The 69271-nt window shown below is 41.6% G+C and overlaps 3 protein-coding genes and 1 long non-coding RNA gene across 8 annotated transcripts; 3 read left to right on the top strand and 1 right to left on the bottom strand.

The window, feature by feature from the left end:
• The first annotated feature begins 8550 nt into the window (after positions 1-8550).
• Positions 8551-32245, top strand: LOC118229382 (placenta growth factor-like). Of its 2 annotated transcripts, XR_004765660.1 has the most exons (8): positions 8551-9242; positions 25470-25506; positions 26782-26978; positions 27687-27766; positions 28239-28265; positions 28466-28528; positions 29813-30667; positions 31677-32245. XR_004765660.1 is itself a non-coding variant. In XM_035421294.1 (7 exons), exons 1-7 carry the CDS (start codon positions 9165-9167, stop codon positions 29838-29840), a joined length of 510 nt encoding a protein of 169 aa, XP_035277185.1. In that variant the 5' UTR covers positions 8551-9164; the 3' UTR covers positions 29841-32245. The 2 variants fall into 2 exon arrangements, 1 of the variants encoding a protein (XP_035277185.1); XM_035421294.1 differs by having other exon boundaries at positions 29813-32245.
• Positions 32246-33238: 993 nt separating this feature from the next.
• LOC118230300 (CLOCK-interacting pacemaker-like) lies at positions 33239-41559 on the top strand. Of its 4 annotated transcripts, none has more exons than XM_035423176.1 (4): positions 33239-33471; positions 35091-35255; positions 36036-36193; positions 36514-41559. In XM_035423176.1, the coding sequence occupies exons 2-4, from the start codon at positions 35144-35146 to the stop codon at positions 37333-37335; spliced, it is 1092 nt and encodes a 363-aa protein (XP_035279067.1). In that variant the 5' UTR covers positions 33239-33471; positions 35091-35143; the 3' UTR covers positions 37336-41559. The 4 variants fall into 4 exon arrangements, with proteins under 4 accessions (XP_035279067.1, XP_035279065.1, XP_035279064.1 ...); XM_035423174.1 differs by having other exon boundaries at positions 33241-33471; positions 35074-35255; XM_035423173.1 differs by lacking the exon at positions 33239-33471 and adding an exon at positions 33522-33872.
• A 1279-nt stretch (positions 41560-42838) lies between these two features.
• On the bottom strand, positions 42839-57474 carry LOC118230418 (ectonucleoside triphosphate diphosphohydrolase 5-like). The gene is made up of 14 exons (XM_035423422.1): positions 56853-57474; positions 54793-55140; positions 53876-53955; positions 53446-53589; positions 52867-52942; positions 52155-52190; positions 51306-51394; positions 51121-51200; positions 50081-50142; positions 48464-48565; positions 46694-46837; positions 46078-46134; positions 45541-45656; positions 42839-45175 (listed from the first exon to the last, which is right to left on the bottom strand). The coding sequence occupies exons 2-14, from the start codon at positions 55016-55018 to the stop codon at positions 45092-45094; spliced, it is 1296 nt and encodes a 431-aa protein (XP_035279313.1). The 5' UTR covers positions 55019-55140; positions 56853-57474; the 3' UTR covers positions 42839-45091.
• A 66-nt stretch (positions 57475-57540) lies between these two features.
• Positions 57541-60264, top strand: LOC118230419. The gene is made up of 3 exons (XR_004765845.1): positions 57541-57851; positions 58218-58316; positions 59648-60264. It is a non-coding gene; the product is annotated as an uncharacterized LOC118230419 (long non-coding RNA).
• The last annotated feature ends 9007 nt before the right edge of the window (positions 60265-69271 follow it).

The raw sequence follows: 69271 nt of genomic DNA, 5'->3' as shown, positions 1-69271 counted from the left end.
TAACATTGAAATAATGACATCATGAGATAGTTCTCTAAGGCTTAGGCATGTTTGTGGCAGCCCTCCCTCATAATATTTGGTATTTATTATGAACGTGGGCTTCGTAAACTTGGCCCCATTGACCAAAGAGGAACAAAAAATAGCTTACACAAAGGATTAGGCTAATTAGGCCACCTCTAGCAGGAGATACAGTACATTACTGGACAGTCTGGGTAGTAAATATGCCCAGGTCTGGGGAAGCACTCTTTTAGTATTTCTATAGCAACTGTTTTAGCAATCACTGCTCGTGACAAACCTGGTCAATTTTGCTCCAATATGAATGTGGGAAATAAAGCCATATTTTATTTTATTTTTATTTTCACAACACATTGTGGTTGACTCTGCATGCAGTGTTTGAAGTGTTTGTGTGTGTGTGTGTGTGTGTGTGTGTGTTAAAATCCAATTTCTGAGTCATTTTGAATGATCAAACTGTACATAAGGCATGTCCCATAGCTGTAGCATCCTCTGTTAATTTAGGGCAGCTGAACACCAATGTTCATACCTCGGCATTTGTGCAGACAGTTGAACACTACTTTTCATGAAAAGACACTACCTGAGAGGACCACACAGCCAGACTGAAGGCAACCCATCAACTAGTGGTGTCAGTGATGAACAGTGAGACACGGGTCATCCTGCTGACTGAAACTCTCCCTGTCTGGGAAAAGCTGACAAATTATACATGTGGTGCCTCACCGGAGTCCCAGCCACAATCGGCACTGGCACAGTCCGAACTTTATTAAGGCCAGTAGGTGAATTATTGTACTACAAGTGTCGTACACCATCGTACTACAAAAGGTGAGTACAAAAGATTTTTTACAATCTCTATTGGATTTTGAAATGTGTCTTTTAAATGGGCAGGATTTCCACACTCATTTCCACTCTTGCTGTCTATGGTGGCAGCTGGCACAGCTCTGCGCAGTGTGCCCACGCAGGGCAGAGGGTCTCACGGCAGGATGTGGAGCAAACAGACAAAAATGTGGGTAAACACGGAAAGGCCTTTTCTCATTCGCCCTCAAAATAGCATAGGACCCATTCCTGAGGGATTGGCTGTTTAATGCTTCGGGAACATTTTACTATTACAGGGTGACCAGACGTAGGCCACCGGTTACTCTTGGAGCCAAAGAAAAGAACTGTAGTTCAAAAAACAAATCCCCTGCCCTCCATGCCACCACTTAACAGCATTTCTCTGAATTTGTTTTATGTGTTTTGATGTTTTTTATTCTTCAGTTAGTTAAAATGACTTTGTTTTGCAAGTAGCCAAAATTGAAACACTCTGGGGGATAGGAGTCAAGAGAACTGCTCTTCCTCGCAAAGTCTTCAAGAGCAGAGAATAGGAAGGTTCATCCGGTTTTTCCAAATTCACTGGCTCTGACGGAACACAAATACAGTGTGGTACATGTTGCCCAATACCAGACACAGAGACGCTATGCAGGGTTTATTTAGAGAAAAACAGTGGCTGTCTCATACACCCACAGATCTATAATTCACTAAATCATTTACTTTGCAAAGGACTTACTCTATAAGTGTAGCCATGCCACACTGTATCTCCTTTTTAGCATTTACACTAATCTCAAGTGACTTCCTCAGCTTACATTTTATATGCAGTGCCCTCCAGAATTATTGGTACCCTCACTCAATATGAGCAAAAGATGCTGGATAAAATTCACTTCATAACATACTTTCTATTCTCAGGAATATGACATAATTACATAGTGTTACTTGTGATACCATTTCTCAGAGAAAAATTATTTAACATAAACTAATTTTTATTATGAAAAGGACATATGTCACAATTATTGGTAGCCCGGCATTTAGTACTTTGTGCAAGATAACAGCGCTGAGTCTTTTTCAATAATGTTTTGTGAGGTAGGCACATAGCAAAGGATCTGAGACAATTCCTGCATGCAGAACCTCTCCAGATACATCAGAGTCCTCTGTGTTCGCTTCTGGACTCTCCACATCAGCTAAACCCACATATTTTCCATGGGTTTTAGGTCAGGGGACTGGAATGGCCATTGTGAAAGCTTGATTCTGTGGTCAGTTAACCTTCTTTTGGATTTGGAGGAATTCTTTGGATCATTGTTCTGCTGGAAGATCCAACCACAACCCAGTTTTAGCCTTTAAGGTAAACAGACAGAGGCAGCCAAATTTATCTCCATGGTTCTTGACAGAGTCCATTATTCCAAGCATCTTAACAAGATTCACAGGACCTTGGGAAGCAACATAGCCCCACAACATTACATACACTCCACCATACTGCATGGTAGAGATTAGGCTCTTTTTGTATCCAGCCCGCATTTTATGATAAAACCACTTCTGGTCTTTGCAGCCAAAAAGCTCTATTTTTGTCTCATCCGACCATAGAACCTGCTTACAATCAATTCTCTGATGATGTTTAGAAAACTCTAGACACTAGCTTTTGTAATTTGATGACAGTAGAGGGATTCTTCTGACAAGCCTTCTGAATAACTTATTGGCATTGAGGTGGAATTTCATTGTAGTTTTTGGAGGCTTGGTGTCTCCAATGTGTAACCAACTTCTGCAATTTTATAACTGCGGTCCTTGGGGTCCTTGGGCCCTCAAACCATTCTACCCATAGTGCGTGGGGGCAAATACACTTCAAGGGAGGTTCATTGCTACTCCAGTTGTTGTAAAATTATTAATCATTTTCCAAATAGCAGAGTGGGTATTTCAGGAGTTTAACTAATGGAGCATCGCGTTAGTTCTGGCAGGCCACGAGAGTCAAGCTTCTCCAGCAGAATCAGCTGATGTTCAGCTGAGTGATGTTCACCTATCACTGAACATTCACATAACAGGGCGGTCTACTTAAACAGCCTCCCTCTACTCATTCGGCCGCTCCTCCTGCATGCAAGCTTGCTGCACGTTGCTTTGTAAATCCCCTCCACCACCCCAGCTCCATCCCTATGTGTTTAAAAAAAAAAATTGCATTGCTGCTGGATATGTCCTGTGTTTACCCCTCTAGGGGGGTTTGGCTGCTGGTCTCCCGGCCTTATCCACGCGGGCTGCGTGGTTGGCAGGAGAGCTCCCAGAACAGAGCCATACCGCCAAACATAACTGTATTGCCTTTATTATTAATAAAGATCGTACTTTGATGACAGTGGTCCTGACAGAACAGCCGTTTCTATAGGCACTGCCTAATGATTAAGGAAGATCAACAACCTACTGTCGAATTTCATTTGTGCGTTCTCCGACCTTCCCCATGTTGATGGATGACTAAGGGAAGTTAGCACATGTACAGTAACCCATAGTGAGAGTGAGAGGTGAAGCATCCATAGATACTTATAGATGACCACACCTCTCAGTGTTTGCTTTTCCAGTTAGCTCAGGCTTCCCCAAAGAAGGATCTGACTGTGAGCTCAGTAAAACTCCACAGCACAGCACTGCTACTCACATACATGGCCATGTAGTAGAGTTGCACTTCCTGTGGCACTCACTAAGGCTTAGAGTTAATCTGACCACAATGCCTTTTGTTTGCTTGCAGCAGTCAATGAGGCATCACCACTGGAAGTGATGGCTACAGATACCAGGGAAGGAAACAGAAACATCTTCAGAAATAAAGCAGTCACTCTGCAGACAGCCAAACTCAGTCCCATTAAAATCATAGGGAAGGCTTGCTAACATCTCACTGGCAAATGGTATTGTGAATTGTCCCATTTGATTTACACAGCTTTTTGATGAGTGGAAGTTTAATAATGAAACATAATTGACCGTTCTGTATTGTGAATTATATTCCTTTAAATACAGGATGTGTTTTCGAAATGCTGTATTCGTCCTTCCAGGCTGCTAGCCCATAAATCTCAAAACTGTGATGTCACTCTTTTCATTCACTACATGATTCATGCAGCCATTATTTTACATAGATTTTGCATGTAAATCACAGACCCAGTTGTCATTGTTTAGCTGTTCTACTAGACAATGATGACATGTAACAGAAACTTTTTTGTATCATGAAACATTGGTTTAACAGCTTGCACATTTCTGCACTTATGCTTCATGCTATATCAGCAGTAACAGATAGCTATATTGTACCACTGTAATATTGTGACGCAGATAGTACTGTTTCAAAGTTTGCACAACCCATGTTTATCTGGGAATGCTCCATTTGGCACAATAACTACTTATTTTAAGCTTAATATAAAGCAAGTGAAAACAAAGGCTTGAATATATTCTCTAAGCAAGGAGGATTATATGAACCCCCTTCCTCAGACAAAATATTCGACTGCACAGGTACAATTTTACTGAATTGGGAAAGGAAGAGTAGCCTACTCCATAGAAATGTATCATTGTGCCTTAATGACTCAAGCATATAAACCGACAGTTTAGTCACCCCACCATGGAGTTGTCTGTTTCCCTTTCCTGCTAAACAGGAAAGTTTTCCTTACCAAGATCACAAACCTGTCTGTATTCCTATTTTCAGCCACTTCTTGAAAACTCTACTTATGTATGTATTTGCTTTGCTGACGCTGTTTTCCAGGATGACTTGCCGAACAATTCTTACAGTTCTTTCCTTGTTTAAGCACACTACAGCAGTGTCTCACTTGGGATTAAAATTCATGACCTTATGTTTCTCAAAAAGTTCACCAACTTGACACTCAGAAAAGGCCCTTCTAGGTCATTGACAATACTATACGATACGATGCCATTTTTTTCTTATTAAGCAATATTTTACATTCAAAACTGCTTAGTTTTCCTTTTGGAAACACAGATGATCGCTACAGTGTGGCTTCACAGGAAATCCAAGTCACGACTGCATCAAGTTATGGAATGGCAATTCGGACTGAGTGGTTTTGACTCTAAACTGGTAGGCATCCAACAACACAATGTCTTGGATCTATTTGATCAATAGCCGCACCTACAGCCACACAAGTACCAGGCTAGAGTTGCATGTCCAAAACATGTGAAAAATTGAAGAAACCTTGGAAGGAACCAGGCTCAAGGGGGAAACCCATCCTCCCCTGGTTGACTCAGTGAAGCGTATTACCCCCCATGCTTATCCCTGAGCATTGAGAACCTTTAAAATGGGACAAAGGGTGATATATACTTCCAGCTTGATTTGCTTATTAAGCATGCTAAAAATAATAATACTGTGCCAGCGAAGGCTGCTGGTGAGCTTGATTCCTCTGGGGTACAGCTCTGTGGAGGGCAACTACTTCTTTGTGGTGGGAAGTCTGCTTCTGCACACAGCTTCCTAATGAAACCACTTTTGACCTCCCTTCGTGTTTTCACATGTTTTTCCTTTTATGTCATCTCACCGAGTGGCCCATTTCGGGGCGGAAGCTATCGGGGTCATGACCCAGTGATAGGAATAGAACAAGGAAAAACCTGACCAGTTCAGCTGTGTTGCAAACGTAGCCCCTAGGTCCCGGATTACCCAGAAATTGAAGCATATCCGAAATCCTATGATAGAACAGAAATGTAGAGTCTTTGCTGTGCTCCCCAACCAATTAAGTACATTTTAAAGCTTTTGTCTCACGGTGCTTACTGCGCAGTGCTCGGAGAGGGAGGCAGAGCAGATGTAGGGAGTGGGGGAATCAGTGGACACCCCGCGGCAACCCAAAAGCTGCTTTCCTGTGCTCAGATTTCCACAGATATGGATGGAAATGAAGGAAATAGGTGGACATGCTCTGTCTAAGCTGATGATGATCTAGCTCCTTCCTCGTACATGCATTATAAAACAAACAACACATGAAGACTGAAATGCTTCCACTCCAGAGTGGTGGTTCTGTCATGAGGTCAGGGAGCCAATGGGAGGTGGGTAGAAAGCGCAGTTGGGAATTAAGTTCTTTGAATGGCTCAGTGAAGTAATGGAGGAGGACAGGGACACCTCTGTCCCAGTCTTCATTTCCATAATGTTCACGTTGTGGCTCAATGGACTTTAAATCCCGAGATTCAGTCCTTTCATTCTCCGGGTAAGTTCACATACTGTATAGACAGGAGGGGGAATAGCAACTTCAGTCCGTTATACCAACAGGATGTGGCATAAGCTCATGTCTCCAGAGGCCAAGGTGGGGTGAAAATATAAAACCCTGAGAAAGTGTATCAGAACCGCCTTGAGGCCCAATGTCTTGGTATGGCTAACCAATTGCTTCCCTTTCAAATACATACATGTTGATTCCTACAAAACTTTGGATTTGTTTTCCAGGACCAATTAAATGCACGTTACATGAAAACTACATGGCAAAATGCTGATACTGTTTTTAAAGAGGTGCCCCGAGTGTTCTTTAAGGACTGTCCCTCCTCTTGCATTAGGGTATGAACAGCACTGTGAACATGCTTGGATTTTGTCCATACCTCTTAAATTTCAAATCTGACCACTTTCTCCTGGCCTCTTCCAGAAGTGGTCTGGTTGCCAAACAATTTTTTTCTGTGCTTTTTGTTAATAAAACAAATGTATATGTACATTTGATTGATTAAAGATGGATTCAATTTCCATCTCAGCCGAGTCTGGTTTCCTCTGGCTGTGTTGTTCCGCAGACTATGTGCACTGAAAAATGCCAACCCACAATAATCCATTACTGCATCCGGACCCCTCCCTCCTTCAAGCTCTTTCAGTCTCTTACTAAAATTTCTCTTATAGAATTTCGTCTAAGGCATTCTGTATTCCTCAGCATATAACATTTTATCTGTTAATTCCATGAGTAATAGCCCACAACCATTCCAGAAAACACAGAATGACGGGTTGTGAAGATGTTGAGTTGGCCTGCACTCTCAAGTGTTTACAAACGCAGGCACCCCAAGTGTGGTCCGTTCAAAAAGCATTAATCCAAGCTATCTTTTAGAGCTGATACAAGTGTGTGGAGGACTTCAGCATAGAATCCCAGACTCCTGCATTCCTGCACCATGGCAGGGGCTGGATCCCGTGCAACAGATAAACTCTGAGGGAGTGGTTGTCGTGCAAGCCGTACGAGACCTCCACTGCCCGGCCCACTGATCCTTCCCACACATCTGGTTTATGGGTAGGATAACAATTTCTTAGTAGAAGTTGAAAGGCCATCTGTCATGGAGGGTGCCATGGGGAAAACGGTATGGGGTGGAACTGAGTTCCATCTCCAAGGCTTGAAAATGAAATAATTTTAAGCTCCCCCCCTCCCAACCAATAGCAGGTATTTTCCCTACATTTCCCTTTTTAAGTAACAATAAAATAATGGTAATCTTCATGCTACATCCTTGGGAGACTGCCAGAACGTCCATGGGAGAAATTTATGTAGCAATAACCTAACTCTGGTCAACTTAAACCCACCCTACTCCTTGTGGGATGAGGCCTTCTGTGTGCTGTTGCTGTGGACTACCGGTCATAGTTGAGTTATAACATGGGCCAAGCTCTGTCCTGAACTACAGGGTCCAACTTGCACTTGTGCCAGTTTCTCAGCCCAGCAAATTAATAAGGACTGTCAGCTATATCTAAAATCACAGCTAATGTTGATGCTTTTATGTCATCAACCACCCATAACATTACATTTTATTTGGTAGACACGTTTATCAAAAGCAATGTACAATAAGTACATATCGAAAGGCATAGGAACTACTACAGAACACAGACCCGAAAAGATACAATTCTCATTAAGTATCAGTTATCCACAGCCATGAACATCCAGTTTAGTTCATAGTAAGGATAGGGTAAGCCAGTAGAGTTACAGCAAGCCACTCAGTCTGGACCAGTTTTCTGTCCTTGCAGCAAACTCCAGTGATCTTCAGTTAAAGATGGATACTGATCTAAAGTCAGGCCTTGGAAGAATGATCCTTCTGTAATGTCACACACATGTATGGCAGTTGCACCCTGTGGCACAGATTTCAGTGTTTCTGTAGGTCACATCTTTTCCAGGCACTGGCCCATCTGACTCACCTCTGCTCTAGTTTGCCACGTTTTTTTCCCAGCCACTGTCCCTCTGACTCAGGCCAGCACTGCTTATCTCTGCATTGATTTTTGTCGAGTGTAACATTCCTCAAAGAACAATTACACCTGCTGCAATGTCCATCAATGTGTGAAATCAGAATTTATTTGGTGAAGAATTACAGCTGGACTCCTCTGCTTGGGCGGTTATTGCATTCATGGACACTTTTCACAGAAGCAGGGAAGGGTAGATTCTTTTACAGTAACCATAATGTAATTTTAATATTTGCGCTGGTGATGCAGTTGAGAGTATTTGTGGCTAGTAATCGTGTGTGAAATTTGAGCAAGCAAGATCTTTGGGCCAGAGCAGACAAGTTCCTAGACTGTAGCCACAGGGGAAGTGGTAAGATCAATGACCTAATAGTCATCACTCAGAAAAAGGCATAGATCTTTCCTTTCCATAAAATCTCCACAATAATTTAATTTCCAATATGTTCAGCAGGAGATTTTTTCTTTCTTTCTTTTTTGTGCAATGTAGAAGCATAACAGTACTTATTTATGACAGTCCGCGTTTGAGCGGCAGGGGGAAGGACCGAAGGAGCGAGAGGCTGTAGGGAGGGTTCAGTCTATGTGCTAAGGGGTAGTGAGAATCACTTAATTCCATGTACGGCACCGTCTGCATGGAGAGAAAATACACGAGAGAGACGAACGAGACAGCGCACAAACTTGGTTTCCGTTATTCGAACCAGTGAATAATTTCCTTCCAGGATCTGTATTCTAAAATTCCCGATATATGGCCTCTATCGGTTGCGCACTATTACACTAAACATATGTATTTCATTTTATTTTGAGCCATAAACTAGGTCGAATTTCTCCCCGCTCGATACAATTTTACAACTTTATCAAAGGGGAGTGATTTTATTTTAAAGTGCGTGTCACGCATACATGTCGCTGAAACGTCAAGACATGTAGGCTACAGTATAGGCTACAAATGTTACTGACAGCTATTATGAACATGCTGTAGCGAAACTTTGAAACTACGTCTGGCAGTTTGTCAGGTGGCAGCTTTCCTGCAGTACGTGACGATGCGCTCATTCACTCAAGACGAACTCTGAAGAAGGATACAGGAAAAATTGTCTCCGCTGAAAGTGGCGGGATTTTTGTTTTCATGAATTCATTGAATCCGGTTTATTTTCCTGAACACTATCCTGGAATTCGGACTAAGCTTGCTTGATTTGTTTAAGAACACCGCAAGTGGCGTATTTAAAACCGGATGACACTCGAAATGATATTCCTTTCTTGCATCACGCTGATTGCTTCCAATATCCTTCTCCGCTGTTCACCTGTTCAGGTAAGGTGATCTTTGAACCTCAGTCTAAGCATGGTCATATCGCGTGCAATGCATTTCACAGCTGTTTCCCAATTGTAGCTACGTCCTCTGACTGGGAAGAAAGCCCTGTCTCTCAAAGTAATTTTTCATTTCGAAATGTGAGTCGTGACTTCAGGGTGGGTAAAATATTAACCATTCGATCATAAGGTGATGAAATGAAGTTCTGACATGTGGATTATGGCTTAGTTGGTATTTAAATATTGGCGCACACTCAGTTAGCACTCATTAATTAATGGAGTTACCCTGTGAATTCGTGTCACCGGAATTATCGGTTGAATCGGGTAGGTTATAGTGATGAGTGTCAGACAGCATAACTCAACCACTAATCACAACTCCCTTTCTGGAAAAACTGCGACTAAAGTTTTGGAATGGAGTGGCTGCAAAGTGCCCCTTTAAACGATTAAAGCAGCGCTGGTCATTCAGAATGTCTGGCATGTGTGCATATCTACAGAACATGGGTTCAACTGTGGAAAGCATATGATTGTGTGATGGACACTCAGGTATTGTTTCAACGTGGTTCGCACTCTTTAAATTCACCATCAGCGTTTCAGAATTTATCTAGCTGGCTTGGACATGACAAGACAGCTCACAAGTTTGATATGGTTTATTTTCTTTCAGCTGTTAGCCTACTGAAGCAGGTCAAGTGAATTGCAAAACGATGGCCGCTAAAGGTCAATGACTAATATGACTCGTATGACATTATTGTAAAAATAAATAAAATATTGAAAAGAATGTACTTGTGTGCACTTTATATTTACAATTCTTTAGTGTTTTCTGTTAGACTTGCACTAGTAATTAAACATGACTCTGCAACCTTCTAGTTGCTTGGTCCTGAGTGTCCAGTCCCTTGAACTATATGCTGCATTGCCAGAACAATATCTTCCACATGGTAAGTTGAGGTTTCGCTCTCTGGCGGTGGACAGTTGTCCAGCCAGAAACAGCAGTGTCATGCCTTCAGGGCAATATCAGTGATGCATGTAACTTAGGAAAACACAAAGCAACCTCACCACACCCTGTGGGCTTGTTTGCTTTGATTGTACGGTTATAACTTATGCCCCTTATCCCTGCCATCACTCTATTGAAAGCCCAGCAATAAGGACCATGTTATTTACAAGCAGCCAATAATAACAAGAGAAGATAGCTTGTCCATATCTGCTGCTGGATAAAACAACAACCTTATTTTAGCAGCTTTTTAGCAAAGTACATGATGGGCTTTGAATGACTCGCTCGTTAGTTGATTCCAGTTCATCTTTGATTTACATTTAGGCACTGCCTTTTTGACTAGTCTTTGTAATCTTCCCCATCACCGAGAAACATGTATGTTCAACCCAGCGAATGATTAGAGTCTCATTTGCATAGTCGAGAGGATGTATGGAAGTTTCCCATTCTCTGGCGCTGTACATCTGCCCCTCTCATTAATGTGAAAAGGAAATGAAGCCAGCAGTCGCTCAGCTCCAGGAGCACACAGGAAGTTCTCCCCAGGTCTCCTCAGGAGACCGGGTGTTATTCTGCTTCAGTCGTTGCCGACTCCCCACAGTGGGTAACCTGTGGCAGTTCCACGCCATGACGGTTGTATACCAGCCTCCTGCTGCTCTTCTACCGTACCTAGAGGGCTCCCTGATCCTCTTGTGACACATAATACATGTTCCTTTAACTTCTTCAGTGTCCCACCATTGGACAGCCATAGTGAAAACCAGTCACCTTTTGGCAAAAGCAGATTTCAGTGTAAGGTCCTCAGCACATTTAGCCTATGGTTATACAGGGCTAACAAGCTTTCTGTACAGTACCAAACTAGACAGGGCACACCTAACCAATGGTCCATTCCTGAATTATCTATGATTCTGTGCACACAACAAACACTCATTCATGCTTGTCTTCCAAACCCCGGATAAATTAATGTCATGAAGCAGGTATTAAAAGGGGCTGGAAGACCTAGAGCCTGAGATACGAAATAAGCATTTGAGCACTAGTGGAACTGCAGACACTCTACTCTCTGTTTAGTCTGGTCAGTGTTAGTCAAGCGGTACTTGCCTCTCACAAATCCATAAACTCAGTCTGCAGTCTCCCCCGGCATCACTTTTCCTAGCGACAGCTCATCCCAGATTCCTCTGAAATTTACAGCAATATCATACTGCTCTTATCACTAATATCCTGGACTCCTGCTTACTCATCTCAGATTCATAGCAAACTCATCTTGGATTAATCCCAAACTCATAACAAATTCATTCTTGATTTATGCCATGATTATACACAGCTCGGTTACCTTCGCCCTAGATTCTCCTGGAGGCACATTGATTTGTTTGTGTTATTATTTCTAGCAGCCTTGAGTACCTTTTCAAATATAAGGAATATTCCACAATCCAGGAAAATGATAAATTGAGTGAGTTGTATTTCATGTAAGAAGCTTGTTATCTGCTTTTTTCAAAAGCTCTAATTGGATAACTGCTTTAAGTTGGAATGGGTGTCTGAAGCAACTGTGATTGCCCAGGGTTGCATTGTTAATTTCAGTTTAATTTCTCATAAATCTTGCGAAAACACAGATGTTTCTCATTTGTATCTGTTATTCCAATCCTTGTTGATTATATGATTTGCTCACTTATGCGTTTTCATTTAGGTATCTGTCTGCTCATAGTCAGGTCTTTTTTCTTTGAAACCAAATGTAGTGCCATGTGGTTCAGGATACTCATGCATAAATGTCTGTGAAGAGCCTCTCCCTGAATCTTAAAATTCAAGATGCTTAATTGGCAGGAAATACATTACCAAAGCCTGGCAGCAGGCTCTCTCTCTCTCTCTCTCTCTCTCTCTCTCTGCCCCCCCCCCCCCCCGCCCCACCCCCACTGGGCGCTGGTCTGCATTAACCATGTACATATTGCGGAATGATGGGGACATTCCTGCAGCATTATGAACCTTAGGGGCTTTGGGAGCTAGGTTTCAACCCCAAAAGTTGCACAAGGGACTTAACCCGAGGTGCTTCAGTAAATATCCCACTATGAAAAATGGATAATATGTAAAACACATGTAGCAGTGCATGCTGCCCTGGGAAAGTTCCATCTCATAAGTTCATAAATAATTATAAAAATAATAAACCCTTCCAACCCTATGCAAACATCTGTGACCTTTTCATCTCCTGGTACAGATTAGCAGTCATGGCATAATGCAAACGCAGTCAGGACATGTTGCCACAGTCATGCTGAAATGGGTTTTTGACACCAGGGGCCTCATTTATAAAATTATTTTATGATCAAATAGTACCTTAAAGAGTTGGTTATGCAGAAAATCATGACTATGTAGTTTTTCAAAATCCCACTTTGACGTGCATGTGATTGCACCTTTACTTAAAGTTTGAGCTAGATAAAAGTTAATTACCTGCTGTTTATGTGGAGGTACTGCACATTTGAGGGCTGCATGCGAATCCCTGAAGTGATTTGCTCTTTCAGAATAACATTAAATAGAAAATCAATTTTGGGCATTTAAGAGTGCGAGAAATTTTGAAATGTAATAGAGGAAAATGGCTTTTATTGCCCACAAGCTACTACCTGAAAAAGTCAACGCCCTCTATGATCTATCCTTCGTGACGTTTTCCCCTGCTCGGATATCTCGTATACATTACAGTAACCTTAGTCATGTATTCTTCAAGCTCATTTACATAGCTTTCCAGTGTAGTTTATGGCCTCGTTCTTGCTGAAATTGTGGCTTAGCTATTGCACTGCGTACCGAGTTACTTTCACTTTTCGTTTTCGCATAGCATGAGTGGAAGCTTAGCGCGCGCTTTATTGATTGTTTATTGGAGCTTTGTGTGTTTATTGGCAAATGCTTGCGTAAGGACACTGCAATAGTCTCATTATATTATTGTAAATCATTCACGATTTAATTTCATATGTTTGTAAATTGTTTGAAGTTTCCTCCCTGTGGGCTTACCCATTGTGATCAAGTGGCTTGTGTACCTCTTTGATGCTATGAGCTATGCCAGTGGGAGTACGTCGCTCTGGATAAGAGCGTCTGCCAAATGCCTGTAATGTAATGTAATGTAATGAGAAAACTACTGGCAGATTTTTATGAAACTGGACAGGTCAAAGGTAAAAGGTCAGCACAGTTAAATCAACTGTTATTGAAGAGAGCGGCACCTGCTCGCATGTGTGTGTGTATGTGTGTCTGCATGAGGCTGTTAGTGAAAGACATGAGTTCCCTCACTTCATACTTTCCTGTGAAATTGCTTTGTAAGCTTTGATAAATAATACAATGGGTGCTGTGGGAGGCTTTGCCTCATTTTCTACAGCCACAGTTTGCATATGAAAATTACAGCACACTACTTACTACTTACAAGAATGACTTACAGCAGTCTGACATCTGAGCGCAGGTCAAAGCACACAGCAAGGCAAAACCAAGTGGTTTGATTGTTTCTAAGTGAATTTTGTGTGCGTGATAAGTAACCATTTTTGACACAGTTTGCACATAGAAGCTCACCTAAAGGACACATTTTGACTGAAATACAAGGCTTAGTCAAAAAGAAGGAATGGGTAAATAAAGAATATTGTGTTGCAGGGTTCTTGAGGGTACCATGTACACACAATATTTCAATTTTGAGAGGTTTGGTGCCATTCAAAGAGGTTTTGGGGCAGGACACTTGTTCCCACCTTTGGGAATATGTACATCAAATTTTACTGCTTTGTTAAATCCACTCCAAACTTTTATCATGGTATTGTATACATCCTGGAGTACTATTGGAAAAAGAAATTTGGTTTCATCCAGTATCAGAAGTACATGTAATCATGACAGAATAAAGAAAATGCAAAACTATTTTTGGATTTATTTGTTGATTTTATAGAATAAATTTGTCCTGTATGTTTACTGAGTGACACTCCCATAGGACCAGGGGTTTTTTTTGGGACAAATGTGCTCTTTATTTCAAGCTTTGAACCATGTCTGTGCTGTATGTAGTTTTAAGACAGCGTGGGATTCTGAGGGCCCATGTCACTAATGGTGCTTTTTTCAGCACTCCAATTAGCTCAGGAGGTAGAGCGGTCATCTGGCAACCAGAGAGTTGTCAGTTTGATCCCCAGGGCATTTGGGTGTGTCAAAGTGTCTTTGAGTAAGACACCTAACCCCAACTGCTCCCAACGAGCAGGTTGGTACCTTGCATGGTTGACTTTCGCCGGTGAGTGAGTGAGTGTGCATGTGAATGAGAGGCATTCATTGTAAAGCGCTTTGTGCAGTAGTTTCTGGATAGTGTGCTATATAAAAATGCAGTCTAGTCTAAAACACCAGAGGCACTGGCTGTACTCCCTGTCTGTTGACTGGAAGATGTCCATCTCTCTCCAGTTGATTTATACTGTGTTATTTTTTTGGGCTCTTTTGTCAGTATCACAGTCGGTCTAGCCCATAATGGGGAGTTCCGTTTGGCCTGGTTTTCAGTGGAACATGACCCAGGGTCACGGTCTCTGGCTTATGTTTATGCTGATGGGATAGAAAGATCCTCAGTTCCATTGCCAGAACAGCCACTGCCTGGACCGAGCGCCGTGGTTTGAAGGGGTTTCCCATCTCCTGTGGGGGTTCTGCGTCAATGTCCGTCGCTGTCTCTGCTCCTCCATCGTCACTCTCTCTGTTTCCTGCACTGTTTACCCTTCAGACTTCCTGCTTGGTTGACATTGGCGTTGTGTGGATGTACTGTACATCGGTTACTGACTTGGGATCAGTGAGATTTGCACAGAGCTGGGGGCTGCCATCCTCTTCTGTTCTCTCTATCAGCTCCAGGGTCAGTCACCCAGGGTAGTGGCCCTGCTTTGTCCTTACAGTAAATGGAGTGCTGAAACTTCATCCATATTGAAGATCACAGGGAACCTAGGGCTGTTCTCTGAAAACAATGTATTTAATTTATGTGAAGGTTATCATTAAAATTTGACTGATTTAAAATATGTGATTTAATTTATATGTGTCACATGGGAACAAACATTGTGCATATAAAAATTACAGTCAGTTGACTGCAATGACTGTTCTGAGCGTGCATTAAGGGAGAGTTCCCATTTACACAAAATATATCACGCTTCATCTGAACTATCAAAAGGATTCTTCTACAAAGGCAAATAACTAATTCAGTTCCTTGCTGCTCATGACAGCATGTGGGGCTTTCTCACATTGCATGATATCACTTTTCCTGTCACCAAGTAATTTCGAAATAACCTCCCTTGGCAGATGTTTGGACACAAGGAAAAGTTTGCTTTTAGAGCTCCAGGGATAAATTTTCACTGTCGATAAATTTTTCTGCAATTTCTAATGGACTTGAAGCTCATGTCTTTTTTCTGGGTTTTATGTTCTCGTACTGAATGCTTCCATCACCCTCAGTACACACCTTTTAATATCCATAGGCCCCCAGTTGCAATAATTTACAAGATGTGGAAGGAATTAGATATACTGCATATTGAGTTCGATGACTCATTGTTTCTTGGAAGCAGTCAAATACTTTATTGATTGGGGAAAAAAGCACGTTCATATGCTGTGTTGTCATGGTTCTCCACTGCTGTAAAACCAGACGTGTATATGATTTACATCTTAGAACCAGGTGATGATGGTAAAATCATACATGATGGACTGCTGAGTGAAATTACATACATCAGAAGGTACACCGAACTGAAAAAATAAATAAAACCTAACTGTTGATGAGAGCGATGCTAACTAAATAATAAGAAAGAGTTTTACACGATAAGTGTGCCATTGACATGTCGTTTTCTGTTCTGTGTTGAGTGTTAAGAAGTGAAAAGGCTGTGTTGTGAGAAAGAGCCCTAGGTTGTTGCTACTCGAAGCAGGTGCTTCCTTTACAGAAATACAACAGTTATTGAGCTAAGCTGTTATGCTTGGAGTAATGAACACGGACTGCTGTGGTGCTCTATGGCAGACTGAATGAACAGCCTAGGCTCTTGTGTGGCTGGTGAGGTGAGCCCATACACATTGTCTCATTCCCCTCCTTGCTTGCCCTCAAGATGAATCTTGTAGCACTGGGGCTCCGGTGATATGTGGGAAATCTTTGAGGGAGGAGGTTATTCTAATGGTGTGGTGCTCCCTGATGCAGAAAAGCTAAAAGAACCACTCAATGAAGCTTGAAAATGTCCAGTACACATCATGATATGAGTGCATCTGAGCATGCCTTCCTGCCACTTACTGGAACTCTTAAGCATTTTACTGCATTATTATACTTCATTTGCTAGCTGAGGCTTTGTGTAACTTGCTATTAAACCTTTGTCAATTGCCATATTTTTGTATTTGATGCTATTTCATCCCGTATGCAGCCTCTATGAATCAGTTTTTGGACCAAGGCAAAGGTCAAGCGAATCAACAATTATGCCTGTCTTCTATGGCCCAAAGTATACTCTGCGACATGAATGTGCTTCAGTAACAGAGACATGTTATAATGATATTATACTCTTTGTCATAAGACTAAAATTATCTTATTTACCCTGTCACAAAATCTTCTGTCATGATAAACTCAGCACTTGAAGAACTGCAATGACAGTGGAATCTTGTCACAGGGTCACAATAACAACAGCCTTTTCATGGTGTCCCAGTGACAGTTCTGCTGTTTTGTAATGCCATTCCCAGAGGACAGGAGGCGTGGTATACATCCAGGAAATCTACTGGCCTTTGATCTCCCGTCTGGCTCTAATTTAGGTTTACCCAGGGAGAGTACGGTTTATCGCAATAGAGGCATTACCTCTTCCTTTTGTGAGGACTTCTGTGTGTGTATTGCAGGAAATTAGCAACAATAGGTCATATGGGAACATGGGTTTTGTTTCCCTGGTTTTACTGGCAGATAAGAAAAGGCAATATTTGTTCACTGGGCTTTATTCTTCAGCTGATCTTGCTATCTGGCAAAGCTGACAGTGGTCACCAGTTCATTAGATTGACCCATCCATATGAGATAAAGATTAGTGGACTTTTTTGCATCAAAACCCAGGAACAAGCAGTATCGAACTTCCAAAACAAGGACCTGATTTATGAGTAGTGTTTACTCAAACCCACCCATGAGTGTCTGCTTTGCTGAATTCTGCCTGGAGCTTTGTCATAAAAAACCTGACTGTTTTAGGGTTCCCCCCAACCTCTTGTCCTGAGAAAACCCTGCTTGTGAAAGAGAGCACAGCAGCATGGTCTCAGAGGAAAATTTCTCAATGGCAATACATTAGCTCTCAGGTAAACTCAGTAGTCTTTGTGAGATGGGCAGTAATTACGGGCTAGCTGAGGTTAATTGAAGTGGCTGTTGGTTTTGGCTACAGATAAAACCGTCTCTGCATCTGTTCCGCTGGTCTTCATGGCTGCTGCCTTGAAATGCTTAAACTAGAAAATCCATATATTTCAATGTGTTGCTTGCAGGGGATTCATAGGGAGATTCACAGCGCCTCACCTTGGAGGGAGTCTGTCACCAGGGCTATGACTCCGGCAGAACAGACCTTCTGCACTGACTGCCCAAACCCTGCAAAATGACCTCATAGAAAGGACAGATGCAAAATACATTGTGTGCTGTTGGGGATCTTGGAAATGCTTTACAGTGCAAATTGCTCCAGTTTCGCGTTTCGCACACATTACCCTTGTGAATTCAAAGAGGAATAAACACCTCCTTAAACGTGCCTTTATAGGGCTGCATTTAACGTTGAATTAGCTGGGGGACAACTATCACCATATTGCTGGTCTTGGCCTGTCTACAGTGCAGATATATTATATTTTTTTGTTACTTTCAAAGGCTTGTGGCCACTCTGTGCGTGATCTGAGGACTGTAAGCAGTGCTGTAAGCCAGAGGATTTGGGCTGGTAGCAGAGGAGTGGGGTGGGAAAGATTTCTGGGGAGGGCTGAGAGCTGGGGACCTGAGCAGGTGATGGCAGTCATGTGCTTTTTTGGCTTGACTTTATTAACTTTATTTCTGACCATAATTCATGTGTAACCTGTGGCTTCTATTTAAAGAAATACAATACCTCCTTGTCAACCACCACCCCTCAGCTTTTAGGGTTCCTGAAACTGTAAGTTGGGGGTGGGGCTCCACACCAGCTAAAATAGAATGAAAATATTGCATTTTGTTGGAATTGCCAATGCAGCACTGACACAGGCTGTTATTATTTGTTTGCCACTGTTGTATAACAGAATGTGTTGTAGATGGTGACAGGGGAGTTGATCTACCTCAGAATGATTTATGTAAACTGAGGTCAGCTTAAAACATTCCTTCTCACTTAGTCTTCATCCTTAGTATATATCCTTCACCGGGGTGTATTTAACCATTTCCACTTCAGATCCAAGAAAGGCTGTTTTAGATGAGAAAGGGATATGATTGGCTCTGGAGCTGTGCGTATGGGTTTCATTGGCAAAAAGAAATCGTATCCATGGTGCCTTTTGGCAAAAATGATGTTGAAATTATGGAGGTAGTATGGGGATGTTTGAGAGATTCCTACCGCAGTTGAATCTCCAGGTGTAATCCAGGTGTTAGCTGTAAGCCCATCCGCGCACTACAAAGGTGCCTTAACAGGATAAGCCACTCAGCAACCCAGGTACTGTGATTTGAAAAGTTATGGGGGGGGAAATAGGTTTCTCTGGGGTGGCATGAAAGAGCAGCCCATAAAACTATGAGACTAGTTATTCCATTGTGAGCACTGATTCCATGAGCTATTGGGAAATAATTTATCCTTTATTAATTATTACAGCATCATAGAGGTTTGCATAACAACAGCGTAAACCTTTTCACCATTCTTCTGCAGTAACAATAAGAATACTGAGTTTTGTGCCATTACTTATCTTGTGTCTTTACTTATTGTCAGGAGATTCTGCTATGTTGACTTTAACAGTATATATATGCATCATGTGCTTTGTACAAGGTGCTGTAAAACTAATATTTGCCCTCTCCCGTGTTTGCCAAATCCAGGTGTGCTTGCACTTTATGTCACGTAATCCTTTCTCTTTAAACACCTGATCATCCTTGAAGGAGTCCTTGCCTGCCTAATCATACTATTCTGACCAGCTGCGCCGCAAAGCTGTGACTGGCTGCCAGGGAACCATGCACGCACATTTTTGTCCAATCAGATCACGGCGAGGGGATGGGCCTTGTTGTTGCAGAGTGCAGCTGTTTCACTTGCTAGTAAAGTTTTCCCTCAATGTCTCCAGAAGTAAGGTCACAGGAGAATCCTCAGGCATTGTATTAGAGCAGTGGTTCCCAAGATTAAGGAAAAAATTATGAAAGAAATTACGTGTGCAACAACCTAATTATGAGTCTGTTTATCAACACTAGTCTTTCATTTGATGAATAAATTGTTCCTTCTTTTTATGTAATTGTTTGCCATTTAGCACAAAAAGCCCAAAATGAACATGGAAATTTTTTTCTTCATGGCATGCATCGGTATTTCTGACATAATGTGGCTTAAAGGTCCAGGAAACTGGATTTAAATTGTGGTTATATTCTCCAGAAGTGACAATGGATTGTCTTCTTAATATTTCTTTCAGGTTTTCAACCCCAATTATAACCATGAAATTGCGATAAACACTAGTGAATTATTATGACCTGTTCAGCGGACAAGGGCAGGGTTGGCGTGTATCCTGCGCTCATTTGCATTCACATCCGTAACACACGTCATATGTAAACCATTCGTCATCACTAGCTATGTTAGAGCCAGTCAGAGCAGGTTGTCACATGCAGTAACCTTACATTACCGGACAAAATGAAAGAAAGCAACATAAACTAGGCTTTGCCATCATATAGCTAAACCTGAAGATCATTCAATGTGTGATAATGTTGTAACACTGAGCTACTATATACACTAACTTTAGACTCCATAGCATTCCCTAACTCCTGACATTATACCCAAATAAAGAAAGTCTTTGACTTCACATGTCTAAGCTCGAGAGCTATTTAAATGTTGCTACCAAACGGTAGGTCTAGCTATTGATCCATCGTGTTCTGCGACATGTTCCGGGTGAAAATTGACACAGCAAATATTAACTGTATGGGTTATTCTGATATTGCAGTGCCCATGGGCTCCAGAAAGAAAACCGATTTCTTGTAGGTCTCTTCATTTTTGGGAAAACACAACAATTTTGCTTTTGCCGCATCCAGAGAAGGGGCAATACTTAGGCATTTTCAACTTAGCTTGCCTTACTGGTACAAAAGTGGCAAAAGCATCAATTACATATTACATGTAGAAAGAATTTCACTGGTTCTAAGGTTTTGTTACATAACTAACACCCATTTAACCCCGCCCACTGAAAACCAACCATTTAGCCAAGAGAATTTTTTGTTGTTGCAAGAATCATTGAAAAATATTTCTTGGCAGTTTGTCAATGTATTAGAGAGACGAAAGCCTCTGTCAGCATATTCAGAGAATTCCATGGCTGTGGGTTGGATGTGCAAGGTGAAGCACCCTCTCTACCTCCCTTTTTTTTTGTTGCGGCTTTGCCTGAGAACTGCTTTCTTGGGAAAACCCTACCCCCAGCTGTGATAATGCAAGACACAAAGCCAAGAGTAAAAAAAAATCAGTGGGAAATGCGCCTAGTCAATCTGAAACCAATATAAATCTCTCATTGTGTGTTCCTGTCTGCAATCTGAGGAAGTGTTATGCATATTTATCTCAATTAAACAAATAATTCCTACCAGTTTTACACATTAAGGGTAGTTGAATGTGGTAGGCCCTGTTCCCTCTCTATCTTGTTTCTACTTCAATCTGTCTTTCACTCTTATTCTTTGTCTTTTATTCTTGTTCTCTCTCTCTCTCTCTCTCTCTCTCTCCCTTCCCCAGTCGTGCTCTGTAATTTGTAACTGTATTGTAATTTGGGAGTGATGCCACTGATTCCATTGACAGAGTGAGGGAGCAGACAGGGTGTGTACGTGAGTTTCCCCACATAGCCTAACCGGTGTGCCAAGAATGGAGAAGCAGACTATCCCCCCCCCCCCCCCCCCCCTCCGCCACACTCGGCGGGAGGTGCCAAAGTCACGTGCGACACATCCCATTCGACTGCCTCCCGCATTTCCCCACCCGGGGTGAGACCATGCCCGAAGTGAGGGGTGGGGGTGGTAAAAACCTGTGATGTGGTTGAGCTCAAACAGAAGCCAGCTGTTTCCTGGCTCTCCCTGGACCAGCCCCGAAGCCCCGCCCAGGCCCACAGACAGCCCAGGGCCCACCGTGGATGACTGGCTGGAGCACAAGGGAACACTAAACAAACCAAACCCAGAGAATCTCAAAGCTTGGTTTTATTCAGAAGCAGAGGAGATTGTTGACACAATACTGAGAGGAACAACCATCTCTGCCTTACTTCCCTCCCCTTCCCTACACTGATGTTTTGAGGGTGTTGAGTGGGGTACATTAATGTTAACTGCATCTAAACCTGGCAAAATCTTGATCTGTATGCATCCTGCATAGGACCGAGAGAAGCCTGAAGAATAGTATAGTTTTACATGGGTACTTCCCTGCTTCATCATGTCATAGCCTGCAGTATCTTGTTTCTGTATGAACTGTTTGAACTGTGGAGTTTCATTATTGGAGGATTATAAAGTAATCCAGTCTTATCTAAATAGTCTCTGGACCTGTTGGGTCTCACTCCTGATTGATTGGAAGGCAAGCTCATATTTCATTGGCTCCAGGCCCTTTCTAGTATGCCACAGGCAATGAGCAGATGTGGTCAGAGTTTTATGGTGGCTGTGTGATCATGTGATCATATCCACAAACACCATGGGAAGCCATTTCAGCATATGCATACTCATCTCTGAGGAATGATCGGCTCTTCTGCCTCAACTGCGCGAGCAAAGACTCAGGACTAAAGGTACTTTACCACATGCCAATCATCTGAAGTGAATGGATAGATCACACTCTCATTCCTGTGGATGAAGCTGACCTGGCAGTGTGGCCCTGCTGGACCAGGGTTGAGTAGTCTTGCAGCCACACAGCCCTGCAGGATTGGGGTTGAGTAGCCCTGCATGTAAGTCTGGACATCCACTCCCCCATCACATGAACACCAGCTCACATGCACACAAGCATGCATGCAAGCGCACACGCACACACACAAACACTAACAGCGGGAATTTGTTTTTTTATTGTGCTATCCTTTTTGTTGTTTGTTTTGGGAAAGACCTTCGCAGTCTAAGAACATTTCAGCTATCTCTGTTCCATTCTACCTCTCTCCCTTACACACATGCATACACAGACACACACACACACACACAGGTGCCATTCTTCTGAGTCTGCTCTTCATTAATTCATTAATCATGTGCTCTCGCTGTAAAACAAAATAATAGTAACACTGGTTATAATTTGTACACGGGAAGTATCCAGAAACAGGGAATAACACTATCGCACCGGAATCTTCTTTTTTCCCAGCTAAAGGGTCAGCTGCAGCTAGGAATAAACTGCCAGGATTAGTGATCAACTAAATTATTTTCAGAGCGGTACTGTTCACTGCCACAAGAGGGCCACATTCATAGCATAGATGGCATGTTTAACAGATCTGTTCAAATAAATAAACAAATAATGAGAACACATTTTGTGTTACTTTCAGCACATTGTGTATTAAGAAGTCAACCTTTGTAACACATAAATTGTATATTTGTAACACAAAAGCAGTAACACTGACACAAATATAGTAACACATCCTTTTCTCTCTCAGCAGTTGAGTTGGTTGAACTCTCAGTTGCTGGCACACAAGATCACTGGTGCTGTAGTGGTGATTCATCTTTTTTGTCAACAAAGTGGCTAATATCCAAATGCACATTTTCTTTCCAATGCAGGATATAAGTATTCTGATAAAGACTGCTGCCTCCTTTTAATTCAGCCTCTGTTGACACTCTCACTGAGATGATGGTAAAAATGAAGTCCTCTTTATTATCCTTGGCATCCTGTATGCCATATTTCTGAGAGTTATATGGATCTGTCTTTCCACACCTCTTAGCTATAATCAGTGCATCGCTTGTGACTAGTACTGTGCCAGCCTGAATAAAAATGCAATAATTTGACCACTTACTAAGAAGCCCTCGCTGGACACAAACTCCCTGAATAATTACACACTGATTTCTAAGGTTTTCGCTGAGCAATTGATTTTTTATTTATTTATTTATTTATTTATTTATTTATTTTAGCAGAAACGGACTGCTAAAAAAATCTGTCAGGTTCTAGGGCTCACCATAGCATGGAGAGTACTCTCCTTAAAGTGATGAATGATCTGCTTTTAGCTGCTGATGCTGGGAATTCATCAGGGTTTGTTCTTTTAGATTTCAGCGCTGCGTTTGATACTGTTGACAATACTATTTTATTTGATGGGCGTAATCACAAGGTGGGCATAACCAGTTAAGTTTTAAACTGGTTTTACTCTTACCTGCAAAATAGCACTTTTAGTGTAGCTATTGGTGACTCACAGTCATCTTGTGTGAAAATGATCTGTGGGGTGCCTCAGGGGGTTTGTCCTTGGGCCACTTCTCTTCTCCATCTACATGATACCCTTCTGTTGCATGGCTGACCTTGTCTGGGGCAGGTTATGTTCAGGCTATCAGACTGAAACATATACAAGCACCGCCCTTTGACCAATCAGCTCCTCGGAAAAATGCGTCTCCATTCCTGTAAGATCTGGTAGAGCTTGCGGGTGTTTTGCAGGGTGTAGATTATTTAGAGACCAAATTTATCTGCTGATGTTCTCTGATGATACACTCGAAAGATATAGATTCTCAACAGAGTACATATACATATGCAAGCTTCTTGAACCCTACGCATTCATGTCTACTTCCCATATTTATGGGACAACCCATAATTTTTGAGTTAAACTTTGGTGTGATTGCTTCAGACAATATTTTAAATATCCTGTATCAAGTTTAATGTACAGGAGCTCTAGAATGAGTCTAGAATCAGTTGCCAAATTATAATAATAATACAATTTGTGAGATAGGTGATTCATTTGTTAGTAGTGGTATGGTAAATACGGTATGAACTAACAAATTTCCATTAGCAATTTTTCTCTGCATACCCTTTGTTGGTGGCATCGGTGTTACTTTTCGACGATTCTTTTATGTTCCTCATGCCTATCCATTATGTCTATCCTTATCAGTCTTTTTTTCCTCAGGTGGGAAATACGCTATTGGCTTATGGTCCATGCTGTACTGCTATAGGCTAAATTTTTCAGACACCGGCACTTTTATGGGCGTGCGCACAGAGCTTGATTAGCAACCCGTGATCACTTAGCTCGTTGATGACCTCCTTTGTGGCACCGGTTAAGCCTGTTTGCAGTCGTTAGGGTTTGTCAAGCCAGCTAATGCAAATAAACCCTGGGTATGTTAAGCTTCCTTCGTAGTATGGCCACCTGTTATCTTCATCTCAGGGGATTCTCTAGAATTTAATCATTTTTATTGTGAAGGAACCTAATAGACTGTAATCCATGCATTTATCTCTTCACAATTGGACTACTGTAATTCCCTTTACACCTGCCTGAGTCAGCAAAGTTTTCACAGATTACAGCTGCAGCAAGACTCCTCACAAAATCTGAAAGGAGAGAACGCATTGCCCCGGTCCTAGCGTCCGTTCATTGGCTTCCAGTTCATTTTAGGATCAGAGTTGTTAAATTTGACTTTTAACTTTTAAGACACGTTATGGGCTAGCACCAAGTTACTTTCATGATCTTTTAACCCCATATGAATTAAGGCACCCCTGGTAATCTCTCAGTCTAGATTGAAGGGTGATCAGTTTCATTGATTCATCAAACATGTTTCATTTGATGCTTGTGGAGGGGAGAACAGGTGACATTCTTAGACACAATATAATATTGAAACCAATTCACTGTTTCTCTTTCTAAGGCCATAAGCACTGGATATCTGATATGCATCTAACATTTTTGAATGTTATCATCTTTTGTCATTTTACTTTCAAGGTTTTCAATCTTTGTTGTGTGAACAAACATTATGATTAATTATGATTATGATTATCGTCCCATTTTATTCATTTTATTATTTTTCTCTGTTTTATTCTGTCATGTAAAGCAGTTTTAACTTTGTTTTTAAATATGCTATTATTATTATTATTATTATTATTATTATTATTATTAATAATAATAATAATAATAATAATAATAATAATACGTTTTTAACCTGGTTTTTCATTTGTAGACAGGGGACTTATGTAGAAAATTCATTAAGGTCATTATGAGGTCATTAATGTTGTATGTTCACCCTCTTTCTTCCTTCTGGTTCCATTGTAGAGTTCTCCATATGCAATTGGAGTCCACAGCACTGAAGGTAAGCAGCTGCTCTGGCTAATAAGCCACACTGTGAACACTGAGAGGATCTGTTTGAGGTGTTCAGTTGCCCTTTGCTGCAAACTGAATGGAAACATTGGTAACAGTAATCACAGTCCGGGCGAGTTTATGACACAAAGCTAATTAACTGCGATGTAATTCTGTGGTGGTTTGTCTCCCAGTCAGTAATGAGTAGTTTTAGAACAAGGCCTTTTATTAGTGACAATCCAGCCCCAAGACTCAGGGCTTATACTCAGCGCTTTTTACACAATTAAAATACATTGCCATATATTTAAAAATATCCCAAAATACATTGAATAATACATTTGCATGTACAGAAGCTCTCCAAATATGTGTTTCAATACTTGCAAATATATTGCCATTTTTGCTTAAGAATAGATTCTCGATGTATCCACATAGAGTCCCAAACAACAATGTCAGCAGCCATACCTCCATGCACTCTGCTCCTGCCGACTGGCTGAAGCTAAGCAGGTGTGGGCTTGGTTAGTACTTGGATGGGAGGCCACCAGGGAATACTGAGTTGCTGCTGGAAGTGGTGTTGGGTGGGCCAGCAAGGGTACAAATGGTACCCTCTGGTACAAATAAACCCCAATGCCCCAGTGCAGTGACGGGGACACTGTGCTGTAGGAGATGCCGTCTTTCGGATGAGACGTTAAACCGAGGTCCTGACTCTGTGGTCATTAAAGATCCCATGACACTTATCGCTAAGAGTAGGGGGTTCCCCAGTGTCCTGGCCAAATCCCAGATCTGGCTCTCGCAAAAACTTGCCACTAAAAATCATCCCCTGACTTAATTGGCTAAATAAATGTTCTCTCCCTCTCCACCTTCGTTAATGTGTGGTGAGCGTTCTGGCGCAAATTGGCTGCCGTGCATCACACAGGTGGGTGCTACATATTGGTGGTGGGTGAGGCGAGTTCCCCTTCGCTGTAAAGCACTTTGAGCATATGGAAAAGTGCTATATAAATGTAATTAATAATAATAATAGTTTCTTTCCATTAATCAGTACTTTTCTCAATACAAATGATAAGATATTGTACATTTCTAGTAAAAGTTTTTAAATTCATAAATAATTTATTTTTAAGATTGATATCGTTGGTATCTGAAAATATTGTGAGAACAGCCTTACATTATCACAATACATGACAAGTCACGAATAACTATATACTGATATTGTGATACCTGTGAGCTCAGATCAGACAGCCACAGATTGGCTGAGTGCTGTGAGTGATGGCCATGAATTCTTCTGTCGTTGCAGTGGTGCGGTTCCCTGAGGTGTGGGGGCGGAGCTTCTGCCGCACCATGGAGAAGCTAGTGGAGGTGGTGCAGGAGTACCCCGGCGAGGTAGAGCACGTCTTCAGCCCGGCCTGCGTTTTGCTGTGGCGTTGTGCTGGTTGCTGTGGCGACGAGAACCTGGAGTGCCACCCTACCCATACCAGTAACCTCACTGCTCAGGTATGCCCAAAAATCCACAGCCTTGCCCAGAGAGAGAGACCACATCTTTGCTTATAGGCTTCCAGTTGCCAAAGCACTAGGTCATTTGATTTCTGTAGCTGAAATCAGATGACCATGTGCTTTGGCACCACCTCTACTGGTGATTTTTGTAAGCACAATATGAGATACCAATAAATTCCAGTGTATCAAGTGATATCCAAATATATAAGTAAATGCCTCAAATATTAAATATAAATGTGATTTATTTTAATACAATAATTTATACAAAAATATTTTTTGTTCTTGATTTATTTTTCATTCTGGAAATAATTTCAGAATTTAACAACATGTCAGTGATGTGAAGACTTAACACATACTTTTTTTTTTTTTTAGAAATGCACAATGTATTGAAAAATGCTGCAACATCCAACGGTTGCTATTTTGGTTTCCTGGAATATAATAAACAGAAAGTATTATTAAGCAAAAGTTGCAAAATATAGGAATGTAGTGAAAAGACATATGGAGCACCGATCTATTCTCAAATGCATTGTTCACTATATCATAGTGCTTTTCCAGTATATGAAAATTCATTTCCATTGCCGAAGGGTTGTACTGAAATATTCCTTAGATATAATGTCAGGAAAAGGTAGATTAATCATTTCTGGGGAAAAAAAGAAAACAAATGTGCAGTCTGGTTTTAAATTCTGCCTCCTTTCTCTGTTATGCCAGCTGTTGAAAATCAAGCCGGGGGATGTAGAAAAAGAGTATGTTGAGATGACATTTATGGAGCATCAGACATGTGAATGTAGGTAAGAAGAGTCCTATCTGTGTGTGTGTGTGTGTGTGTGTCTGCATACATGTGTGTGTTTGTGTATGTGTACGTGCTTATACGTGTAAGTGTGTTTGCTCATTTGTGTATAGATGTGTATGCATGTTGGAATTCATACAAGCATGCATGTTTGTTAACCTGAACCACTATCTCACAAGTCAGAACTTCAGCTTTCTGGCATTTTACATTTATCATGTCAAGTTGTTCATTTTCATCCCTAAAAAACTGATTAGAAAAATAATGACTAAGCTATACCAAGAAAGATTTCAAAGGAACAGCAGTAGAGGAGGCGTCTTGCAGTCATGAATCATTATGATTGATGCTCCATGCGAGCTTTCCATGGCAAAATTGTTCATGTTTGTTCAGCCATTTCTTTTGAATGATGAAACATATGTAAATGTATGTCACTGATTCCTGTACTGAACTGACCGATGATGTTCTCTCCTCTCCAGACCGCGAAGCACTTTGAAAAATGAAAGGTCAGCATTTTTGCACACATGGACACGTAAACACGTGCACAGGCATAAACGCAGATTCATGTGCATACACACTCAAGTATCTGCACACACATACACTTAAACTTACATACACAAATGATGTGCGACCAACAGTATGCATAGTTAGACAAGAGAGAGTTTGGGTAATTATGGGTAATTTGTGTGGTATTGCGCCTCTGCAGGCAGAGACCGAGAAAGAGGGGGCGGAAGAGGAAAGACCGGCAGAACGCAAAAGAATGCGACACGTGAGTAGCCTACTGAGAGAGAGTGAGAGTGTGAGAGAGAGAGAGAGAGAGAGAGAGAAAGAAAATGAGAGAGAAAGGGGGAGTGAGAGAGAGGGTGAAAGAGAAAGCAAGAGAGAGAGAGAAAACAAAAGTGTGTGAGAGAGAGAGAGAGAGAATGAGAGAGAGAGGGGGAGTGAGAGAGAGAGGGTGAAAGAGAAAGCAAGAGAGAGAGAAAACAAAAGTGTGTGTGTGTGAGAGAGAGAGAGAGAACTGGATAGGGCTAGTATAGTGCATGTAGGGGGTATAAAGTGTTTGTGTGTGTGAGTGTGAAGGAGATAGGTAGATGGATAAGAGATCTTGGCTTTTCAAAGGTCCTTATTTAATATCAAAGATTTAGCAAATATATTGGGAAAAATACGAACACCCCAAAACAATTGATAAGAAACAACAGAAGAACAATCACGCCAGCATGATAAAAAAAAACAAGCCCCTATTTATTTATCTCTAATGAATCCTGGTGGTTACAAATAAAAATTCCTTCCCTCATTTACATCTTACGTCACTGATAGGGCCTGGAGAAAATATCGAAACACGTGACCATCTTGGCTGTCAATTTGAATTTCATCAGTTTTCCTGCAGGTGTCCACGTAGGCACTCCAAGTGCAGCAATCATTTGGCAATCACCAGAGATGTGACTAATTATGTAATCAAGAACTCATTATGAGCTCTTCATCAATGCTAACCAACAGAATGATGCCGATACGTGTGGAGGAAGTGAAACATGGATACACAAACAGTGCCAAGGCCAATGACAGACTGAGAAGTGCATACTGACTGATTAAATTGATTTTTCTTATGACTTATCTTTAGACCACAGGACAACTATTATAATAAACTGGCACTAAAAGCACAAAATCACCCAAAAAAAAATTCCCAATTGAACCCAGAAGGCCAAACTACTTGTTTTTTTTTATTATTTTTTATTCTGTTGAAGTAGAAGAAGTATATCTCTTTATGTAGTTTTCCTACATCACCTTCAATCCTTAGCTTACAGTAAATGTAAATGTGGCATTCACAGCTTGTTGTGTTATTCGTTACATGCCAATGCTGAAAATATATTCTATTTATTTATTTATTTATTTAGTCTTATTTATTTTCTATTTGTTATTGCCTGACAATATTTTATGAATCTGTAGAGCATGTTGCTCATTTTAAGTCAGCATCTCCCACCAGATGTTCTAAGCGAAGCAGACAGAAATGGAATCATGCAATAACTGCCTGCATTCTCCTGTCTTTGCCTGCTAGGTGTCTTCCTCCACGTAGACGGAGGTAGCTGTACCTCTGCCCCTGCCCTTGCCCCCCCCCCCCCCCCTTCTGCCCGTTTGCTCTCTGCCCATGGCTGACTGCGTGGACTGTCTTGAGGAGCTGGCTGAATCTAGGATTGGACAGGGTTTCTACAGTGATGAGCTGATTGGCGATGATCCTGCAGGGAGGCCAGAGGGTCTCCAGGGTGGGGGGCGTTCACCAATGAGAGATCATTTTAATGTCATCCTGACCTCATAATGTGTTCCTGAGGAGGACTGCAAAAAGTATCGACTATGATCGAGGGTCCACATAGAGACTAATCACTGTGGAAGACTACGATCTGTGTTTTGGGGTGTTTGTTCATTGAATTATTATTGATTACCACCATAATTGTGTATGTCTAAAAAACTATTTATTATCCAAATATTATGCAATCAAGGTCTGTAAAATAAATGTGTGCTAGGTGTTGTCTGTCTGCTTTTCCTTGGACTGATATGTTACCCCTCACAAAGGGGCTTGCATGTGCCTAACAAGACAAGGACATTCACTGTGATATATTGACACCACTGATTTTCCTGTGAAGATGTTGAATGACAAAAAGAGATTTTCTTTGAATGGACAAACGTGACTGTTCCTGTGTACAGTCTAAAACAGCTGAATATTCCTATGTAACATGCACAAGTGTTGAATACAGAACATTATGTCCTATTGTAGCACATTGATTTTCAAGTGAGGGAAAAAAACAAACAAAAATGGACACAATTAGCATACTTTTTGCAAGAAATTGTGGTGTGCTTTTATACAACCAGTTACACAGGCTCAAGATATCAGCTAGACTCCTGAGTGGCTCAGCAGGTAAATTTAATGAGTAAACGGTTGAAGTGCAAACTGTCAGCTTTAATTTGAGGGTATTCGCATTCATATTGGGTAAACTGCGTAGGAATTAACAGACCTTTATATACATAGTCCCCCCCCCCCCCAATTTTAGGGGAGCAAAGGTAATTGGACAAATTAAAAAATATTCTGATTTAAAGTTGTCATATCAAGTGCTTGGTTGCAAATCCTTTGCATTTGACGACTGTCTGATGTATGTGACCTATAGACATCACCGGGCACTGGCATCTTCCCTGGTGATGCACTGCCAGACTTGCTCTGCAGATATCAGATCCTATCTGTTCCTGGGACTTTTTGCCTTCAGTCTTGTCTTCAGCAAGGCAAACCCATGTTCAGCTGGATTTAGGATGGGTGATTGACTTAGGAAAGAAAATGTCACTTTTTGGCCCTGAAAAACAGCTTGGGTGCTTCAGCAATATGCTTGGAGTGATGCAAGGTGAAGCATCATCAAATGATTTTTGAGACATTTTGTTAGATGCCTCCTGCCTGTGCAAGCTATCATGTAGTAAACCACATATCTAGTAGAGTATTAAACAAGTACTTGCTCATAGGCAAGTGTACCAAAGAAATGTATGTGCTTCAGCTGTAATGCTGCCTGTACAGGGGGTGGCATAGCAGGGACATGAGAGTGTAGTGTATTTGCCAATTCCAAAATAAAGCGTCAAAATAAAATCATAAGTAAACAAGTGCAGTGCAGTGGGATAGATCACGCTGCAGTTTTACTGATGCAAACACAGTAGGTTGTCACCATCTACTGGTGCTTTTGCTGCATGTCATGATATTTGGTTTTCTCATTTCCATCATCAGAGTAATTAACCAAGATACTGTGAAATGCAAGACAAGATGCCGTATTGCACATGAATAAATTTGTAGTAATTCAATATGTCCTCAGCATTAAGAAACAGATTTTTTTTATGTAATGAAATTATTTAAAGATGTATTGTGACATGGTTTTCTTGTTGTTGTGTAGAAGCTATGTCTTGGATGCTACCATGAAACCTGTGAAGGTGACACTGCTAAACCACAGAGGACTCAGAGAGAAAATCTGCAGTTCAGCAGCTTCAATGAAAGGCTGTTGCTGATGCCTTTTCCGGTTTCCATTACTTAAGTTTTGCGGATCTGGTTACTTAAGAACTCTAACTTGCAGCTGCAGTGCCAGTCAGATTGCTGACACACAAGGAAAAACATACAGAGCAAGGGTGTTTCAGAACAGTTTTCCACTAGACTGCCTGTTCACTGCACAATATTACTTTGGGGGTTGGGCTTTGAAATTAGAGTTGTCAGGAAATATTAATGTAGTATCACATGCTTAGCAGGGGAAATGTCCAATAGAAGTATCAATCAATAATGAACCATTCTAAGGCAGGAAAAGAAATCAATAAACTTCATCAAGATCTTGAGGAGGCATTTGTTCAACAACTGTGTTTTCTGTTGCCCTCTAGTGGCATAATGCTGTTGTTGCATGAGTTGCAATGTCCTGAATCCATCAGTTAGAAACCAAAACTATTTGACAGGTTAAATATAAAAAGTTAGTGTTCTAGGTGCATAATCTGTATTTGTAACGCACGTTGTAATTAAATTCTATTATATTAACTGAATTGTTGTACGTTGTAATGGTTAACTCTTAACTGCTGGAATGTTTATGGAGCCAGTTTCAGGCAAGAGGTAGCAGTGTCCTCCTCCCCCCCAGCTCCCTATTTCTCCATCACTGTGCAGAGTAGACTCCTATATCACAATATCATTGACACTCCAGTCTGAAAACAGTAGCGTTCAATACACATTGGCTGACCCAGTATTTCCTATCTTGACCCAAAAGTACACTTTCAACTAGCACCACTACTGTTGCATCCCATAAGGCAACTAGGAGTGACTTCTTTTTTGAAGAATGAAAGAGATCTTCCGAGTATTTGCCTTTAATGTTTCAGATATGGAAGTACATTACAGAAATTGATTTTATAACGTACTTTTAATTCTTATGTCAAGCCAAGACAAATCAGCTACATATCGTCACAACTGAGGGCAAAATAATAGATTGATTAATTGAAAGGCTAGCAACTTTCTTTGTGTGAATAAGCACACGTGACAATTGACTTTGGCCCAAATGTGAATAGCCGTGCCAGTCTTTTACAGTCTTTGGCCAGCACTCAACCAAATGTGCCAGCAATCAGCCGAATCTGGTCCACGAGTGCTTGCTGTCTGGGACGCACCTGCAGTAGAAAGATAATGGTTTTCCGTCATTTGAAGTTCGTTCCAGCTCAAACGATTGTTTCCACGCAGTAACTGCCACTTAAATTTTGATACACTTCGTTGAACTAGGCGCACATAGCAAAGTTCCAGTTTAACTATGTGAGAACAATTACATAACGTAAGCTGACACCAAGAACAAACAGTCTTCCTCTCTTGGAACATGTGATTTGTTTGCGCCATACTTTACCAAGTTGCGGAAGAACACAATGTACTCGGGATACCATAAAATTAACATACAGTCACGTTTCTAGGCTCGATGCCATTCGCGTCCACCAATGACAGCTCAGGAAATGTCAAATATGGGAGGACACATCAGTCAAAAACAGTGACGTATTGCAGAACTGTAGATTTAGCCACGCCCCGATGTACCGAATAAGGATTATGTTTACAGAGATTCCTTGCGGATGAGTGTAATGTCAATGAATAGTACACTTTCGTAGAGATGTGTGTGTTCAATTTTAAATGAAAATAATAGTTGAATGGTGCTGAAACTGAAAAAAAAAAAAAACTGACTCCGGGTAAGTAGTTGACTGCACTATCCATCACGAGTTCTGTGTGCTGGTGTGTATACAGTAACAGTAGCCTACGTGTTTTCTTGTCGCGTGCTCTGCATCGTGTATGGTAGGGCTGGCTACGTGACGGGGCTGCTCGGGGAGTGAACTCGCAACAACTGAGTCGTTCTTAACTGAGAGGATTTGACACACAATTAGCTATTAAGCTACATATTTAATAGTTATTTGAAGGCACGGTGTTTTATAAATAAATGCGTTCAATGTTTAGCGAGAAATGTACATCGTGCATTTGAATGAGCCGTTCTGTAGGCAGCTCACGGAACAAAATTAGCTTGCATGGTTACATAGCTAGAAAGGTCAACACTGAAATTGGTGATACGAGCCATTTTGGGGTGAAATAATGTCAGGTATGTATAATGTGTGTATATTTAAATGCTGCAAATATTGTTTGGAATTTTCAGAATTATAATTTAGTCAAATATAGTAGGTGGTGCCCATAGTGCTGCAACAAAAGCTGATGTCCCGTGTTTGGCCACATGAATAGGCTAGCCGATATGGCGTTCTGGAAAGATTGCATGTATCCCGTACAAATGATTTCCGTCGGCGCGTAGACATCTCTCCACTACTGTACAACAGAATACTTTGTATAATTTGTTCTGTTAATGCGTGGTTATATTTCAGCTCTTTGCCAATTGCATAGGATAATTAAGGATTGCCTTCAAGAAATTCAGTGTTGATTAAATGAAAGATCTCTGTTGTTTTTCTCAAAATCTTTCGCAGCATCCATACATAATTACAGAAAGTATGCAACCGGGTAACCTCTTTCAGAAGAACAGCAAATATTGAATGATTGTTAGAAGTCTTGAAATATTGAAATAGTACACATGTATAAAATACAGGCATATATATTATGCTAAGCAATGCTGCGTACATACTCATATTAATCTCAAGCTTGTACATTATAGGCAGGGACAGAAAAATATGACCCAGGGCCAAAGGGTGCCAAGGTTTGGCCTGTGAAAGGGGTGGTAATGAAAACATAAATCAATGTAGTAAATGATGTGAATGGGTGTGTGTGTGTGTGGGGGGGGGGGGGGGGGGGGGGGGTTGGGTGGGGGTTGTGGTCATTGATATACCTTGAGTCTATACATAGACTATATCTCAAACCCATCTGAAGCCATGTTCACATAAACATAATAGGCTATGCTAGGCCATGCTGTAACTGTGCGCACCGAATAAGTGCTGAAACATAATATAGCCCACTGTTGTAAAATCTTTTATTTGCGTGTCCTCATACTTGTGATTCTAATAATTATTGTCCCTTCATCCAGAGTGACGTAATGGTGCACAATAAAGGGTGTGGAGCATCAGTATTACAGTAAAAACACTGCTGTGAATATTGTAGTAAACCATTAAAAGGCAACCCATGAGACTTTTGCATGGGGCAGGTCTAGTTTTTGGAACCAAGGTGAAGTTCGAACAGGTTTATTTTTTGAGGGGGGCATCCGCATGGTTTCTAGTTGTTTGTAGGGGAACCTCTGTCTCAGAGAGGAAGACCTGCTCTTTGGAGCGAGGCAATGACTTCTTTTACGCTCTTCCATTACTAAGACGTCCCTCTGGTGCAGGAGATGCGGTTTGCCTGAGAGACGACAAGCGCACTGGAACGATCGGAGCAACTATGAGCGGCAGAGTTCGAGCGCGCAGCCAACAGAAACCGTCATCTGTCACCATGAGCCGGATGAAGGTGGAAGGCCTCAAGCCAGAGTCCGAGAGGGACTCAGGATTCTCAGGTCTGTCATTCCCTGGCTACTGTTACCGTTTTATTTTTTTTATGTATTTATTTTTAGCAGACACCATTACCCCGTGCAACCCGATGGCACTGGGTAAGGGTGATAATCTATCCAGTGGGATATTTAACTAGCGTTGCAGGCATATCGTAAATACTGTAAGTAAAATAGGTTCGGTTTCTTGGCCCCTATGCCACACTGCCACATTCTTTAAACATCGATGTGTCACACTGGCCATACCAGACACTTGTTTATCATTTGCAGGCGATCACTGTTGATTTTATATAGTCAACAGTCGCACAAAGATCGATCTTTATGTCTCCATTTTTATAAACAACAATGCAAAGCGTGTCTCTACACCTTGTATGGCATGCCTTTAAAATGGATCAGTGGAGAAGATGATGATGAGGATGTAAGTGAATGATACCTAAATCTGAACCAGTGAAAACTTGCAACAAGATGGTGTATATTACAGCATGTGGCTAATTTCCTCACACCAAATGAAGATAGCATTTACTTACTTAAAAGAGACGGGCAGCAAGTCCCATAAACTGTAATCAAATTCAAAGCAGCTAGCTTTACTGTTTTGTAGTGCTGGGCGTGCATACTAATTGAATTACTGCATGACAGTAATTAAATTAGTGATGTAGAGTCTCTACAGATTCTTTTGCTGGGGACGCAAATGTTCTTGACAACTTTGAATGTTAGAAAAATGAACGCTGGATAAAATGATGGATAAAATTGCGGACTGCCATTAGCTGCCTGTTTCTCACGGTCCCACAGATGCCAGTTCGGAGCACCTGAGTTCTCTGGATCAGATGGACCTGGACGAGACTGCTCAGGGCATGTACCCAGGCGCCCAGACGTCTCAGCTGGTGATGGGGGCGCCCTATTCTGGCCTGTCCCCCATGATCTTCATGAACAACGCCCTCCTCAAGCAGGTATGAGCCAGAGAATCCCAGCACCTTGCATGGTCTTTGGAAGGTCTTGGAAGAAGTGCAGTACACCATTCTATTAATGTGTAGAAATATTTAAGAATCTCCCTGAAAGAATTGTAATTTTTTTAAATGTGTGTAAATTGTGTTAAATTTGCTAAAGTTGCTAATATTGAAAGTGGTATGAATTAGCTGAATATACTGTATATGCACTAATTGTTTTGCTCTGCTTTGGAGGCTCACATGCTGTTAGTTGTACTTGTATCACTTGCTCTGCATCTGACATGTGAAGTTATCTTTAACGCATGTGTATGTTGCTTTTGCAGCCAAATGATACCCCTCAGTCACCAAATGCATGGGGTTTCCAGCCTGCGATTGAGATGCTTCCACAGCCTCAGGTGGTCTTCCTGCAGCCCATGGTGTCTGCCAACCCTTCCGTGCAGAGGAGTGTGTCTATGAAGCGCCGGCGCTCCAAGAAGTACTTTCCCATCCTCAAGTCCTACCCCAAGATCGCCCCCCACCCAGGGGACAGCTCGTCAGAGCAAGGCAGCTCCGGTTCCACCGAACGGAGCAGTTCGGCCTCCAGCCACTGGGGGCGCCGTCGTGCACAAAAGCAGAAGAGCTGCCCAGCCGGCGTCATTCTCCTCACCCCTCCCGCACTCCCTGTGACTTCCAGCCTGCGGGCTCCATCCCCCAAGCAATGCCCTTCGCTCCAGGAGCCCAGCGCAGACAGCAGCGGGGTCTTAGGGAATAACACGGAGCACGCCCCGTCCACCTCCCTGGCCAAACCCTCGTCCCCGCACACCGAGGCCGGGGCTCTCGCCCCCTTCTCGTGGCCCGTGGAGCAGGCGGACGGCCCCCCCACCGACGACGACTGCGACAGCAAGCGGAAGCGCTTCTGCAACACCTACAACATCCTGAGCCAGTCGGGGCTGCTGGACATCACGCTGCGCGTCAAGGAGCTCATCCGGCAGAACCGGCACAGCCAGGGCCAGCTGGAGCGGCTGCAGACGCAGGCGGGCCTCTTCCGGGAGGCCGTGCAGAGCGGCAGCCCCGAGGTCTGGACCAGGCTGCAGAAGGCCATGCAGGAGGCGGGGCCCGAGGCCATGGAAGAGGAGATCAAGCATGCTCCGGAGAGGCTGCCCTGAACCCCGCAGCACGTCCGGGGAGGATGGTCCGTCCACCTGACGGGCCGACAGACAGATAGCCACAGACAAACAGAATGCAGCTGCAACAACTCACAGTCCAAATCAAGGTGGGATTGGAATTTTTACGTCCAGCTATACCTCACCATCGAGAGGCTGCTGTCACATTTCTGGTGAGGGGATTGGTCCAAAGGTGCTGTCGATCACTTCCAAGGAGGTCAAGCCCTACGCTGTATTTGGGGACTATGGGAACATTAAGATATCAAAGGGATATGTGTATAAGGCATGGAAATTCTAGCACAGCTGGTGCTGTCAGTTTACTGAATTGGAAAACACTGTGGACCCCTGCAGATGTTTCGTTTTTTAAAAGTAATTTACATTTAAACAAAGGTTGGCTGTTAACTAAAGGCTTATAAGAAAACTTTGGTCAAAAACTTTAAAATCTTATATTGTTTATCATACATACACTTGGTTTGGTGGCACCCACTTTGGAAGATAATGCATGTCTTTATGCTTCTCCTGAATTGATGGAGGACGTCACAATGTCTCACGTTTTGAGAAAAAATAGGGATCGAAATGATTTAAAAAAGCGTATACGAGATGAAGCATTCCAAACGGCATCATCCTTCAGTTGGTGATGCAAGCCACAACTTTTCAGTACTCTAGGCAGAAAGAAATGTGACAAAATGGCTCACCAATGTGGCTCACCATGCACAGCGAGGATTCCATTACATGGAAATATTTAAGAAGCAGGTCTTACTTTTCAATTTGCCGTCTTCCATTGAATGATTTCGTGAGCTTAATCTCAAGGTACATTAACAAAATTAGAATTTTTGACCATAGTTCTCCCAGTTCAGTTACCAAGCAAATCATTTAATCTTTTTATATAGCGGTGACTGAATAATAACGCATTATGGATTGTTTGTCTTGATGCTGATAAAAATGAATAACGATAATGTTTTATTTATGACATTTTCAATGTGCTGATGTCAACTGAAGAAAGTATTGGCATGTGGTAACCTATATCAATCTGTGGCACGGAAAAGACTACGAAGCACGAACAAAGTTGTGTATGAACCAGAAAAGTCCCTTGAAATATAGACATGAAGCGTGGACATGTATCGATCTGCCTATCAAGGGACATGTTTCTTCAGAGCTTCCATCACGGATCCCAAAGGACACTGTCAGCAGTTTTGCTGAACGCCCCCCGGAACAGCACAAACCTCGAGGAGAGATTTCTCGCCGACGCAAAGAAATCCCTCCTCGCCACTTCCGGCGCTCTATCGAAAAGTGCCGGAGACTCCCGGGGTTGTGGCACCGCGATGTCGTCCTAGAAGGGCCTCACACGTGCTTCTCCCCCATCTTTAGGAAAAAAAAAAGAAATGTTGTCGACGTTATGTCGCAAAAAAGGCCATATCAGAGCGTTGGTTATTTATTTTTGTACGACTTTATGCTGCACTCTGACAATAGGACGGCAGCGTTTCGGCCTGCTTTAAATTGTGATTACTGGGCTTATTGAGGCAGCTAAAGAAAATGAGAGAAACGAATAAAAATGGCAAAGTAACCGTTTCATTTACAAAGATTCATTTAGGGGATAATACATTTCTGGTCTTTTAAAAAAATATATTTTGAACCTGTTTTAAGTACTTGTCTTTTTATCTCAGCCGTTAAGCACTATAAAGTGTCTGTAAATATGAAGCCGCCAATGACAAAGTACATTAACAATAGGGGGGAGTGAACTTGGAATAAGAAGTTGTAGACAACATTATCTCCCATGTTCATGTGCCGTGTGTGTGTGATTTCTATTTATGTTCTTAGTTGTATAATGATTTCATACAATAATATAATTCATTCTTACATATACTAATTATACAGCAATGAATTGCACTCCCAGACAGCAAGACAGTCTGAAGTATTGACATTAAAACTGTCTTGGCAATCTCCTTAATACTACGTAGGTACCACCACTGTACAGGTGCTGAATAGATTTGACTTTCTTGACAGATGGCTATACAATACACATTTTTTTTTCTTAGGCCAGATTCAGCTAAACTGCAGTACTCCTAGAATAGTGAATTTCTGAAACTGGTTTGTTACTTGTGTTGAGTAGTTACACAACACAACTCATGTATTCAAAGGAGAATTAAATAATTAAACAATGTGTGGGAGAAAGAAACTTGATGCTTGCTTCAGGCCTCTACACTTTGAAAAACAAATTCAAATGTGATTTTGCCAAAGGTACTTTCTTTGATCTTTGGAGAATTTGGGTGGGGTGAGGTTAAAATCTAACCCAAGGTCAGCTATAAACAGCAACCTTATAAACAGAAACTTATAAACTTCCCTCTTGAAATTCCCAAATAAAACAAGTAATGAGTTGTCTACATAACATAAAGGCCTGTAAAAAGATATTAAAAAATCGGGTGGAGGATCAACCCTGAACTTATATTGACTCAGTCTGAACCTGTGACTGCATGTTTAAAATGACTCAGTGTGTACAGGTTGTGCGTGTAGGCATGCAGTTGCATTTCTGTTTCGTATTGAAATATCAGAAAAGAAAAGGATACTGGTGAACTGACCATGGGTGACTGTGTTAAATCTCTGTGGTTGGTGAGGGTGTTCCATTTCCAGAGTGCTCCAAACCTCGGCTCGGGAAGCTGTCACTTGTGAGAGAGATCGCGTGAAACTTTCACAGTACTAGTGGAGTTTTTTCATTTAAGTTTTGTAAGGCTTTAGAAATATTATTATTAACATCAACGTGTGTTGTGTCTCTTGTTCTACCTTGAAAGGTCAAAAAGGGTGTGTAAGGGTCAGCAAACTAAACAGGACTAAACATGGCTGGATGCAGGCTGTGTTAAATCCCCCAGTGGTGTTTTTGATTTGAAAACTTCATGTTTAACAGTTGCCATTCCATTTAGTCTGATGGCATCTGTTGGGCTTTTAGAAACATTTATTACACCAAAGGGGTGCCAAAGACACTTAATTGTCTCATATATTCAGAAAATATTAGCTAATCTTGTTAGCCTTCACTTTCATTTGAAGTGAACTGCTCTATTGGAACTGCTTTGAAAAAAACACGAGCTTCTTATCGACGCTGAGAAATGATCCTCTCCATTCCCTTGCTGTGCTCTTCACTGCAGGCGGACATTTAATCAATGCCTGAACACGTGACATAATTATGCAAATAATCAGCTTTGTAGATATACAGGCCATGTGATCTCTCTGCAGTTCATGATTCATATGCAGCACGTGAGGGAGCACATTTGAGCATGTTTTCTTCTTATGGTAATGTGCGATGACCTCACACGTCTTGAGTGATTTGGCGCTCCCTTCATCTTTGTTTTTAAAAATGCATCTCACACGAAAAGAAAATCATTATTTTTCTGTTTAGAATCTTGGGCCAGGTGCAGTACAACAGACCTTGTCTTCATCTTCCATGTACAGCTGAGCACGTACTACTGTGACAGATCCAGTATATCTATATCTATGTAAAAGCTGTTGTTCTATCCTTTCATCGTAAGCACAGCAAATATAATGGGTCTTCTGAATGTGGGTTTTTTAAATATCGGCTTAGCGCAGGAGTAGCGAATCAGTATCTTCAAGTATCTGTTGCGGTGGGTCACCGAGCCAAGCACAAAACAAAATTATGCTCGTACAATTGGCTTTTGACTTTCCAAAGACATTTTCAGCAATAGATCCGCAGTTTTTATTTTAGGTGAGGCAATCAAATTTTGTATTTAATGTAAGTTCAAAGGTCCATTTTTGAGAAGTGGACGACATAGCTCAGGAGGTAAGACCGATTGTCTGGCAGTCGGAGGGTTGCCAGTTCAAACCCCACCCTGGGCGTGTTGAAGTGTCCTTGAGCAAGACACCTAACCCCTAACTGCTCTGGCGAATGAGAGGCATCAATTGTAAAGCGCTTTGGATAAAAGAGCTATATAAATGCAGTCCATTTACCATTTACCAAGTGAGTGCCGTGTGAACTGAAACTGTTAATACTGTAATTAGTTTTTAAGTGATTAAAGAACTCTTGGGTGTTGCATAATACATAAAAGAAAACATTCAGGCTACAGGGATCTGTGCTATCTCATGCACTGTTTTGCTTGTTAACTATACTATTGTTTAGCCATCTGAGAGGAAACCGTGGCTGTGACATTTACTGGGGGAAAACAAAGCTGTGGTAGCAAAGCTAATTAACTATGCAACATTAAAAGCTGAAAATTGAACAAAGATTCACCATTTCAAGATTTTTTGGTTTAATGATTTTTCTGTACTTAAAAAAAAAACAATTGCTTGCTTTGACATATTTGGTAATTCAATGAAACCATTTTTTCTAAAACCATTTTAACCATGCATCTATGTTGTTACTGGATACTTGCAAAGGTCATGTGCAGTCCATGAATATAACCACTGTTGAGTAGATTTACAGTTTACACGATGCAACTCCACTCAACATACACTACACTTCACTAAATAGCCACAAACAACAGGATGGCTAGGTTAGTTTGTGAAGTACCACCTAACAGAGCCTACAGAGTTCTGGAAAAGGTTCTTGGGTACAGACGAGACCAAGATTCACTTTCATGATATCAGTGTGATGGCAAGAGGAAAGTGTGGAGGCCAAAAAGGAACTGCCCAAGATCCAAAACGCCCCTTTTCAACTGTGAAACATGGTGTTGGGGGTGTTACGGTTTTGGCATGTATGACTACCAGATACTGGCTCACTTGTCTTCATTGATGATGTAACTGCTATTAGCAGCAGCAGAATGAATTCTGAAGGGTACAAAAGCATTCATCTGCTTGAGTTCAACCAAATGCCTCCCAACTCATTGGAAGGCACTTGATCCTACAGAAAGACAATGATCCCTAAAGCAAAAAAAAAAATGTTTTTTAAATCTAAAAAATAATTGACTGGCAAAGTCATTCACCCGACCTGAATCAAATAGAACGTGTTTCATATGCTGAAGAGAAAACTAGCCCACAAAACAACCAGGAGTTGAAGATGGCTGCAGTACAGGCCTGGCTGTGTGTCACAAGAAGATACTCAGCACCTGGTGATGTTTATGGGTTACAGACTTCAAGCAGTCACTGCATGCAAAGGATATGCGACAAAGTACTAAACGTGACTGCTTTCATTAACTTAACATTAATATTTCCCAAACATTATGGTACTTTGAAATGGGGGCTATGTATAAAAAGTGCTGTAATATCTATATGGTGAAAACAGTGTATAAAAATACCCTTAAATAAAAGCTCAGAATCCACTCTTTAAGCGCACAACTGTGGAGTACAGAGCCAAATCAAGAAGAAAAAAAACTCTGTCTTAAACATTATAGAGCTCACTGTGTGTGTATCTCTCTCTCTCTCATATAAACATAAAATTGACCAAAATCAGGCCAGCAGTGTCACATGTAGGTCAAGAAATAGCAGCAATAAAGTGTAAATGGTTACTGCTCCCTAATTAGATGACAACAAACCTCCTCATCCCACTTCAAAAAAGAGACTGGCATACAAATATCAAATGGTTTAATACAGCATGAAATGCATGTCTCAACATTTCACAAATTTTAGAAATTTAAGGCAAAAATCTGGTCTGTTTATTCCTTAGGATTTGATGATATGCATATATGTGCAGTATGGCCCTCACTTTGTTCTCAATGTACAAAGAGTAGACCTGCTAAGGTTTGGTTAACAAAACTTCTATTGTGCAACAAGAGTACCGAGACATAGAAGATCTCAGCAACTTGCACTCTGTAGGCAGTACATAAAGCAATTATTTAATTAGTGTATGTAGTACATTATTGCACTTTCTAATAAATAATTTACCATAAAAGACCAAGTTTTAAAAAAAAACAAACAAAAAAAACTTCAAAAGCAATTCCATTCAAATGAGAATTATTAAAAACATATTTAACAAGAGTAATTCCTCTCTAATGCCTAAAAGAAATGAAAATGATTTATATACCAGATAATCGATTTAGCCATTGATATTAATCCGACAAATTTAAGGCATATTCATGAACAGCAAACAGTAGGAAATAAATATCATGTGCGTCGTTTGACCCTGAGCTGTTACTGTAAACACGAAGCCTTCCCATTAATAATAACAATTATGTACAACTCTTGACCGCTATGAAGCGAGAGCACCTTAGCAACATTATCAGCACTTAAAAGTGATACATGCAGACGGGGTGCACAACTCTGGTCCTGGAGGGCTGGTCTGCATGGTCATTTTTGTTCCAACCAATTGGCGTTGGTTTCACTTGTTTTGACAGCTCTACAGACTATGCGGGTTCACTCCTGTACCTGAGCACAGTAAAATCTCTAGGACACACATGCAGTCTACGGTTGTCGGCGTTTATAAAAAATGAAGATGGAGATATGCGCGAGCTTATTAAATAATTATGAGCAGAAGTCAGCACAAAATCCTGGAAACAGATCAGCCATTGTTGCGCACCCCTTCTCTATTCCTTTGTTTGACAAGTTTTAGACGGGGATTATTTTAGTACTTTTTTTTTTCCAAACATGCCATTATGCTCATGCTAATTCACACTAATTTATTTATTTTTTTATTTGTCTGACATAATGAAAGTTGATAAAAACCTAAGACTGGATATATATACTTTGCACCGCTCCATCAAAATAGTAGTCATCACATAAAACAAACATAATATTACATGAATGCCCCTGCCCCTGTTGCTTAAAGAGAAACACTCAGGGTTGAATTTAAATGTCTGTCTTACAAATAAAAGAACACATAGACACCTAATAACTGCATGTGTGCCTTTGATGATGTCATACTCTTATACACACAGCAGTATAGTCAGTTGGATCAAAATTGCATACTATACACTTTATGTAATTATCAGATGCAATTACATACAATTACAAGGAGCTGACTGCAGCTCAATATCCCATTCTGTGTAAACTAGGTAGTGTGTCAACAGTTCTTGCCCTCTTCCTGTTGGCTGGGCTGAACTCAATTCCTTATTCTCATCTTTGGATGAGAAACTAAATAGCAATAATTTCCTAAAGATGTAAAGTCATACTCTTTCAAGCGGACCCAAGTGAAAAAGTACTATACTCAGCATACTTGATATAAAAGAAGTACAAAATAGCATACTTCAAGTATACTTCAGCATACTATTTTTTCATATATGGGGATGCATATCAGTGAGACATGTTATATGGTTCATTTTTAAGCTTTATGGGCTGGTCACATGGGAAACAAACTATTGTATAAGACATTAAAAAAGTTTTCCCATTCAAAATAGCTGTAAATCAATGTCATTCAAGTAATCCGTCACAAACTCTGCTATTCACTGCAAAACGACACTGGTCTGGTTACTAGTAGCTAGCTTTTATTTGTCTAAATATATAATTACCTGTGTTGAGAACATTCTGCCACAAATTTGCTCTCAAACACAGGTGATTATGCTCACAAAATGGCATTGCTGGTGATGACTGAGGTGTCCCCCCCCCCCTCCCCATTATTTGTAACCACTAGAAATAATGGTATGACTCTTTCCTTTCATTTTAAACTAAGCTGATTCACATACGTTGTTAAGTTATCATTCTTTGTGGTTCTGGGGCATTGAAATCTAAACATACAGCAGAGATATTAATTTGGAGCTTACTACGTAGAGACTATTCTTTTTTATGCAGTGTTTCTCAGATTATACCCAGGATGCCAGGGTCTGGATGGTGAGCCAGGTGGCGCAGTGATGGTGAGGGACTGCGGTCTCTCCGGCCCTCTACAACCTCAGTGAATGTTCAGTTTATGGAAGTGGTCAAAGGTGGCACCCAAGGCCCAACTCGCCTCCACGTTATTTACTTTCTTGGTGAGCTGCGGAGGAAAGAGAAAGGTGAGGGACGGCCATTCTGTTCACACGCTTCAAAGATTTACTTTTAAGATCATTGTAAACAGTGTTAATTATATAGGTCTAAAAACTTCCCATTTCCATTCTCTGTGATTCAAAATGGTTTGAACCAATTAGCAGCTCTGTGCCCCACCCTCCCACTCCCCTGGCATAACAAGACCGATTGTTTTCCCATTTCCAACAGGCTCCTGGTCACAACTGGCCAATGACCTATCTGAGGAATGACCAAGCGAGCTCCTCCGGACCTGCGCAGTCCCATTTTGTGTAGCTAAGCTAATAGCTAAGATAATAGGATAGAATAGGATACAAAAGTGGGCCGCCAGACGCTTACCTGCAGGACGGTGTTCTCCTTGAAGCCGAAGCCCTCCTTCAGCAGGCAGGTGATGTAGGTCATGTCCATGCACAGGAAAGGGCTGACAGCGGCGTACTTGGACATTTTATTACAAACTGAAAAATAACGCGTTACCCTTAGAAGCGAGATAATGCTGGTTGGCAATGTTCTGCTTTGTGAGTGTGTGTGTGTCCGTCTGTGTGTTTCACTGGTTACTTGATTCTATTTTTGCTCTTGTTCAGTTTACTTTGCATCAGCCAACAGATCCTTATCTCCTTTGGTTTTCGGTGAAGTACTGTGTGCTATTTGAAAGAACTTGACAGAATATCAAGGATGCAAGTGCTCAATTATTCTGGACCGAGCAGAGATTCTTCTGTGCTGAATGCTTCCAAATGAGATGGAATTTCTACGGAGTATCGTTCAGGTTACTTAAGTAAGTAATTTTACAAGTGCGAATGAACATTTTAAAAGTCAAGCAGAAGGCCTACTGCTCCAATGCAGTCTAACGTCCTGCAGGGATGCAGCCCGGACGCTCACCTTCTTTGGCCCTCTTCTTGAAATCTCGAACTTCTACCGCCCCTCCTTGAGAGCCGTCTGAAAAACAAGCCCCAATCAGCAAATGTTTTGGATATCACACAACACTCACGGTAATGCAGTTCTGTTATGCATGTAACCTTCCTAAAGGTATCCTAAAGTACACATTACGTACATTTTTGTGGGCATACAGTACACCACTTCTACATATATAGCACTCATAACAGACTGGAGTGCTTTGTGACAACTCTCATAGCCTGGATTGTGTACAAAAGAGAAACAAAAAACAAACAAAAATATGTGGAATAATCCCAGAACTAGTGCTCTAAAATGAGGCATGATGAGTCTGTCCTATGGTAAACCATAATACTATATAATGATTTACATTAAGGTACAGAATGACAATGAATGCCATAAACTAATGGCACATTAAACCTCAAGACGTAAAAAGCAAGAGGAGAGAGCAGTCAAACCTCCAGAAACATGTAAATGAAAAGGGAACATCACTTAAATTATTTTACCATCATCGAGCGCTTTTCTCATTTATACCAGTTTGGGACATTGTCACTCGGCTTGTGTGCCAGAGGTGGCGCTGTTGTGAGTGGTTTCGGGGTCTCACCGATGAGGCCTGCGTCCACGGCCCTGTCAAAGTAGTAGGAGAAGGCGTAGAAGACGCTGTTCCCTCTCAGCTCCATTGGCTGGTGCACGATTCCCTTCACCACTTTCAGGACCTCCTCGTAGCAGTGCTTGTACCCTGAGGAGCCTGAAGGCCCAAGGAAAGAAATACCACAGAGTTCAGAGCTGTGCAAGCCCTGTTAACCCCTTCGTGCAGATGCCAAATTTGGCCAATCTTCACCCTTTTAGGCAGTGTTCTATTTCAATCTTTAAACTCCAGATGTACGCAAGCATCACAGAGACTTGGAAAATGGCTTAAATGAAGCAAGACAATTTTACCATTTACACTACGTACAATCCTGAGATTAGTTTATATTAATAATTTAGGTGCCACAAATGCAATTATCTCATTTAGTTTGAAATGAGTTTAGCTGCAGGAGCACTGAATGTCTCAGCTGAGAAATCTCAGGACGCCAGCTTCCGGGCCACTGGGGCCTTGTGCAAGCAGGTTAAAGAGCTCCTCACAAAATATCAATAACATACACAAGTATACAATATATGTAGAGTGATAATCTTTTTTTTTTTTTTAACATGTACAGAGAGCTATAAGCCATATATTTTAGTAAGAAGTTATCCTTTTTCACAAAAAAGGTCCGAAATGACCAAACAAACTCTTAAATAAGATCTTGAAATGAATTCTACAAAGGTAATACATTCAGGAAATTAACACCAAGGTAAGTTTTTTTTCTCCCCAGAATACATTAGGCCTATATCACACAAAGTTAACAAAGGGCCTTTACAAATATACATTTTAAATGTAAGGCACAGTACATAAGCCAAACTATTGATGGAGCTGTACATTCATTACATAATAATTACAGTGTAAATGGCTCATTCTGTCCTTGCACAGAGATACTGTGCACTGTGCTGATACCTGAACTGTCTTAATTGAACATATTGAAGACAAAGCCAATACGCCCCGATGTACTCTCTACCCGAATGAACATAAAATGTTCACGTTTACCATGCTGTTGCACAAACGTAATGGAGGACACCGCGAGTCAGCAGATTTGGGAGTCAGCAAATTCTCTTTGGTCTCCCCAGGCATCACGCAAAGCCCTCACCACCCAGAAAAAGGAAGCGTTGACCTTTGTCTGGCAGGCTGATCCTACTGGAAAAGCACCCAGCACAGCCCTCTGGGCAATCGAGTCTTTACTGCATTACTCATGGCCTTATGGATCAAACCAGTAATTGCACTAAAGAATTTAAAAACAAGCAATTAGTGACAAAGGTGTGGGAACGTGGGCATTACTTAAGGTGCTGACCATATGGTTTAGCCTTAAATCACACTGTTTGCACTGCTGCTGCTTTCCGATTGGTCATGTCTGGGCCACAGAGGCCAAAAAGTATTCATTTACATTCTGGCTCAGCAAATCTGTGTTTCTTTTTTTTTTTTTGTTTGTGTGTGTGTGTGTGTGTGTGTGTGTCTGTGTGAGAATTCAACTGTTCAGCGGTAACAGGTTCTCACAATGCTTTATTATTAATTACCCAGCAACTCACAGGACCACCGGAAAAACATAAAATGCACACCACAAAAGCTGCAAAAATTGGTGTACGGGAACAGACAGTAAATCATTACTCCAAGTCACACGGTGAAGCGTCACTCTTAATGGTGGAGACGTTGAGGATAAAATCAATTACAGACAAGCACATACCAAAGGAGCAGAGTATGCTAAAAGGCTCTCTTAGTCTGAAAAGCAGGCGTAGTCCTTACCAGCCTCCACACCGCTGACTTTGTAAGTAATCCCGCCGAAGGTCCAATTCTCGCTGAATTTCTTTGGCAGGCAGGAGCTTGTAAAAACCCTCCACTGTAACCCTGAAGGGAAAAACCCAAAAGTGCATAGTTGGCAAGGTACCGTGTGTGATAATCATTTTAAATGCAACAAGAGTTGCCTGAAGTCACACAGACAACATCCACAGTTGGACTCATAAGCCACAAACTACAGCTTTAAGTGTACATTTCCCAGGAAGTGAGTTACCCATACCCATCGATATCATCTCTAGAAATTAAACAATAAAATGTGGGGTTTGCATGTGAAATGATAGAGAATGCATTTCAGACATATAAATTAGCTGTCCATAAAGATTAAACGGCTGTAAAATAAACTTTTGTTTTTTATTTTTTAGCAATTATTAGTCAGCAAGCACTAGCTTCCACACAAAACGAAGAAGCTGTTCTGATGGCTGAGTAACATGTACACTTCCTTATATGTCAGAGAGTCCAAGTGTCCAGCAATTGGCTACTTTAATAAGATGTTGTTATTGGCAGATGCAGCTAAATGTCCAATGGGGAAAATTATTGATTGTGGGACTGGAGTATTTGTGATAGGAATAGGCATAGGACAAAATAGGAAAAAGAAATGCAAAAGAATCGATGTTTGGTATTTATTGTGAGGATGTGTGAAGCTGTATCTGAACTCTGTGTGTTTACATGAGGTGAGAAGGTACAGAAGAGCTGAGAGAGGTCACTGTGGTTATTTCTGTAGGAAAGCCTGCAAAGTGCCAAACTCTAGGTGCTGTACAAGTATGGGATATTATGGCATACCTGCCATCCCAGTAGTATTTTACCTTTAGCAACACTACTGTGTCTAATGACAATTCTGAAGAGCCATTGGGTAATTAAAGTCATGTGGCCATTCACATCAGCACATTATTATCCAGCAGCCACTTCCATCTAAGCAAGTGTGGGCTTGGTTAGTACTTGGATGGGAGACCACCAGGGAATACCGAGTTGCTGCTGGAAGTGGTGTTGGTGGGCCAGCAGGGGGCAATCTTCCCTCTGGTTAAATAAACCCCAATGCCCCAGTGCAGTGTCGGGGACACTGTGCTGTAGGAGATGCCGTCTTTCGGATGAGACGTTAAACCGAGGTCCTGACTCACTGTGGTCATTAAAGATCCCATGACACTATTCGCAAAGAGTAGGTGGTTGCCCAGTGTCCTGGCTAAAATCCCAGATCTGGCTCTCGCAATAACTTGCCACCTAATCACCCCCTGATATAATTGGCTAAAAAAATGTTCTCTCCCTCCCTCAGTGGCCAACAATAGAGGATTGTGGTTGTACTGGGCAGCTCCCAGGTGTGAATGTGTATGAGTGTGAAGCAGGGAGTTGCTTCACACTTCACAAAGAGCATCCGTGCTCAGCGAACCTACCCCGGGTAAATAGAGGTTAAATAAAATTTAAATAAATAAAAAACAATTATGTGATATGTCAGGTATATACAGTTAGATTAACTGTTTGCCCTTAAAATACACTAGCCCTGTGTGATGTGCATCACAGACAAAAACTCAAGTAGACAATTCAATGGATTCAGCATGTTTTAAAATAGCCTACCTTCAGCTCCAAGGGCACCAAGGGTTGCCAGCCGTGCTGCTTTCAATCCGTTTCCAAGGTAACTGCGGGTAAAAGGAGATCAGGACAGCAGTTCCATATGGGTCACACCACAAACATTTACAAGACAGCTTGAACCAGCACAGGTCATCCCCTGGAGCGCCACCAGGTGGCGCTTCTTCCCCCGCCGCTGACCCAATGTACGCTTCATGCAGATTAAAGGATCGACAAGAGGAGTCAGTCTGGCGCCGTGAGACGGGGACAATTCTGCTGACCAAAGCCTCCCCTCCAGATTTAAGCTAAAAAATAAAAAAATATATAATTGCGGGAAAGAATATACAGTGCCTTACAAAAGTGTTCAGACCTTTGCGGTTCTCATTTTTCTGGAATGCAAATGACAGACATTTTTTATACACTTTATATTTTTATACAAAACTCTCAAGCTCAAAATGAGTTGTATGACAGCAAAATAATTTAAAGTAGGATGAAACAGAAATATGATGCTTGTATATTCAGACCCCTCAGATAAATAGATGAATGACCTTTCGACCTAATACTGGCATTTTTCAGGGTAAGACTCTACCAGCTTTGCACAGGGAGTGATTTTTCCCAGTTTCTCTATGCAAATTTGCTCCAGCTTTATTTACAGTTCTGCTCTAGTTGCAGGGACATCCAAGTCGAGCCACAGATTTTGGATGGGGTTGCGGTCAGGACTTGCCAACTCGTTTATCTTTTTATTCTTTATCCTCTCCAATGTGGCCTTAAATTGTAGACCTGCTGCAACCTCATCCTCAGCTTCAAGTCTAGCTGACTGAAAAAAGTATTTTTATCCTTTTTTTCCCGCATACTTTTGATAACCTTATTCCTTAATCGCTGAGAAAGCTCCTTGGTCATAATTAGTTTGCAAACAAGTAAATATAAAGATTGAGCAAGGGCCTGCATGCTTTTGCAAGGCACTTTATCTCTCGTTGTTATGGCAGCGTGGGAGTCATGTCATGGGAGTGGTGCATGCATCGATAAACACAGACAGACAGCAGCATTACCTGTGCGTGTACAGCTGGTACGTGGTGTTGAACATGTCAAACTTAGCGATATAATCGGCAGGAGCTGCTTCAATAGTTTTCTGTAAAAGAAAAAATGTATTATGTAGGTGTGTAGGTGTGTATGCATGCGTTATTAATAAAAGACAAATGCTGGAATTGTTGCACAGTAGTAAAAAAATATTCACCTCAGATTTGGGGAGAAAGGTGATTTGGGTCGAACCCCCGCCTAAATCCAAGGTTCCCACTGTCTGTTTGCTGTCTGAGTACAAGTGACCTAGAAAGCAAAATCAACTGCTTAACATTAACTCCACCAATGACTGCTGTTTGAGGAAAAGGTGACATGGCCAGGAGGGGTGCCTATGACTTTGATCATTCTCCCAACACTGTTGTCACGAGTGCAACAGTGAAGTTACAGCAGGCTGTCTGCCCCATTCTCAGAGAATGGCAGTACATTACAAAGCTGTTCCTTCAACCACACCTAAATCTACTTCTGCAAATATGCACCTGTAAGCATGTCATTATAAATGCTATGTGAAATATTAACTGGGGACAGCACTTCACTGTCTTGCAAATAAACCATAAAATAATGATTACTGAATGTGAGAAACAGAATAGCAATAGTAATATCACAGGCTGTCTAGACCCGGTGGAGACACAGGTGGACTCACAACAAGAGGCGGAAGATAGTCTCTCATTACATTACATTACATTACAGGCATTTAGCAGACGCTCTTATCCAGAGCGACTTACACAACTTTTACATACATACATTGTATCCATTTATACAGCTGGATATATACTGAAGCAATTTCGGTTAAGTACCTTGCTCAAGGGTACAACGACAGTGTCCTACCCGGGAATCGAACCTGCAACCTTTCGGTTACAAGTCTAGTTCCCTACCCACTGTGCTACACTCCGTCCTCTCAGTATTCAGCTACGTAACCTCTCGGGTACACAAGCTGCGTCAACTAAATTTACCACCGAGTCAAATGCCCAGTAACAGCCAATCAGCCCCAACACAAGGGGAGTTTTACCTGTCAAAAAATTCACTGTCACCCAGGCCAGGATCCCTGAGGGACAAAAAGATATCATATCAGAGAAAGGCAATGTTACTCACAATCATAAAGGTCACACAGGGAAAAACATAACGACTAACAATAAACATAGCTTTAAGTACAGTAGGCTAAGGCAGATACGGTGGGAAGCGGTTAGCGTGACTCTCGGGATTCACGTCATTACTCATGCGTCTGGAGCCGCGCAACGCCCAGGCGATTACAGCCGCCCGCGCGCAAAAACCGCCTGACGCATTCGGAACGGCGCACGCGAGTGCAAACGAGGCTAAAGCCAAGGGGAGGGAGGGCCACTGTGGGCGGCAACGCCGACAAACTTGGGCTAATTGCACCATGAGGCAACGCAAGCCCCGCTTAAACACAGCCCTTCTGAGAGAACGGGATTAAAAATCAGTGTAGTTCTGCTTCCAAAAAGCCTGGTTCGGATCTGGGAATGACGGCACTGCACCATCCAAAGCAACGCAAATCCTTCTTTCGACTGCTGACCATTCGAAAATACAACCTCTCATTACCCAAGTGCCTGGAGATAAGTGGTACCTACAGTAATTTCGTATCTTAGGGCTATCAAGCTGCACATTTTGTTTGATGGCTTGATGAGAGGCAATGGAGTAGATACCACCACCAGAAGCAAATAATCAAAGATCAATCAGACTGACCACAAGATCCTTAACAGTACCTTCATTTGTTCCATCCATTATGCTGACGCTGTCATTTGGGATGAAAAACGGAGATTCGGCGAAGACCTGTTGGACCTAGGGACATCACGCAGATCACGCTGTGAATAACCTATCGTTACTCAGAAGTTACTACATTATGACATCATTCATAGCAGGGATCTCAAACTCAGGTCCCGGAGGGCCACTGTGTCCGCTGGTTTTTGATGTGTTCCAGCACTTACGTGCTTAATTTAAGCCACTGACTGGCTAAGGAGTCTGGAAACCTTGTTTCCAAGGCCTAGATTGGCTGCCGATTGAAAGGTTGTTACAAAAACCTGCAGACACTGCAGCCCTCCAGGACTGGAGTTTGAGACCCCTGATTTATAGCCTTTATCACTCGGCTGTTATATCACATCATCATTTTGGTTAGCAGCCATTCTTGTTCAGAGCAACACTGCACTTTTTACATTCTGTCTGTTAGAACAGGCATCTATGTGTCTTTCTCAGGAGTACAACAGCTATGCCCGAACCGGGGGTCTATAATGGCTGCTCTTGTACTCTACGGCATTTCTCAGATGGTTTCCCAGATGGTGCAGTACCTGCTCCAGCAGGGCCTGGGCCTTCTCCTCGGGGAGCAGCCGGAGGCCTGCGGTGGCCTTCAGTATGACGGGGGTCCTCTTCCACTCCAGGCGAGGGACCGTCCTCCTCGCCAGCTTCAGGAGCTGCCTCACCGTGTCCCCGCCCTGCCAACGCATGCAGCCACAACCCACACAACACATCAACATTGCACTGAGCCCGCCTCGGCTGTTACCATCTCACCGATTATTACGACATCCAATAAGCCACTGGGGATTATCCAGCACCACGTCTGGCCTTTGGGATCAAACTCTGCTCCAGTCATCGGATGTGAGTAAGCAAATAACAGGAGTTGCTATTTTCCAGTGCGGCACGGATTTGATTCGAAACATAACAGCCAACTTTATGATCCGCCCCTGGAAGAAATACCAGACGAATGAATGACGGGCATACCTTTTCAGGCGCGTCTGCATAGGCGGACAGTCCAGGCTTCACTGACTGGAACATCTCATTGTCCAACACCGGCAGCTCGTCTTTAAAATTTTTTTTAAAAAAGAGCGGGAAAAGCAAGCAGGTTATGAGAGAACTAACACTAGTATGACTGATTTAAGCCCCATAGTGTCAACAGGCTGGGAGGACTTCAATGAAGCACATTTTCAACACGAGCGCCTAAAATCCCATATTTAAGCCAAGACAACAAAAACGTCATGTCCACTTAGTACTCCCCTCAGTCCTACCTCAAAATACACGTGAACACAATGACTGAAACTGTGCAAAAACTGGTATGATTGACAGCGCAAAAAATGTACCCAAAACACAAAATATGAAAATCAATTTTAGAAAAAAATAAGTAATTCCTCAAAAAATTAGGCTTACCAAAATGTTTTAAAAACAAAGCACAAAATTTCTCAAAAATGGCCTAAAATACTAAATTAACACTTGTATTTTAGGGGGAAAATCCGCCTCTTTCTACCTCTGGGAAAGTCACACCTTAAAATCTTCAACACAAAGCGCCTTCACTTATCATGATATGTTTTGCCTAACAAAATCTGCTTTATCCTCCCCATTAAGAAAAAAAATGCTTTAAACAAATTTAGGTCATCACCAGTGCCAGTGCACTTTTTCTAAAGGCTCCACAGGAGCACTATTCGTCCGTCTCACCGACATATCCATGGATGCACTTTAAAACAACACTAAGTGCAAGGAGAAGCCAGTTTAATTTCATCAGCGAATACAAATTCATCATATCCATTACAGCCACAGCACTGCCTAGTTGTGAAAGCAGCCATATAAATTCACGATGCAGCTTCGTCAGTACACTCTACTACTCTAACGTTATTCTGGGTCTCTTTGAAGAGGCCCCGACTCACCGCGGTTTTTCTGGATGAAGGTGTAGACGTGAATGCGGGTGCCGGTGCTGCCGGCGTCGAACATCACGCCGTAGAAAATGCGGCTCGCGTTGGCGGGGCGGGTGACGATGGGGAGGTTGTTGTCCATGCCCGGGAACTCGAGGTTGTACTGCAAGGCCTCGGGCGGGTAGTCTCCAGACACGCCGCAGAGAAAGGCTCCCCACAGGAGCAACATCTGCAAAGCCATCCTCGCTTGTGCTGAAAGGAACTTCTTTACGCTTCGATGAGGTGGGAAACGGGGGGGACTTCTTTCCTTCCCCCGTTCTTCTAGATCAGAGGAGTTGCGAGCCGAAGTCAGTCAGCTCCAATCTGCAAAAGAGATTCCCACAAGTCGATACTGAAAGACGGTGAGAGATAGAGAGAGCAGCCTGCTCCGTCAGGTATATAAAGACTGCCAATTGGCAGTTAGCCAGTCCAACAAAAGCCATCAACCAATCCAGGAGCTACATATATTGCTACACTTAAACCACCCTCTGAATGATGGACACTACATACCACATACCTGCATAACAGTTTTGTAAAACTGCAATACATTTGCTTTTCTAGACTGATCTGGCATGCAAGAATGGTGTATGCTATTCAATATAAACCTAACACTAAACGTAACTTTGCAGTGCAACAAGTTACCTGGATCCAAGTTAAATTAATGTGTCGAACAGCTAATTTCCAAAATAAAAGAGATTAATTTGGAGTATTAACTTAGTTAAATTTGGGGATGTATCGGTATCAGTCGGTAGTACTGAATTTATTTACCACTAAGATAATAACCAGTATGATGATGCGACATACAAACACCAGATAAGAGACACACATGATGCAAATTAAGTGAAAAGGTCACACCCAAAAATTAACTTAATCATAGTCACTTAATCATAACTCAAAAGCTTTAATTGTTTTCATTTCTTATTGATGTCTATGTTTTATTTTTATGTATTTATCTTTACCAGCCAAACAGAAGCAAAGCTATGAACAGCTATGTAGAGCTCTATTCTGATGTATCACTCTAGACAAGTTTAAATATTTTTTTTATGGAGAAATAAAGTGTATTACACTTATCCTTCATAATTTGTTTGGTTGATTGTTACACTAATTCAACTGGATTTAGCCAAGATGCAAAAGCATACCTGCTACAAATATTAACAGTATTAAGACAATATATGCACTTCTTAAAACTTGTGTCAATGGCACCTTTGTGTACTTCATTCGAAATGTTACTATGAATGAAAAGTAATCTTGTTTAAAAACAGTCACTGATCTGGTCTACAATTCGATTTAATGTATTGTTAATTATAGTCATGATTCTCATCATTTAACTTAACGAGGACCGCACCAAGGTATTTATAAAATATATTGTGAATAATATACAAGATTGAACACATAATACAAAAAAAGCATCTAAGTTTCAATGCTTAATTGAATGCATAAACGACTTAAGACAAAACCAAGCCTATGATAATGATCACTTTTTCTCAAAAATAAAACCTACCCATAAGCCGTCCCTGTGTTTACGCAAGCACATGGTGTACAAACAACACAAACAGCATTACTACAGGACACATAAAATGGTGCATAATAAACGTGCTGTACCCATCGAATCGAAATTTCATGGAGAAACCTAATGCAGTATGCATTCCTAAATTAGACCAAACGTAGACTATGCTCAATCGCGAGACGCTACGATGAAATACCATGGTACGACAGATATCATCGCGTCCTATGTGGAAAACATGCAGCCGTTTGGTAATAGTACCTAACTACCAATTCAAACGGCTGCTTTGTGCTTACTTTTTCTAGTAGATTTAAGATCCAAACATACAAGAATCTGGTTCATTTTAGTTGGAGTACAGCCTTTCATAGATAACATTATAGGCTACGTTACACGCTTGATATTACGTGTAAATATTTGCACTGTGGAGGGATTTCCCCCATATCAAATTAACCACCGGCATAGCCATAGCTATTGCGGTAACATTACGATTTCATAACTACGACTGAACAGTTTGAAAACGTGCCACACTTACCTGATCTTATGACTAATGATGCGAGTTAACATTGTTGCTATGATTAGCTAGCTAAGGTTTGCTAACCTAGTTTTCGTCAGTCCGGAAAACATTTCGGCTATCGTTTCAAATAAATAAGTACTCAGATAACTTAGCCAGCTACCTAACGAGTGAATTAGACGTAGCAAGTTAGCAACAACTACAGAAAACAAGCAAAAATCTAAAAAACAAAACAAAAACAAATGACAAAGTCTATCTAGTCTAGCAAACTGGTCAGCTAGCTCGCTGGCCACAATGTTCTAGAAAGAGCTCTGACGTCACTGCATAGCTTTTAGTCCGATACGCAACGTATACAAAGCAAATACAAAGTGTGAGGCTACTTGGTGCTCAACAGTGTTTGCTAGCTAGATAAAGACAGACTGTATTGGCTCATATTCTCCTATCTCGTTACGAATGAAAGTGAATTTCTCTAGTCAGCTGCCTGTTAGCTAAAATATACGCATTTTGCCAAATCCCGTTAGTGGACAGCTAACGTTACCAATAACCGCTAATTTCATTATACCAAAAAGTTTCAGAAGTCCTGCCAAACATTTAAGCACACAGCCTAAATGGAACTGGTCAGACAGAATGTTGTACGTCACCAAAAGTTTCGCCTAACGTCACATTACGTGGAGTACGTTGTCTCTATGGCAACCCTTTTAGCCTTGAACATTACTGGCGAGGTTCTTGTTGTAAAAAGAGTTTAGCCTAACACTATGTTGTGTAATAGAATATCATGTTTGTAAAAACAAGTAGGGACACCAAAGGATGTTTGGAAATTATCTGCAGAGCATATGGCATTCATTTTGTCCTGAAAACGCGGAACCGATAGCTCTTAGCTGGACGGATCTTGTCTTAGGTGGTTGCTATGGTAGCAGTCACTTTGGTAACGTGTACACAATCAAGATGGATGCTTTCTTGCACTGGAGTTGCAAGGACGTGGCAAAATGGATAGAATCCTTAGGATATCCACAGTATACGGTAATTTTATGAAGTTTTGTTTGTTTAAACAGGATTTTGATTTTTTGCACGAACTAAACCAAATCCATGGGCTAGTATTTAGCTACTGGAACTTTCTACTTATTTACTATTTCAAAATTGTGCATAGCTGTAACTTTATATCACATGCATAGCATTTCCAAAATTTTTTAAATCAAAATGACTCAGTATTGATACTTTCCTTCCAAAAATGTATGGTGGATTGAAAAGGTATGTTGGTGGACTGTAAAGCAGCCACGTGTTTAGGATCTGAAGGGAAACTGATACCTCATCGAAGCAGCAGAAAAGATGACAAAGACTGTGTGTTAAAATTAAGGTTTTGTTTCATGTCGTTTTCTTCTGTCTCAGGAGTGTTTTACTGAAAACTTTATTACTGGTAAAAAGCTGATTTACATTAACTGCCGTTACCTTCCAAGACTTGGAATCACAGATTTTGAAGACATGAAGGTAAGTTAAGGGGGAGTCTGCAAAGCAGGCAAATGTCTATACATCCAGTACAGGCCAAAAGTATTAGGCCACCTTATTTTTATTTTTATTTTTATTTAATTTGAACATTTATTGAATAACAAAACAAAGTATAAACTTTTTTTTTCAATTTCTACAATGACACAAAAATATTTTAACAATGATCTTAAACACAACTTTCCTCAAAATTGCCTCATTTGGCTTTAATTACAATTAAACTAATTACTGGAAGTCAATCAAATAATTTTGAAAATGGGGTTGGGGGGGGGGGGGGGGGGGGGTTGTGGAGGGGTAGTCAAGTTGAAGGTCCTGCTGATCGGCAGTAAAGTTTACAGGAGAAGACCAGGAAGTTCCAGAGGCAGTTGACAAATATCTTGTGGTGTCAAGCAAAAGAAACCATTGAAAAACCACAACTACCAGAAGAACTCAGTGCAGCTAGAGAGCATGGCAGCTATGATCTGCAGGTCTAAAAGGATGTGCATCTGCCTTTTTCCAATCTTTTTTTGTCCATTGTTGATAGTGCTTGGCTCACTGGCATCTTCTCTTCTTGCGAACAGCACATAGCAAGGGTTTTTTCACAGATATATCCTTTTAGACCAGCAGATCGTAGTTGCCTTTTCACTGTGAGTTCTTCCTGTACTTGTGGTGCAGTTTTACAATGGTTTCTCTTGCTAGGCAACACAAGATATGTATATGCTGCCTCTTGATTTTCTTGGCCTTCTACTGTTGACATTACTGCCCATCAGCTGAAACCTTCTGAGAGTGTACTGAACACTTCACCTGGAAATCTTAAGCTTCTTTGCAATTTCTTACTGGGAGTTACCTTCTTGCCACAATGTTTATTAAGTCCTGCACATCTAAGCCAGTTTCCATTTTCTTTGCCATATTTCTTGCAACTTTAGTGCCTATTTAACTTGCACTGCAGGCTAAAGGTATTAGGCTACCTGGGGTTTAAAAAACTTAAGGTGAAAAAGATTTCACTCAGATTAACTGCCCATCCACCTCCCTCCCACCCTCCACCTCCCACTTTGCAAAATGGTTGACTTCCAATAATTAATTTAATTGTAATTAATACCAAATGAGGCCATTTAGAAGAAAGTCGTGTCTAAGATTACTTTTAAGTAAAAGTCATGTTTTGGTGTTTGTGTGTGTCTGTGTGTTTACTGCAGACAGATTGTGTTACAGCAAACAAATACTGTAACATTAATCTATGTGCCTAACACATTTAAATAGGATGATACATTTTCAAAAAACTGAAGAGAAATTGTTGATATTGAGTATTTCAGTCTGTCAGACAGTTTTCTTTTGCGCAGGCGATCTCTGGCCATGTGCTTGAGCTGCTGGGGATCACAGACCCAGTCTGGAGCAGGAGCATAGCACTCCCGCCGCGGGACCCAAGGGGCCTGTATTTAGAAAAGAAGAGTCGCACAGGCCGGTGGGCCGATTCTTTAACCTACACCCAGTTTTTAAAGGATGGGAATAACTGTCACGCACCTGCTTTATTTCCAGATATAAAACGTATGACCAAAGCAAGGGTATAGTCACACAGCGTTAGTTGTTTCAGATCTTTGTGCTTTTTGTGCCCCTCTCCTCCAAAAGAGAGACAACAAAATATTTTTCTTTCCTATTTATGTTGTTTGGCTTTCTTTTGAATGGTTAATTTTTAGTAGTTTTGTAATTACCATTAGTATTTTTGAAATTAGTTTATTTTATATCATGTCTCCAAATATGCTGCCAACACTCAACGAACCACGTCATGCTAATAAATCCATTGAATCCTGTGTCTGTTCTTGCTGTTAGAGGGTGCTGTGGAACTTCAGTGTAGTGAGAGCTTGAACAGTTAGTCCAGAGAAGGGGCAGGTAAAAGGAATCAAACAAGAAGAGTCATTAAGTACAAAGTGCAGATGTTATAAATTGTGAGTTTGTGAAATTTCCTGCTTGTCTGACTCTGTGTGCTGCTGTGGGTCCTGGTTGCTGTGGGAAAAGCAGTCCAGTGAGTAGTTTATTACTGGGGATGTGTCTACAGCAGTGGTTCCCAACCCTGTTCCTGGAGATCTACCATCCCATTGGTTTTCACTCCAACCCTAACAAAGCACACCTTATTTAACAGATATAGATCTTTATGAGGCCCTTATTAGTAAAATCAAGTGTTCCAAATTAGGGTTGAAACAACTACAGGATTGTGGATCTCCAGGAACAGGGTTGGGAACAGACCTGGGTCAAATACGTATTTGTTTTGGATTCAAATATTCTTCTATGCTTTACTGATTTTGTCTGGTGTATTGGAACCAATGAAATACTCTCAAAAAGTGCAAACCCCGTCTTCTCGTCATATTGTCAGGCTCAGTTACACCAGGCAAGATCAATAGAGCACAGAAAAGTATTTGAACCCAAAACAAATACATATTTGACCCAGGTCTGGTTAGGAAATACTGTTCTACAGAATGGGATTTCTAACCATGAAATAAGCTCTGAAGAATTACTACAGTCAGTAAAATTCAAGCAGACTGAAAAGCAGTAAAGCAGAAGTAGGGCCATCTGTTCCCCACAAATATGTCACTGCAGGTAAACCCAAAGAGGAGATAAGAGACACAACATTTGAGCCATGAAATTCACTGCAAAGGAGAGGATGAGAACAGGCACAATAATGGGGGTGAAAGGGAAATGTTTCTATACTGAATTGCTGGAATCTCATCCAATTAACAAATTGCCCACTAGCTTGTTAGGTGTGGCTTGTAATGGCACCTGAATACTATCAACAGCATTACCTTGATAATTCTCCCATTGTGAGCACCACTTACGTCAAATCACTATAGTGTAGTGTTCTTTTGTAAAACAGCGGGCAGTGGTTGGAAAATTTACCTTCACCTAATGTTGGAGGCATTTTTTTCCTTTATATCAGTCATTTACTTAAGTGGAGTACAACTGTTCTCAGAATAATTGTGAAATATTTAGGTCAAACAAGTGGCAACCGGGGGTCCTCACTCACTCACCCTTTAGGATTGGTAACCTATAAACAAGGACTTCCTTGAACAAGAGGTCACCTCTCACCTTTGACCCCTATTACATTCTTAACACATTATATACTGCCTCATTAAAGTTGATAGGTTCCCAGTTTTATTTAATATATATATATATATATATATATGTATGTATGTATGTATGTATGTTATATGTAGTGTATTGTGTTTCCTTTTCATACCATACTGTGTCTGTAGTTCGCTTGCCTCTGTGTCTAGCCCCTCTGTAGTGTGTCTCCGTATAACACCTCTAGTGTCTGCGGCAAGGATGTGACATTCCTATGCTAAATGGCTGCTAGGGTTCCCAGGAAGGGACAAGACCATTTGTCTCCGGCCCGCCACTTAACTCAACCTTCTGATATGTAGGCCATGACTGCAAACTGTATATCTAGACATCACACAGCGTGATCGGCAGAGATTCTCTCAGCGCAGCGCCCAAATGTGCTGGGTCTGTCTCTCCCTTGCGCGTTGAATTAAACATCAAATCCTCTGAGGAAACTTTGTTTGCGTGTTCTTCATCGTCCTGCATTTGACTCCACGAATAAGGGCAAAATATCCTAACAAAGTGCATGACAAAGGTAAATGAAAGCATAGTAAGCATATGCACAAACAGATAGGAGAGAAAGGCCAGCATTCAAAAGGTATAGTTTACTTTGTGGAGTTTTTATATTATTTCAGTTCTGGTGCATGTTTCCAAATGGCACAGACATGCCTTATTTAATGAATGTTATTTTAGATACTGAATTTTCTCAGACCTGCTAGCTAAACAATGACTGGTGTAAGGGCATTAAAGAGTTTGTGGTATAAAGCAAGAAAATAACTTCACATGAACAAATTTTTTTGTATTTTTTATTATTTAAAGCACAAACTTGTCGCTGGCCCTATACTAGCCATTAGTACACAAGCTGTAACTTCTACAAGTCTGTAGAATATCTTTGAACCCAGGCCAATAAAAAAATACACCAAAACTGAAATGATATATTCTTAGAAACTCAAGAACATGAAGTATCCCATTAAGTGCAACTGGGTAATTTAGGAACTGTAATTACCACCTCAGTTTATCACTTTGTTTCTAGATTTTTATTGTTACCATTTTTTAAAGAGAGAGGTCAATGACCCCTCGCACTCACTAATGAAATGAGGCGCCTCCTGCTTATGTGGACTGAGGAGACACTGAGTGCCATGTCCATGTGGACATGCAGCCACGGTGCATTTAACAAAAATACATGGGATGGAGACTAGCAGGGCCAGAGTGAAGATGCCAGAAGACAAGAGAGAGGTAAAAGGAACAGCATGTGCCAATCTGTTAGCACATTAAATACTCACACAGTGCAATCAACACCCCTTAAAATGATGTCAGAACCAGGGGTCAAAAAGGAGGCTGCCAACAGGAGTCTAATCTCCGCACTGCAGGGTATGGCTCCAGGATGGTGCTCAGAAGGGTCTGGGACAATTATTTTTGTTTGTTTTTATTTTTGGGAACAGGGCCTCTGCATGACAAACTGTGAGCATTCTCGAAAACATATCGTAAAACTGCGATGGTTTTAATTCACAGCTCAATCCACAACCTAACAGGGCACTGCCACCCACCCAGGCATGACAGATCTGGCTCCGGGGAGTCCTGTGATTTCTCATGGGACTTCCTGGTTCCTGCTTTTTTTGAGGAGTGTGAAAGTGTGGTCGTAAAATAGTGGTAACTTGGGAAGGGGGTCAGGGTATTGGTCTTGCAACCATGAATATGCAAGCTGCTATCCTTTAGATGCAGTGCCCTACTTTAGTACCTGCGGTTAGCTATTTAACATACATTGCATAATAGAAATGTTAAGCTTCATAAATGGGTAATATGCTAAATATTCAGAAGACACACACTTATGTGCATCCACACAATCTTAAAGACATTGCAGTAATGTGACATGTTTAGAGTTATGATTGCGTTGTCCAGTATGGGGTAGACAAATAAAACAGAAAATAAAATATTAATTACAAATAAAAATAATTAATATTAATTTCCTTACGGGTTTTCATTTTTTAATGTCACCCATACTTAGGTACATATTCCCGTATTTAACTGGATCACACACAGAATTTCTTGACCTGTCTTGTCTCCACCAGATGGCACCTCAGAGCATGATTGAGCCAGATGTGATGGCAGAATGCTGTACCGTAATGTTTCTCAAATATGTTTCAGATATTCTGTATAAGAAATATAATTTAAATATTCTGCAAACATTGTCTATTAAATAAAACATGGCATTAAAACACCTTTTTTATGAAAAGAATAACTGTAGCTTTCATAGCTTTCCATATAACTATATTAAAGCCTAGAATCCTTTGGTTTGAAACCCAGTGAAGCTAAAACCCTATGTTGCTCTGATAATGTTTTGCTGATTCAACTTTTGTAGAGGTTATTGCCACTTTGTTGATATTTAGGCCTTGTTTGATATTTAGGGTATAGTTATTACCTTACTGAACCCGTGTTTAGCAGTGTTTAGCAGTTGTCTACGACCATCAAATGCACTTTTTTTGTACGTCGCTTTGGATAAAAGCGTCTGCCAAATGAATGTAATGTAATGTAATGTTGATATTTAGGCCCTGGTCAGCTGGTCAGTTGATTGGTTTCTGGTCATGTGGGTCGGAGGTGTTTTTTAAATACTGCGCATATCTCATGCGAGCAGAACACTTGTTGCAGTTACATCATCGGCCAGCTAGCCTCTAGTTTCTATATTGGCTGATGGCAGCAGCGCTCTGACAGCAGCTGCCGCATCATTAATCTTACTCTGGCTTTCCTTTATTTTGAGCGCTGACCAACACGGCCACACCCTTTATCTGCCATAACGATCCAGCTTCAAATATGTCCAGGTGTGCACTTTTCTCTTTGCAGTAGCCTGTGCATCTCCTGTCTAAGAACAGCTGTGAACTCGCCTGTGACCGCGTGCACTCGGTGCTGATAACAGTGGCATCCTCAGCATAGCACTCAAGCTGACGCCTATGTGGAAATGGGCCAGCGATTTCAGAATCCTGTGGCACAATCGGCGCAATATTGTTTAATGTGTTTAATCTAAAAGCCAGTTAATGAAATAATCAAATGCAATCCACCGCCAGCTCAAATCTGGCAGATCAACAATAAAGACGCCACAGGTTCAGGCAAGCATCAGAGTTGAACCAGTGAATTTACAGGCTTACTCTCCACAGCAAAGTTGTATAATTGGTTTTAATTTTAGTTTCCCTTTTGGTAATGTCAAGCCTTGCTTTACCTTTTCTGCAATTATTTATTACTTATTAAGTCCCATTAGAACTCAAACATAGAAGGGTTGAAGATTCCCAAATTGCCTATATCTGATCTACCCATGATGCCTTTTGGCAAAACCAAAACACCCAAATTGACTAGCCTTGGTCCAGACTAACAGAGAACTAATTTTGGACAAAAAAAGAGTTGCACACTTTACTCGCGCTGTGTTTACGAACAGCCCTCAGCATGGGAAAAAAAATCAACTGAAGAATAATGTTAAAAACCACAGAAATAAATATCACGAGCTAAAGTAATTGACTCTGACTGAGAAGAACAGAGGCGCAAGGTCACCGATCGATTCTTTCTTTTTTCACACAATGACAGAGCTGGTCAGCAAAGCCAGGAGTAACATTGATTTCAGGTCCTGTTTAATTTGAGCACCAGTGGAAAGGGTAGGAAATGTATGGTGGAAGAAGTTCCCTGTATTTATTACTGGTGTTTTCTTTTCTCCTTGGTTTGGGAAAGAGGACACGCACAACCGTTTTCCAAACAGGAAGTCAACACTCAAACAGAAGTTTGCATACAAACATTGCTACAATTCAATTCCAATGCCTTCAGCAATAATTGAGAATGCAGTCTTAGTAGTGCCCAAAACATGGCACAGATAGTTTTGTTTAGCTGGAAGAGAACATTGCCTTAGGGCGGCCTATAATTAGGATCAATTTGACTATCAGCCTTTGACAGAGTTAATGAGTTTTTACTCCACAGACTAATTGCCGGGGGCAAAAGGTGGAGGGGTAAATGGGGGAGGTTAACACAACACACCCTTTCTGCCCCATTCTAGGATGCACAGCCAGTTCAGTTCCGTCAATGACAATCACTGACATCACACATTGTATGCGGAAATTCACATTGTTAAGTGTCTCATTGGCAAGTGTATTTTCATTTTGTTGTGTCTGTAATCGACTGCTGCTTTCTTGGCCAGGTCTCTCTTGAAAAAGAGATTTTTAATCTCAGTGAGACTAACCTGGTTAAATAAAGGTTAAATAAAATTAAAAAATAAATTGTGGCTATGTTCAAGCTGGCTGGCCAAATCAGATTTTTGCATAAAAAATCTAATTAGAAAAACAATCATATTTTCCTGCAGTGTGAACATAGTCCTACATGCAGTATGTGGTATAAATCTGATTAGAAAATGTTTGTGGGTTTTGCTGTTCAGACTTTTATAAAAACAATCAGATTCCAATCCGATATGCAAAAAAAATAAAAAATGGATCTGGCCTGCCAGTCTGAACATAGCAAATGTTTGAAAAAAGTTTGAAATGTGATTCAAATCGAATTTTTCTGTTTCTTTCCACCGTTTTATAGGTGAAAATATCTCTCTTGTAGGAAAAAGGGTGGTACCATGTTCATTGCGCAGAGCTGGTGTGTGATATGCTTTCTGAGCAAAGGAATGATTTGGTATCAGAACGATATGGGTGGAGACAGATAATGTAGTGACAGCCTACCAGAGGGTCTTCATCCCCGGAATTTTTATGCTTTACACCTCAGCTATGGATACAGATAATGTAGTGACAGTCTACCAGAGGGTCTTCATCCCCGGAATTTTTATGCTTTACACCTCAACTATTTGATAGAATGGATATCAATGGCGGTGCTGTAGGCTTTGGAGAGTGGTTTGTGGGATCTGAACATTAATGCGGGATTGAGTCAGACAGCTGCAGTCTCTGGTGCATCCCTGAGGTGCTGCTGCGATGAGAGGAGGTCCTAGAAAGGGGAGGTGCTTACTGTTTCCCTGACGATGCTATGGCCAACAAATCCAAGCTGAATTCCAGCTGAATTACGACAGTTAGCTGAGGTGAGTTTCATGGTAAATATTCATAGTGCTCCTAATGCCCATCGAGCCCATAAAACAGCAAATTGACTGAGTTAAAAAACTGTGCTTATGATACCCTTTGTTGTACTGACACCCTGCAGTGAAGGTGGGTTCTGAGATGTGAGTGTGTGTGAGTTTGTATGTGTGTGTTTGTGTATATGGGCGTGTGTGTTGTCACACATCACTGACGATAACAAAGCATGACATCTGCTGCATACAGTCTATTTCCTGAAGCGCTTTCCAGCAGTTGAGTGTTTCTGCGTGCCTGCGTTATAGTACCTCTCCAGTGAAGCGGCCTAAATCGAACCAAGCTCGGCAGCCAACCGTGTGGCAGGTGCTTGAGTGGGAAGCGGTGAGAGTGTAACACAGTAATATTTCCGTTGCCGTAAAGCTGGGTAAAATATCCTACCAGGGTGGCAGTTTGTGATGCCAGACTGGGATAGAGGCCCTACTGATCGGATGGCTGAATCTCTTCGTCCCCACCTCCCCCGCTACCCCAGCTGAGCGGCCTGGTTTCCCCCCATCCCCCATGTACTGGAGAGCAGTGCGCTCAAGGTCCCAGGAACTCTGAGAACTTCAAAGCGGCACAGGAAGTATACAAGCTCCGTGAGCTTCCCCTGGCTGGAAATGTCACTCAAAACCAGGAGCAGTTACCCTCCATACATCTGTCATCTGCCAGGGGTTACTGTGGGTGAGTTTAAAGAACAGTGGAAAGAAATATGCACATACACACACCTCATACACACAGGATATGATCTCATTTAGCTAATTTAGTGCAGTGGCAATGAGCAAGACGTATCCCAACGAAACCTTAAACGCACGCATCAATAGCCACTGTCTATATGATTGGATAACTTGACAATAGCATCACAAAGTCACACTATAAATTAATATCTGAAAAAAGTTCTGGGCCTCTGCCAGTGTCTCTGGAGCTTTCTTCATTTTCGGGAGGCCGTGTGCACAGTTTCCCATCCGTCTGCGGCCTGGCCATTGATTTTATTGTCGTCTTTTTTTTCGGTCAAAGCAGCCTATTTCAAGGTCGTCCTTCCTGTTAATGTAATCCCTCTGCAGGCCGTGCGGTCACTTCTCCCAGGCAAGCCGAGAGCCGCGTGTAACCGAACACCCGCCGGTTCCCGAAGAGGGCGGCTGAGTCAAGGGGGTGTGAGGGAGGGGCGGCAGTGTTGCGGGTGGGTGAGGAGTGTATTCACTCACTTTGTTACCACACCCCTTCTCAGGACACACACACACACACACACACACACATCCCTCCAGATCCCACTCCTACAGCTCTCCCTTGTCCAGCTCATTGACGATTACTCCGCACATAGAAGACTGTGACCGCTGGACAGGAAACCCCACTGGATTCTGCCAGAAAAATGTTTTAAAACTGGGTGCAGCCACCTGCAATCCATTCGAAATGCCCACCTCTCAATCCAGATTAGATCAGCGCTACTCAGTATCTCTTTTCCCATCATTATTCTCTCTCCCTCTCTCTTCTGCTCCCCTCTCCCTTCTGCCCCTTTGCTCATTTTCAGTCTCTGCTTCCTCCTTTGTCTCTATCTCTCTCTCTCTCTCTCTCTCTCACTGTTTCACTGTTTCACTGCATTGAAAGGCTGTGTCAGTTCCACTGAAGCATTAAGCTGGAACGTGATCTGGGCTCACAGCCTCTGGCTGTTGTGTAAATACAGAGCAGTCATTGCAGTCCTCCCCTGTCCCCTTTAGGGGGCAATGAAGAGTCATAAAGGGATAAATAACAAGAACAGAAGAGATGTACCGTCCACACACGTCACATAAATCAACACTGTACCTTATAGTACCGTACAGCTTCAGTTGGGCCATCATCTCTGTAGTCTCATTACAAAAGGTGCAGATTCCAACAGTGCAAAAGGCTGGATTTCGGATAGTTGACAGGGCCAATCACCTTCTTACAGATGACGGCGAATTTACACCTTGAGGCTATGCATGGCACTTTGAATGCACATTCACTAAACATCCCTCCTCAAATTTAATTAAGGCACAATGCCTTTTTGCCTCTTGAGAGACACCTCATTATGCAGAATGCTAATCTGAGCATGCTTCATAGTGTGTGCCAGTTGACAAGTTCCCTCAAGTCCTTGATCGATCCACCAGATTTAAACGCTTACCTGGTGTGGAATCACTGAGTTCACTCAAGAGCAGAGCTAAAGTCCATCAGCTGTTCCCTGAGATATCAGACACATGCCCTCACCAAGTGGAATGCCCCGTTTCATATTGTATTTGACCAAGGAACAGTGTAGCATCCTTCATTCACCACATAACGGATTGGGACAGCCCTCAAAATGGCTGCAGTTTTGCATGCAACTCCCAAAGCAGGATGGGGCACTGCTGAGTAAAGCAAACAAGGGAACACTAAATAACGAACAAGTGACTTCCCCTCGCCAGCAACCACCGAGACTCCTCAGAAGAAATGCTTTGATCAAATTCCCGCACCAATGAGCCACCAATCCGCTGTGACAAATCATAATGTCAACGAGTGAAAGCAGCGATGAGAACGATGATGGTAATCTGTTTTGAAACCCGCCTCTGCACGTATCCCCCTGCTGTCTCTGTCAATCAAAGTAATGCGGAATTCCTGTCTCCTGCTTCAGTCTGGGAAACCCCACTGCAGTGGATGGTGGGGAGAGGGAAAGAATTGCACAGCAGTTGGTGAGGAGCCGTGAAGGGTTGAAAAACAGTTGGCACGGAGCGGGTTCACAGTTAAACAGCGGTTTGTGTGGAGCGGCAAGGGGCTTATGAAAGGTTGATATGGAGTGGTAGAGCATTGAATGACAGC

Source organism: Anguilla anguilla, chromosome 6 (genome assembly GCF_013347855.1).
Source record: "Anguilla anguilla isolate fAngAng1 chromosome 6, fAngAng1.pri, whole genome shotgun sequence".
Lineage (NCBI taxonomy): Eukaryota > Metazoa > Chordata > Actinopteri > Anguilliformes > Anguillidae > Anguilla > Anguilla anguilla.
This window is presented reverse-complemented; position numbering and strand designations above follow the sequence as displayed.

Coding starts and splice junctions, on each gene's coding strand:
- LOC118229382 (XM_035421294.1), top strand. CDS start 9,165: ATGACACTCGAAATGATATTCCTTTCTTGCATCACGCTGATTGCTTCC. Junction 25,507..26,781: donor TGGAGTCCACAGCACTGAAG/GTAAGCAGCTGC, acceptor CTGTCGTTGCAG/TGGTGCGGTTCCCTGAGGTG. Junction 28,529..29,812: donor AACGCAAAAGAATGCGACAC/GTGAGTAGCCTA, acceptor TTTGCCTGCTAG/GTGTCTTCCTCCACGTAGAC.
- LOC118230300 (XM_035423173.1), top strand. Junction 35,256..36,035: donor GAGGGACTCAGGATTCTCAG/GTCTGTCATTCC, acceptor ACGGTCCCACAG/ATGCCAGTTCGGAGCACCTG. Junction 36,194..36,513: donor ACAACGCCCTCCTCAAGCAG/GTATGAGCCAGA, acceptor TTGCTTTTGCAG/CCAAATGATACCCCTCAGTC.
- LOC118230418 (XM_035423422.1), bottom strand. CDS start 55,018: ATGGCTTTGCAGATGTTGCTCCTGTGGGGAGCCTTTCTCTGCGGCGTG. Junction 53,956..54,792: donor CTTCATCCAGAAAAACCGCG/GTGAGTCGGGGC, acceptor AAAATTTTAAAG/ACGAGCTGCCGGTGTTGGAC. Junction 52,943..53,445: donor CCCAGGCCCTGCTGGAGCAG/GTACTGCACCAT, acceptor TGATGTCCCTAG/GTCCAACAGGTCTTCGCCGA.